General features: G+C 42.3%; 5 protein-coding genes across 8 annotated transcripts in view; 3 read left to right on the forward strand and 2 right to left on the reverse strand.

Annotated features, from left to right (window-relative positions):
* LOC129829693 (interferon-induced protein with tetratricopeptide repeats 5-like) overlaps positions 1 to 1,404 on the forward strand; it is a 3,542-nt gene extending 2,138 nt beyond the window's left edge. The window contains exon 1 of the mRNA XM_055891592.1: positions 1 to 1,404. This exon is cut by the window's left edge and continues 2,138 nt beyond it. Within this exon, the coding sequence (XP_055747567.1) occupies positions 1 to 416 (416 nt within the window). The 3' untranslated portion in view covers positions 417 to 1,404.
* A 3,440-nt stretch (positions 1,405 to 4,844) lies between these two features.
* On the forward strand, positions 4,845 to 7,278 carry LOC129851484 (interferon-induced protein with tetratricopeptide repeats 5-like). The gene is made up of 2 exons (XM_055918103.1): positions 4,845 to 5,137; positions 5,303 to 7,278. The coding sequence occupies exons 1-2, from the start codon at positions 5,103 to 5,105 to the stop codon at positions 6,726 to 6,728; spliced, it is 1,461 nt and encodes a 486-aa protein (XP_055774078.1). The 5' UTR covers positions 4,845 to 5,102; the 3' UTR covers positions 6,729 to 7,278.
* A 4,381-nt stretch (positions 7,279 to 11,659) lies between these two features.
* LOC129829768 (monocarboxylate transporter 12-B-like) lies at positions 11,660 to 38,164 on the reverse strand. Of its 2 annotated transcripts, XM_055891713.1 has the most exons (7): positions 37,906 to 38,164; positions 33,221 to 33,496; positions 22,521 to 22,624; positions 19,222 to 19,365; positions 15,636 to 16,233; positions 13,172 to 13,431; positions 11,660 to 12,400 (listed from the first exon to the last, which is right to left on the reverse strand). In XM_055891713.1, exons 2-7 carry the CDS (start codon positions 33,346 to 33,348, stop codon positions 12,165 to 12,167), a joined length of 1,470 nt encoding a protein of 489 aa, XP_055747688.1. In that variant the 5' UTR covers positions 33,349 to 33,496; positions 37,906 to 38,164; the 3' UTR covers positions 11,660 to 12,164. The 2 variants fall into 2 exon arrangements, with proteins under 2 accessions (XP_055747688.1, XP_055747769.1); XM_055891794.1 differs by lacking the exon at positions 33,221 to 33,496.
* A 4,556-nt stretch (positions 38,165 to 42,720) lies between these two features.
* pank1b (pantothenate kinase 1b) lies at positions 42,721 to 55,037 on the reverse strand. Of its 3 annotated transcripts, none has more exons than XM_055891906.1 (7): positions 54,585 to 55,033; positions 50,064 to 50,410; positions 49,481 to 49,740; positions 48,743 to 48,919; positions 48,528 to 48,651; positions 46,877 to 47,002; positions 42,721 to 44,561 (listed from the first exon to the last, which is right to left on the reverse strand). In XM_055891906.1, exons 1-7 carry the CDS (start codon positions 54,817 to 54,819, stop codon positions 44,502 to 44,504), a joined length of 1,329 nt encoding a protein of 442 aa, XP_055747881.1. In that variant the 5' UTR covers positions 54,820 to 55,033; the 3' UTR covers positions 42,721 to 44,501. The 3 variants fall into 3 exon arrangements, with proteins under 3 accessions (XP_055747881.1, XP_055748047.1, XP_055747959.1); XM_055892072.1 differs by lacking the exon at positions 54,585 to 55,033 and adding an exon at positions 53,587 to 54,241; XM_055891984.1 differs by lacking the exon at positions 46,877 to 47,002 and having other exon boundaries at positions 54,585 to 55,037.
* A 38-nt stretch (positions 55,038 to 55,075) lies between these two features.
* Positions 55,076 to 59,642, forward strand: LOC129830018 (5-hydroxytryptamine receptor 7-like). The gene is made up of 2 exons (XM_055892203.1): positions 55,076 to 57,406; positions 57,754 to 59,642. The coding sequence occupies exons 1-2, from the start codon at positions 56,925 to 56,927 to the stop codon at positions 58,508 to 58,510; spliced, it is 1,239 nt and encodes a 412-aa protein (XP_055748178.1). The 5' UTR covers positions 55,076 to 56,924; the 3' UTR covers positions 58,511 to 59,642.
* The last annotated feature ends 11,439 nt before the right edge of the window (positions 59,643 to 71,081 follow it).

The raw sequence follows: 71,081 nt of genomic DNA on the forward strand, positions 1-71,081 counted from the left end.
AATTCAGGTTGAACCTAGCTGAGGCTTACGGAGACAACTACCAGCTGGAGGAGGCGATGAAGATCTTCACCAACCTGCTGAAAGATGAGTCCCTTAGTGACTCAGACAAGCAGCAATGCTACACCGGTTTCGGCCTGTTTCTGTTCTACAGGAAGAAAGACGTGGATGGTGCTGTGACCCAGTTCAAAAAGGCCTACCAGATTCCTATTAAGAGTAGGGACAGGAATAAGGCTAGGATGAGGCAGAAGCAGATCGCTTACCAGAAGAGAGTTGGCGAGACCTCTGAGATTTTGGAATTCCTCGCCACTGAAGATAAAAAAGGCAGGAATGCTGAAGAGCCAAGGAGAGTCGAGGTGCACTCTTCAGACACAGATGACCTTACAGATGCCCTAGGCAAAGGAATGAAACTGAAATGATATAAGGGAGACCGGTGATGGTTGTCACAGTGCTAATTGCTCCCAATTGAAATGGAGCTGTGTAATAATTTTAAGGTAAAAATGTGAATTATTTGAAATAACAATCCATATCAGAATGACAAAACATTGGGCTGAGCGGAATTTAGGTTTTCGTAGTTAAAAGTAAAACAATTTAGAAAAAAAAATCTTATCGGACTATGCATGAACAATGTTTGTTGAAAAGAGGAAAGAGAGAAATATATATTTCAAACCAATTCCTAGGTCAAGCTAACTAGCATCTTAATTAGCATTGGGAGGATCGTTGGGGATGTTTGTCACATGGAATACGGGGTTGGTTGTCACTTTTAACAATGCAACTGCCAGTATACAATAAATCCCAAACTATTTTGTTCTTGTGATATAAAGAGCTCCCTTCTTTGCCTTTCTCCCACATACGTTTTCTGTCACACACCAACACGATTTATACTTTTACTTTTGATACTTAAGTATATTTAGAACCAAATACTTTTAGACTTTTACTCAAGTAATATTTTACTGGGTGACTTAAATTTTTACTTGAGTAACTTTCTATTAATGTATAGATACTTTTACTCAAGTATCACAATTGGGTACTTTTTCCACCTCTGATTTCAACCTTGTTCTTTCTCCAAACATCAAAAAGAGTCTTGTAAGATATACTGGTGCTGAGAAATACACAAGAGTAAAAAGTGTGACAACCAACCACCCCTATCTTACAACGCATGGCTTATAGGAGTACTGCTGTATGCATTTAAATGTGTTTCTGTAACTGTAACTTCAAGTAGTGTGTACCTTTCTTAAGTTTGATTTCAAAATCAATATAGAGTTAGAATATATTACCTATGGAAAACATGTTTCTATGTCTTTGGATGTGTCCCATTTCAGGTTAATTAGATATGACCATTCAACTGCAGTAGCTCTTGTAAGTGACATTAACATTGTGTAGAGATAATAAAACATATTACCAACATCTTTGAGCGCATTAACATTATTTTCTACTTGATTACAAAAGTCAACATTGCTTGTGAATTCCTTGACTGCATGACATTTATTCTTATTACAGAACTATTGTGTGTAATGCAGTCAGACAGGGAAAATAAGTCTCTCGTGACCGTAACATTTGTATGCTGACTATAATCACCCGAAGACAGCTTCTGTATTATGGCCAACGTCATTTTCATATTATAATAAAATGTTATGACTTATTACATGGTTAAGTATTCATCAATAAATGCAGCTCTACCATGTTGAAGATACATAGGCTACAGTATCTCAAATGCAAATGGATCCATCGTCACATTTCCTGAAACATGAGCTTTGATGAAAATGAGATAAATCTGCGTGGCATTAGGAAGAATGGGCCTCAACTTGTCTGTATGGAACAGTAGGCCTATGGGTATTTACAGTTAAAAGCCTGTCCTCAGTAAACCCTACGCCTAGTTATAATCATTCACTACCTGATGACATTGTCAAAGGAAATTCAACTTTGAAAAGCAACTCAAAGCAGCGATTCAATAAACTCATGTTTATTGGCCAACAACTGGTTAAAAGGCCCAAATGTGGCTACAGTCTTAGTTTAAGGCCTTTGGTTAGTCTTTGGTTGATCTGCTATAACAATATCTACTTTGCACACCAATATTCTGCACTTCTGTTATTGTTATAAAATACAGGTAACTGCCAAAATCAAGGAAACACTCAAATAAAGTGTCTACATAGGCCGTTGGGCCACCACGAGCCAGAACAGCTTCAATGCACCTTGGCAAAGATTCTACAAGTATCTGTATCTCTATTGGAGGGATGAGATACCATTCTTTCATGAGAAATTCCATCAATTGGTGTTTTGTTGATGGTGGTGGAAAACACTGTCACAGGCGCCGCTCCAGAATTTGAGTCTTGCATGAATTTTAAGCCCAAGCCCTACCCATTCCCGTGACGTTCAGGTCCTACCCTACCCAGACCCGATTGCTTCTGCCAAATTTAAGACCTGGCCCGGGCTTGACCGAAACCAGAAATAACTTCCTCCATTACTAAATCCATTAGCTGCTCCTCTGTCACGTCCTGACCATAGTGCTTATGTGATTTGCTTGTTTTAGTGTTGGTCAGGACGTGAGCTGGGTGGGCATTCTATGTTGTGTGTCTAGTTTGTCTGTTTCTGTGTTCAGCCTAATATGGTTCTCAATCAGAGGCAGCTGTCAATCGTTGTCCCTGATTGAGAATCATATATAGGTGGCTTGTTTTGTGTTGGGGATTTGTGGGTGGTTGTTTCCTGTGTCAGTGTTTGTGCCACATGGGACTGTGACGGTTAGTTTGTTTGTTATTTTGAATTGTGTATAGTTTCGTGTATATTAAATCATGGAAACTTACCATGCTGCACATTGGTCCTCCGATCCTTCTCGCCTCTCCTCGTCTGAGGAGGAGGAAGAGCTAGACTGCTGTTACATCCTCTCTGTCTATCACTCGCTCACGCGCGCTGCTCACTCTGCATGCGCTCTGCTCATGGTGGCGCTGAGTCTGTGAGTATCCATGGCAACTGCTCCGCTTGAGCTGCTCTTTTCAATGATGAGACACGTGAGAGAAATTAGCTGTTAGATACTTTTTGTCACCTCTAAACTCAAGGAACATGATACTTTTTGTGAAATAATCTCTCCTGTTTTATATTTGTCAAGGTTGAAGCACTTCTGACACCATCTCATGATCTTAGTCAGAAATGACTATACGGCGCAACAGAACACGAGCAAATGGCTCAGCTTCAAAATGTTAGAGATTAATTTAATGATACGCGAGCACTGCCCGTACCCTAGTTATTGATAAAAAAATCAGGCCCTACCTGGCCCTGACCCGATGTATAATGTCGGGCTCGGGTCGGGTAGCAGAGCTCAATCCAGAATCTCCCATAAGGGTTGAATTCTGGTGACTGAGATGGCCATGACATATGATTTACATTATTTTCATGCTCATCAATCATTCAGTGACCACTCGTGTGCCCTGTGGATGGGGGCATTGTGATCCTATGGAGGCATAGCCATGATAGTCTAAATAATGGCCTGCCCAGTATTTTGATACATGACCCTAAGCATGGTGGGATGTTAATTGCTTAATTAACTCAGGAACCACACCTGTGTGGAAGCACCTGCTTTCAAAATACTTTGTATCTCTTATCATTAAGTGTTTCCGTTATTTTGCCAGTTACCTGCATCTGACGTGCACTGTATCTGGTGGCTTATAAGCAGACTGGAACATCATTGTCAGAGAATAGGAAACTCTCAGTACAGTAATAATATACCAGACTAAAATATGGTCTGTCTATATCTCAAGGTTTGGATGAATGCCCTGCACTCAACTGTTATTAAATTGACATTTACTTTCTGAAGTTTTACAACGCCATTTATTTCAAATTGAAGATATATTTTCTTCATAATATCTCTAAAACAGAATGTATGTGGAGCAGGGTAACTCCAAGCAGTGATTAAACTGCTTGGAGTTACCCTGGATTGTAAACTGTCATGGTCAAATCATATTGATACAGCAGTAGCTAAGATGGGGAGAAGTATGTCCATGATAAAGCGCTGCTCTACCTTCTTGACAGCACTGTCAACAAGGCAGGTCCTACAGGCCCTAGTTTTGTCGCACCTAAACTGCTGTTCAGTCGTGTGGTCAGGTGCAACAAAAAAAGGACTTAGGAAAATTGCAATTGGTTCAGAACAGGGCAGCACTGCTGGCCCTTGGATGTACACAGAGAGCTAATATTAATAATATGCATGTCAATCTCTCCAGGCTCAAAGTGGAGGAGAGATTGACTTCATCACTGCTTGTATTTATGAGCGGTATTGACATGTTGAATGCACCGAGCTGTCTGTTTGAACTACCGGCTCATAGCTCAGACACCCATGCATACCCCACAAGACATGCCACAAGAGGTCTCCACAGTCCCCAAGTCCAGAACAGACTATGGGAGGCGCACAGTACTAAATAGAGCCATGACTACATGGAACTCTATTCCACATCAAGTAACTGACGCAACCAGTAAAATTAGATGTAAAAAAACAGATAAAAAACACAGTATGGAACAGCGGGGACTGTGAAGCAACACAAACATAGGCACAGACACTCGCACGATAGCATACGCACTACGCACATACGCACACGTACACGTGGATTTTGTACTGTATGTGGTAGTGGCGGAGTAGGGGCTTGAGGGTACAGTCTGTGAATGTATTGTAATGTTTTTAAAATGGTATAAACTGCCTTAATTTTGAAGAGTAGCTTAGAGTAGCTGCTACCTTGGCAGCAGCTAATGGGGATCCATAATAAATACAAACACAAAATATGTGCCGTGTTATGTCTATTGCGCATAGTCCTCTCACTGAGGCCGCGCGCGTTATCCATTCAAGGACACTCCCACGTGAGGTAATCGTTTACTGGCTGAGAAGAAACGAAACTTAGGCTGCTGTACTTGTCTTCCAGAGTGACGAAACTCATCCTTTCGCTTCATATAGGGACGCCAATTGGTACTATTGTTGTAAATGTGTCAACTTCCGTAGGCTACTTTATACTTCTGCTTAATATTAACAAATATTATACCTGGGCAGGGAACGCGCACGCTGTGACAGCAGTCCAGCACACAAGGTGCTCATTATCGGAGTGTGGCCACCTGAGCTTTGTTTCTTTATGTGCAGGTGCAACTTTACAACTATTGAAATGAGGTAAGTTTGCCATCTTATATCTTTGTATGACTACTTTACTAAGCACATGGTAACACTGTGAACCAAAGTAGATGCTGAATGAACACATGCCAAAATCTATGATTTTGAAATAATGAGCTGTGTGAAATTGTCAATAACATAGTCACTAAAATATATTATTTTCAGCTCCATTCTAACCAAACTACTTCAACTGGAGTGCCGCTTCACCTGGGATTTGAGGCAAGATGACATTGATAATATTGATAATCTACAGACCAGGCTCAAGGACCAGATTGAGTTAGGTCTCGGGAAAGAGGCAGGGGTTGCACGGACATTCAGCAATCTGGCCTACATCAAATACCTGAAGGATTACCCAGAAGAGGCAATGGCTAACTTGTTAAAGGCTGAGGAGCTCACGAGAGAGTACCATGGAGAGGACTGTGAGAAACATCTCATTGTCACCTATGGAGACCTTTCCTGGTTACATTACCATGTGGGTGATTACATCAAGTGCCAGAGTTACTTAGAGAAACTGGAGGAGATGAAAGAGAAGTTTCCAACTAGTTCCACATCTGTCCTCCATCCTGAGGTCTATGGCGAGAAGGGTTGGACCTTCCTCAAGTTCTCCTATAAATACTATGACAAAGCAATAGAATGCTTCAAGAAAGCTCTGGAACTGGAGATTGAGGGGAGTGAGTGGAATGCAGGTTACGCTATTGCATTGTATCGTACAGAAAAAGAGCTCTCGAGTGTTAATGACTCACCAGCTATTAAACAACTGAGACGTGCCATAGAGATTAACCCACATGACGCAGTCCTCATGGTCCTACTGGGCCTGAAACTGGCTGTCTATAAAATATTTGGGGAGGCAGAGGAGTTGGTGGAGAAAGCTCTGGATATGTCCCCAGACTGTCCGCACGTGACACGTTATGTAGGGAAGTTTCTCCGACAGCAGGGGCACGTTGACAAGTCCATTGCTCTGTTGAACAGAGCACTAAAGCGTACAAGCCAGTCTGCCATAATACACCATCAATTGGCTCTCTGCTACAAGAGGAAAAAGATCTCAGTATGCAAGAGTGGAAGCTTCCATGGTAAGGGTGCTGAGATCCAGCAGCTACTCCGTAAGTGCATTCAACATCTGGAGATGGCTACTTCACTGAAGTCTTCCTTCATCTATGCCATGGCTGAGCTGGCACTACTCTACGGAGAGGATAAAGACAACACCAAGGCAGAGGAACTGTTCAAGAAGACCTTTGAGAAAGCCCTAGCTAAGAATGACAATCTGCAGGTGGTCAACTTGAACTATGGCCAGTTCCAGCAGTATCACAACAAATGTGAACCTCTGGCCATCAAGCACTACACAGAAGGTTTGGAACTACAGAAAGACACTGCTGAAGGGAAGAGTTGTGCCCAGAAACTGAAGAGGATCGCAGAGAGGCGCATCGCCCAAGACCCCATGGATGGAGAGGCCTGTGGTATTCTGGGGTTTGTCTATAGAATGCAGGGGGAGAAAGAACAGGCCGTACATTGGTATGATAAGGCTGTGGTGCATGATTGCAATGACAAATACCTCTCTGCGCTCTGTGAACTTCGCTTGTCTCTTCAGCAATAATACACCAGAGTCAAACATGAATCTGCACTCAGTAATCTAGTAATAAAGCCTGAAAGTGTGCATGCATCCACTTAATCTTTGTTAGACTTAGTTTAAATTCTCCCTGATTCAAGATTGATATGATTTAGCATAGTAACAAAAAAAATGAAATTGCTTTATATTTGTGTGTGGAAATGTGGTTTGGGTCATTTGAAGAGATAGTTATGAAATTGAAATATATTATTGTATTCTACATGTGCTTTTAGGTTTACAGGCATTTACTGCACTTTTTTTATAGTTTATTTTTGCATTTTCCGATTAAGAACATTCAAAACAAAAATGAGAAGATATTGGACAACAATATAACAAAGTGACAATAACCTTTCAAGACGACAGACAAGAATGTGAGTGAAATAATAAAAAAAAAAATTAAAGAATGAGACATTGGCCGTAAGCTACGTATTGTACATTAAGTGTGAAACATTACGTGAGGATTATATAGAGATGCAATCAATGTGATGTGAGGGGAGATTCTCCATATAATCAATAAAGGTTGACAAATTCTGTAGAATATCTCCAAATTATTCCTCAAGCATTAAGTCATTTTCTCCAGTGGGATAAAACTATTAACTTCCGATAGCCACATTGCAACTGGCAGGGAGGAATCCGATTTCCATTTCAAGGCAATACATTTCTTGGCAATCGCTAGCAATATTTCTGTTAGCTTTATAGTATGACTTGGCCTAAGATTGGAATTACTAAAGTTACCCAGTAGACAGACCTTCGGGTCTAAAGGGAATGCAGCCCCATGAATTGAGCAAATGGTATTGCATACCCGTTGCCAGAAATGGTGTAGTTTTGAACACTGCCAAGTGGAATGAAGGAATGTTCCTTCCACATTCCACTTGGAAAACTAGAAAACAGGAACAACCGTGAGACAGGAACAGAGGGAAAACCGCTGGTAGGCTTGACGAAACAAAATTAACTGGCAACAGACAAACAGAGAACACAGGTATAAATACACAGGGGATAATGGAGAAGATGGGCGACACCTGGAGGGGGGTGGAGACAATCACTAAGACAGGTGAAACAGATCCGGGTCTGACAAAGGGTCAGTTTGTCCAGGCTAACCATAAGGGTTTTGCTGTGCCAGATAAACCATCTGGTCAGCTTGTCGAGAGAGGAAAATAATGCTGCGGACACAGGGATGTGGAGAGATTGAAACAAATATAGAGATCTCGGCAGGACATTCATTTTAATTATATTAATTCTACCAAGTATAGTGAGAGGTAAATCTGTCAATTTACACAGGTCACCCTCCACCTTTTGCAACAAACTGTCCAGATTGAATTTATAGAGGTTGTTCATGTTATCATCCACCATTATGCCCAAATATGTGAAGCCCACAGGCAACCATCTAATGGTATGATGGTCAAATACAGACAATGGTAAGATTTCTCTTTTATCAAAATTGATCTTATATCCAGAGATATAACTATAATACTGTAATAGGTTCTGTATGTGAGAGAAGGAATGTTCTGGGTTTGTTAGAAATAAGATAAGGTCATCCCCAAAAAGTGATAACTTATGGGTATGGGGGCCTACCTGAAAGCCATGTATGTCAGCACATGTTCTAATGGCCTCAGCCAACTGTTTGATGGTGGGGGGCTATTTGGGCAACCTTGTCTGTTCCCCCTATAGAGAGGGAAAGAGGACGAAGTAATCCCATTGGTAGCAATCCTAGCTGCCTAAGCCAAAAATTTCCAAGACGTGAAAGAGGTATAGCCATTGGACCCTATCAAAGGCCTTTTCGGCGTCGAGGGAGACTGCTACACTAGGTATTTAGTTTTTGTTAGCAAGGTGAATTATATCAAAGAACCTTCTGAGATTATTGGAGGACAATCTATTAATTATGAAGCCAGTCTGATCTGGGTTGACCAACAGGGGGAGACATGACTCCAGACTCTTAGATAGCATCTTGGTGACCAGTTTACAATCTGTCTTAAGGAGAGAGATTTGTCTATAGGAGGTGCACTTTAGTGGGTTTTTCAATTTCTTGTGAATTACTGTAATCACAGTTTGAGAGAAAGACCCTCGGAAGCAGTAGTCCTCCCCAGCATTTTTAAGTACCTCAATAAGGTAGGGTACCAACACCTCCTTCAATTATTTATAAAACTCTGTAGGGAAGCCATCCTCCCCAGGAGATTTATTAGAAGGTAAAGATGTAATGGCCTCCAACAATTCAGGGACTGAGAACTGTTCACTCAGGCGCCCTCTGACAGGCATGGGCGGTTGAGAGAGGAGAAAGGAGTGATAGATCATCGCTTGATTGGGAAGTGTAGAGATCCTCGTAATATTTCTTAAAAGTATCATTAATTTCAGTAGGGTCGAAAGATATCTTGTTAGTAAGAGTTTCTATAGCATTAATTGTCCTCCTACTTTCCTCTGCTTTCAGTTGCCATGCCAATACTTTGTGTGCTTTCTCTCCAAGCTCGTAGTAACGCTGTTTTGATTTAGTGATGGCCCTCTCAGCTTGATATGTGTTCAGAATATTATATTTCAGTTTTCTATTTACCAAAAGCAGGTATAGGTCTTTAGTCGGGCCTCTTTGGTAGGTTTTCTCTAGTTCAGATATTTCAGATTCAAGGACATTCAGTTCGGCACCGTGTTTTCTCTTCAACCCTTTAGTATAGGCAATGATCTGTCCCCTCAGATAGGCTTTCAATGCGTCCCAAAGAATGAAACTGTCAAGAGAGGAGGGTTTGTTTGTCAAATTAAAAACTATTGATCTGCTCTATGATGAATGCACAAAATTCAGGTCCCTTCAGGAGTGTAGAATTTAGTCTCCATCTATATGCTCCGTTTACCTTGGTAGGAATGGAGAATGATAATACCAGAGTAGAATGGTCACTAAGCAATCTGGGGAGATAATCGGTATCTAACACTCTATGAAGCAGTTGGGTTGATAGCAAAAAGTTATCTACAGTATGTGTGTGTGTTTGTTGTGTGGGAGTGAATAAAAAGACTAGTCCCGATCCTGTGGGTGCATCTGTCTCCAGATGTCTAGTAAATTGAGATCCTTCAAGAATGACAGGGTGAGCTTAGCAGCTTTGGTACGAGGGGAGGGTTTATCAGAGGACATATCAAGAACTGTATCTAAACAAAAATAAATATTTCCTCCAGCCAGTAGCCATCCTGGTGGTGCTTGAGCAACCTGAAGTAAGACATTTTGAATAAACAAATGGTCTTTACAATACACTTTAATAAATAAAATAAAAGTTATTATTTCCACTACCGTATGACAAAAAAATAATTGAAAGAAAAAACAATCAACATCAAAATTCTTAGTGTTAGTCTGAGTCTTCTTGAAGTTGTAACAGCTTTCAGGGCCTTACAGAGTCAAAATGTATATTGTCAATGACAGTGGTGCTCATGCAATTAAACCAAGGGTGCCAGGACACCTCCCCTTTCATCTTAATCCATTATGGGTAGAATCAACAAATATGACATTACCCATTCTGTATGATGTCATATGGCTGAGTATACCTTTAATTCCAAGCTCAGAAAGGTCCAACAAGGGTTGTTCTAATATAGAACAAGATAATTGTCCTCCTAGCCCTCTGGCTTAACTACACGGTAACATGCTGCATCAAGTGGCAGTGTAATAATCAATGTTGTATACCTTTACACAACTATGCAATTTGGTGTACACAATACTTACAGTATAAAGCGAAAATCATCCCGTCTTTAATGTCATCAATTACTGTATATGAAATTGGTATGAAAATGTACATCACCAACCTCTATAAATGAATAATGACTAATTCATCATTAACTCATAAGAAGTTCCAGTCATAAAGAGGTGTCCATTATCATTCCTTTTGATAGATCACAGACCAGGGCCCAGCAAGCGGCCCGTAGGTGGTTTTATTTGGCCCACCAAGTTTTCTGAGCAAAAAAATGACATACTGTATATATATATATATATATATGTATATATACATATACACTACCGTTCAAAAGTTTGGGGTCACTTAGAAATGTGGCCCGTCAGGAAGTCTAGGACCCAGTTGCACAGGGCGGGGTCGAGACCCAGGGTCTCGAGCTTAATGGCAAGTTTCGAGGGTACTATGGTGTTAAATGCTGAGCTGTAGTTGATGAATAGCATTCTTACATAGGTATTCCTCTTGTCCAGATGGGTTAGGGCAGTGTGATTGCGATTGCGTTCTCTGTGGACCTGTTGGGGCGGTAAGCAAATTGGAGTGGGTCTAGGGTGTCAGGTAGGGTGGAGGTGATATGGTCCTCGACTAGTCTCTCAAAGCACTTCATGATGACGGAAGTGAGTGCTACGGGGCGATAGTCATTTAGCTCAGTTACCTTCGCTTTCTTGGGAACAGGAACATTGGTGGCCCTCTTGAAGCATGTTGGAACAGCAGACTGGTATAAGGATTGATTGAATATGTCCGTAAACACACCAGCCAGCTGGTCTGCGCATGCTCTGAGGACGTGGCTGGGGATGCCGCCTGGGCCGGCAGCCCTGCGAGGGTTAACACATTTAAATGTTTTACTCACGTTGGCTGCAGTGAAGGAGAGCCCGCAGGTTTTGGTATCGGTCCGTGTCAGCGGCACAGTGTTGTGAGCAAGATAAACAAAGAAGTTGTTTAGTTTGTCTGGGAGCAAGATATGGTGGTCCGCGACGGGGGCTGGTTTCCCTTTTGTAGTCTGTGATTGACTGTAAACCCTGCCACATACCTCTCGTGTCTGAGCCGTTGAATTGCGACGCTACTTTGTCTCTATACTGACACTTAGCTTGTTTGATTGCCTTGCGGAGGGAATAGCTACACTGTTTGTATTCGGTCATGTTTCCGGTCACCTTGCCCTGATTAAAAGCAATGGTTCGTGCTTTCAGTTTTGCGCAAATGCTGCCATATATATACAGTACAAGTCAAAAGTTTGAGTACACTTACTCATTCAAGGGTTTTTCTTTATTTTTTTTACTATTTTCTACATTGTAGAATAATAGTGAAGACATCAAAACTATGAAATAACACATATGGAATCATGTAGTGACCAAGAAAGTGTTAAACAAATCAAAATATATTTGAGATTTGAGATTCTTCAAAGTACCCACCCTTTGCCTTGATGACAGCTTCCTTAGTTACATTTAAATTGGCAGTCATGTCAACCCTGAAAGAGAAAGGCACATAAAATGTGCAATAACATCACAGGCACGATAGAGAGATTATTTTAAGTCCATATTTTGGCTAAAGTTTATCTGGTTACAGCAGAATTATTTACCTTCCATTTAGTGTCCATTTAGCATCTGAGGAAAGTCATTCCCAATTCTGAACTATCACGCTAGATTATGTGTACCAATTGATGACCGTTTCTCATAATCTTCAATGTACTTTGGTATTCTAACAAAACAAATGCATAATTACATAAAAGCGTCCAATGTTAAGAATTTGCTGTGTTGACTGAAGGGTTCACATCTTTACTTGAGGCTGTGTAGAAGTCTGATCGGCAAGGCTCCTGTTTGGGGTCTGTGTTTTTATTTTTGTTTCTGTGCTTTTGGGTCCTGCGACAGTGGCGTATCCCCGTCGCCGTGCTGATGACCAGGGAGCTGGAGATGAGGGCAAAGCCACTGAGGAAGAAGGTGGCCGTGTAGGTGCCTGTGGTGTCAACCAGCCAGCCTGCAGAGGGAGGAGGAGGAGGAATGAGGTATGAACATTCACTTTGGCTTTCACTTGATGGATGGAAGAAAAAAACGCATGTCTTGTGGACTTACTGACTAATGCATGTGTTAATACATTCATAATTAATCATTTTATTCAGTAAAAGTACACTGGTAGGTAATTTAACAAACTATTGCTGCACTTAATGTAACATTTGTGCATCCATGAAACAATATTTTCAAAGTAACGTCATGTGAACATGCAACTTTTGTCATTAATTGACCAATTGATGGTGTATTGTTCATACCAAGATACACCCTTGACAAAACATTATCATCCAAAGGTAAACTTTTGCAACATTGGTCATTAATTGACCAATGAAACATCAATGGTGTACTCTTCAGGCCAGTTTCCCAGACACAGATGGAAGTTCTCCATTGAAATAGATTTTTAGTCCAGGAATAGGTTTAGTCAGCAACTACAAATCATTTCAGAATCAGGACTGAATAATTGGGTCACTTTAGAATTACATAAGGTTACTGTAAGTGAGATTGTTTTCTGTTGAATTAGTTCAAAGAGACCAGCAGGCTTTGCTCTACTTGATCAGAGGGAGTATATGGGAGGTCCAGAAAAAAGTTAAATGTCTACTAATTGTTTACAACTTGCAAATGTGGTCTTGTACCACTAAAAGCTTTCATAAAGACCACTTTTGTGTTCAGCAAACAACGGGGAGACATTTATCGCTATCTCTTTTGTACACCTCCTGTTCTACGATTGGTTAGTACTTACCTCCTATTGGAGGGCTGAGCAGGTAAGGGATGGCATGTAGGAAGTAGACAATCCCTAGGGCGGAGGAGAGGTTATGTGTCCCCACAATGTCCGAGGTCACCACAGGTATGAGGGCAACGTAGGCGCCATCAAAGTACCCATAAAACACAGAGAAAGGCACCAGCAGGGCGAACGTCCGCAGGAGAGGGATGAAGAGGCAGCACAGTCCCTCCATGCCCACTGCGATCATGTAGCACACATTACGATACTTCTTCAGGCACCTGGGGGTGAGAAAAACAGTGGACACAATCAGTCTAAAAACACAGATTTTTCATGTTGACCATCTGAACGATTGGCGGCTTAACATCCAATAGCTTGTCAGAGGAAACCAGCTTTATCTTCAAGATACAATTGGGTAACAGCTCCATTTCGTTAGGGTAAAACTGGGTGACAAACAGTTCACCAAAAGGTGAGATTACAAGAAACGACTGAAAACACTACATGTGACTGTTAAACACTCTGAATATGAATCTTTACTGGATAAGAAAAGGCTGGACCCATATCTATGTTAATGCATAGCTTCTGATTTTCACACAAAGACCTAAAGAAAGAGACAACGCAACAAATTAAGGTACATTTTGAATCTGTCTTCCGGTTCAAATAAAGGTATGTTTTGAACCTGTCTTCCAGTCCCATTAAAGGTATGTTTTGAACCTGTCTTCCAGTCCAAATAAAGGTTGAACCTGTCTTTCGTTCCAAATAAACGTACCATTTTAACCTGTCTTACAGTCCAAATAAAGGTACGATTTGAACCTGTCTTCCAGTCCATATGAAGGTATGTTTTGAACCTGCCTGTCAGTCCGAATAAAGGTACGTTTTGAACCTGTCTTCCGGTCCAAATAAAGGTACATTTTGAACCTGTCTTCCAGTCCATATGAAGGTATGTTTTGAACCTGCCTGTCAGTCCGAATAAAGGTACGTTTTGAACCTGTCTTCTGGTCCAAATAAAGGTTGAACCTGTCTTCCGGTCCTAATAAAGGTATGCTTTAAACCTGTCTTCCGGTCCTAATAAAGGTATGTTTTAAACCTGTCTTCCGGTCCTAATAAAGGTTGAACCTGTCTTCCGGTCCTAATAAAGGTACGTTTTGAACCTGTCTTCCGGTCCTAATAAAGGTACGTTTTGAACCTGTCTTCTGGTCCTAATAAAGGTTGAACCTGTCTTCCGGTCCTAATAAAGGTACGTTTTGAACCTGTCTTCCGGTCCTAATAAAGGTACGTTTTGAACCTGTCTTCTGGTCCTAATAAAGGTACGTTTTGAACCTGTCTTCCGGTCCTAATAAAGGTACGTTTTGAACCTGTCTTCTGGTCCAAATAAAGGTTGAACCTGTCTTCTGGTCCTAATAAAGGTATGTTTTGAACCTGTCTTCCGGTCCTAATAAAGGTATGTTTTAAACCTGTCTTCCGGTCCTAATAAAGGTACGTTTTGAACCTGTCTTCCAGTCCTAATAAAGATACGTTTTGAACCTGTCTTCCGGTCCTAATAAAGGTACGTTTTGAACCTGTCTTCTGGTCCAAATAAAGGTTGAACCTGTCTTCTGGTCCTAATAAAGGTATGTTGTAAACCTGTCTTTCGGTCCTAATAAAGGTATGTTTTAAACCTGTCTTCCGGTCCTAATAAAGGTACGTTTTGAACCTGTATTCTGGTCCAAATAAAAGTTGAACCTGTCTTCCGGTCTGAATAAAGGTATGTTTTGAACCTGTCTTCCGGTCCTAATAAAGGTTGAACCTGTCTTCCGGTCCTAATAAAGGTATGTTTTAAACCTGTCTTCCGGTCCTAATAAAGGTACGTTTTGAACCTGTCTTCTGGTCCAAATAAAGGTTGAACCTGTCTTCCGGTCTGAATAAAGGTATGTTTTAAACCTGTCTTTCGGTCCTAATAAAGGTATGTTTTAAACCTGTCTTCCAGTCCTAATAAAGGTACGTTTTGAACCTGTCTTCTGGTCCAAATAAAGGTTGAACCTGTCTTCCGGTCCTAATAAAGGTATGTTTTGAACCTGTCTTCTGGTCCAAATAAAGGTATGTTTTAAACCTGTCTTCCGGTCCTAATAAAGGTACGTTTTCAACCTGTCTTCTGGTCCAAATAAAGGTTGAACCTGTCTTCCGGTCCTAATAAAGGTATGTTTTGAACCTGTCTTCCGGTCCTAATAAAGGTTGAACCTGTCTTCTGGTCCAAATAAAGGTTGAACCTGTCTTCTGGTCCTAATAAAGGTATGTTTTGAACCTGTCTTCCGGTCCTAATAAAGGTATGTTTTGAACCTGTCTTCCGGTCCTAATAAAGGTATGTTTTAAACCTGTCTTCTAGTCCGAATAAAGGAAGGCCGGCCTATTAAAGAGCAAAGGTGACGGAGGCACTATTCATGGAATGAAAATACCTATATTGTGTTGGCATACTCAATGGAACAACATCTTTAAAACTTTGGTTTACCTCCTGTCTACGAGCCAGCCGAAGGTGATGTTCCCCACGATGTCAATGACCCCCAGGATGGACATGAGGAAGGCGGCCTGGTGGTGGCTCACACCCACGTCCAGTGCATACGGAACCAGGTAGACGAAAGGCAGGCTGCAGCCACTGGCTAGGAACAAGAAGCTCACTGCCAGCATCAGGAAGTCAGGCATGAGCAGGAAGCAGTACTCCTGCATGGACTGGAAGCAGAAGCAGCGGTGGCTGTTGTTGTTGTTGTTGATCGCCAGTGATTCCTCTAACATGCTTACCACCGGAGCTTTCACCCCATATCCACACTCAGTGTCCAACGCGACTGGACCATGAGCCTCCTCTTCTTCTTTCAGAGTGATTGGGCGCAGTAATGCCCCACAAACACACAGGTTGGCAACGACACCACCTAGGATGAGCAGGGCCCCACGCCATGAGTAGTGCTCTATGAGCATCTGGACGACAGGGGCCAGGATGAAGGTCCCGATGCCACTGCCTGACATGGCGATCCCGTATGCCAGGGCTTTCCTCTCACAGAAATATGAGCCCACCATGGCTATGGCAGGGGTGTAGCAGAGGGCAAATCCAATACCTGTAAATCGAAAGACAATAAGGTTTTTATTTTATTTTTATGAGACATACTAGGGCATCACTTTTGTCCCTGAATTACATGATTTGCATGATTTATAGGGGCCCTAATGATAATAATAATAATAATAATACATTGGATTTAAGCACTTTAAAGGGGACAGCACTGAGCTAGCCTGCAACGTCACTTCCTGGATTAACTCAAACTGCACATGTTGTGTCCACATAAACCTCCTACATGAGACGCCATCTCAACCAACTTCCTTGGCTTCAAATGCGCTATTGAGTCTTCTCATAGGAATGAATGGTGTCACATGTTTGATGGCTTTGTCAATTCATATATATATATACACTGCTCAAAAAAATAAAGGGAACACTTAAACAACACAATGTAACTCCAAGTCAATCACACTTCTGTGAAATCAAACTGTCCACTTAGGAAGCAACGCCGATTGACAATAAATTTCACATGCTGTTGTGCAAATGGAATAGACAAAAGGTGGAAATTATAGGCAACTAGCAAGACACCCCCCCCAAAACAGGAGTGATTCTGCAGGTGGTGACCACAGACCACTTCTCAGTTCCTATGCTTCCTGGCTGATGTTTTGGTCACTTTTGAATGCTGGCCGTGCTCTCACTCTAGTGGTAGCATAAGACGGAATCTACAACCCACACAAGTGGCTCAGGTAGTGCAGTTCATCCAGGATGGCACATCAATGCGAACTGTGGAAAAAAGGTTTGCTGTATCTGTCAGCGTAGTGTCCAGAGCATGCAGGCGCTACCAGGAGACAGGCCAGTACATCAGGAGACGTGGAGGAGGCCGTAGGAGGGTAACAACCCAGCAGCAGGACCGCTACCTCCGCCTTTGTGCAAGGAGGTGCACTGCCAGCGCCCTGCAAAAGGACCTCCAGCAGGCCACAAATGTGCATGTGTCTGCTCAAACGGTCAGAAACAGACTCCATGAGGGTGGTATGAGGGCCCGACGTCCACAGGTGGGGGTTGTGCTTACAGCCCAACACCGTGCAGGACATTTGGCATTTGCCAGAGAACACCAAGATTGGCAAATTCGCCACTGGCGCCCTGTGCTCTTCACAGATGAAAGCAGGTTCACACTGAGCACATGAGCACATGTGACAGACGTGACAGAGTCTGGAGACGCCGTGGAGAACGTTCTGCTGCCTGCAACATCCTCCAGCATGACCGGTTTGGCGATGGGTCAGTCATGGTGTGGGGTGGCATTTCTTTGTGGGGCCGCACAGCCCTCCATGTGCTTGCCAGAGGTAGCCTGACTGCCATTAGGTACCGAGATGAGATCCTCAGACCCCAGACCATATGCTGACACATGCACATTTGTGGCCTGCTGGAGGTCATTTTGCAGGGCGCTGGCAGTGCACCTCCTTGCACAAAGGCGGAGGTAGCGGTCCTGCTGCTGGGTTGTTGCCCTCCTACGGCCTCCTCCACGTCTCCTGATGTACTGGCCTGTCTCCTGGTAGCGCCTGCATGCTCTGGACACTACGCTGACAGACACAGCAAACCTTTTTGCCACAGTTTGCATTGATGTGCCATCCTGGATGAACTGCACTACCTGAGCCACTTGTGTGGGTTGTAGACTCTGTCTCATGCTACCACTAGAGTGAGAGCACCACCAGCATTTAAAAGTGACCAAAACATCAGCCAGGAAGCATAGGAACTGAGAAGTGGTCTGTGGTCACCACCTGCAGAATCACTCCTGTTTTGGGGGGTGTCTTGCTAATTGCCTATAATTTCCACCTTTTGTCTATTCCATTTGCACAACAGCATGTGAAATTTATTGTCAATCAGTGTTGCTTCCTAAGTGGACAGTTTGATTTCACAGAAGTGTGATTGACTTGGAGTTACATTGTGTTGTTTAAGTGTTCCCTTTATTTTTTGGAGCAGTGTATATATAGTGCATTCGGGAAAGTATTCAGACCCCTTCACATTTTCCACATTTTGTTACATTACAGCCTTATTCTAAAATGGATTAAATTAGACACATATCTGGGGAAGGGTACCAAAAAATGTCTGCAGCATAGAAGGTCGCCAACAAAACAGTGGCCTCCATCATTCTTAAATGGAAGAAGTTTGGAACCACCAAGACTCTTCCTAGAGCTGGCCGCCCGGCCAAACTTTTGGAGTATGCCAAAAGGCACCTAAAGGACTCTCAGACCATGAGAAACAAGATTCTCTGGTCTGATGAAATCAAGATTGAACTCTTTGGCCTTAATGCCAAGCTTCACGTCTGAAGGAAACCAGGCACCGCTCATCACCTGGCCAATACCATCCCTATGGTGAAGTATGGTGGTGGCAGCATCATGCTGTTTTTCAGTGGCAGAGACTGGGAGACTAGTCAGGATCAAGGGAAAGATGAACGGAGCAAAGAACAGAGAGATCCTAGATGAAAACCTGCTCCAGAGCGCCCAGGACCTGAGACTAGGTCGAAGGTTCACCTTCCAACAGGACAAAGACCCTAAGCACACATCCAAGACAATGCAGGACTGGCTTCGGGACAAGTCTCTGAATGTCCTTGAGTGACCCAGCCAGAGCCCGGATGAACATCTCTGGAGAGACCTGAAAATAGCTGTGCATCGACATTCCCCATCCAACCTGACAGCGCTTGAGAGGATCTGCAGAGAGGAATGGGAGAAACTCCCCAAGTACAAGTGTGCCAAGCATGTGGTGTCATACCCAAGAACACCTGAGGCTGTAATCGTGCCAAAGGTGCTTCAACAAAGTACTGAGTAAAGGATCTGAATACTTATGTTAATGTCATATTTCAGTTTTTTTTAAATGATACATTTGCACACTAAAAACACACTAAAAATGTTTTTGCTTTGTCATTATGGGGTATTGTGTGTAGACTGATGAGGGGGAAAAACTATTTAATACATTTTGAATAAGGCTGTACCATGGAAAAACTCAAGGGGTCTGAATACTTTCCGAATGCACTGTACAGTTATTGGGGGCGACCCACCTGTGAGGACCCCCAGGGTGAGGTACAGGTACTCCAGGCTGGTAGCGAAAGAGCTGAGGACCAGGCCGATGGAGGACAGAAAGCCACCAAGGATCACAGCAATGCGGCAGGACAGACGGTTCCCAATGAAGCTGCCTAGAGGAGCTGTCAATCACAACAAAGTACACATGTTAATATGGGATTGTCTGCTGCACTACAGTAGTACAGTCAGTGCTCGTGAGAGGGGATGGCTTGGTGGCTCTGAGGTACCGGAACGCATGAGAAAAAAAAATGCCATAGGCAAAGAGCTTTGATCTGGTCGGACAATGCAAGCCCGACCCTACCAGAGCCCCAACATAAAACATATTTTATGAGACCCTACCAGAGCCCTACATAAAAAAAAATGTATGAGCCCAAGCCTAAATTACAAAACATGATTGTGGCGTAACGTTTGTACAATATATTGCCCTACCGCATATTACGCACGGCAACAAAACAGAAAAGCACACCGATTTAAGAGGTGTTTGGTAAATATTGGTCTAGGCTACTGAAACAAACTCTAGCAGGCCTATCATCTTTGACTGTGGACTGCATTATTATGCATATACTGTATGGGTTGGTTAGGGTAGACTATATCGACAATATGGATGTCCCCGAACAGATTTTAGTTGGTTTTAAATGTGCTACTGTCTGTTTTTTATCAAACCGCAGATGCGTTCGCGTCTGCGCTCTATAGGCCATCATTCTACCGCCAACAACGTGCCATATATTCAACCGCAAATAATGTTGCATACCAGAACAATCCTATAAGAAAAAAAGACAACTAAAAGGCATATTAAATCATTTTAGATACATGTTAAAGTGCAACGATGGAGATAGTTGCATGTTGTCTATCAGAGCAGAGAAAATGATAGGCTACAGACGCACGTTCTCTTTCTGTTTCACCACAGCAACTGCCACATAGTCTACAAGGTTGTGGAAGCCTAAACCAAGTCCCGGCTGCCCTAATCAATTCTCAGAATATCAGGCTCGGGCTGAAACTCTGTGTTTTCACATTTATGTTTTTTGGGGGGCAGTAAGATAACTAATGAGGTGGCGTCATGGATTTAGCTCTGAACGCTCTTATTCAAATTGTTACATTGCAAACTGTGAATATAATGTTTCGTACCACTAGAGTTACTGGATCCGAGCACATAGTTTCCGGAACACAGTCTTACAAAACTCAGTACAGTATGTTCTTAGTTATTTTACCTCTGCCAAAGAAAGGTGTATCATGAATGATTTGAGGTTGGTGTACAATGCCAAGTACATCTTGTACTCTGATTTTAAAAATATGATGAGTAATGTGCTGAGTAAAAATCAGCAGGGGAAAAATACACATACACTTATGTGTCATAGTGCAGGGGGTAATATGAGGACAAACCAGTTCTTGACTTTTAACACAGCTCTCACACCTCGACATGAACAAACACGTGCAGATACAGGAACAGAGGGAGTAGCACCAATTCAGCAAAAAGTTCAGCTCCAAAAAGATACCCCACTGCTAGTTTCAACACATATTAAATAGTTGCAAGTTAACATTTACTGAAATGTGTGTCACTTTGGACCATTGATACTGTGAGTTAATACAAGACCATGAGAGGGGTTTGTGATCCGCAGCAGTCCTCTGTGACCTATGCTGACTGGCCTTGGCATACGCCGGCCTAAACATGCTACCTAAGTCAGTATTGATAAAGGCTGATACGAGTCAGCATAAAGGTCTATTTTTACATGCCTTTGCCGTCTCTATCATAGTGTCACATTTCACTGGGTGCAAGCAAAATAAACAAACTCCATATGTGTTGGGATCATAGTGTTGTAACTGTTTTGGTATTTCAAGATGTTCCCTGTGTGTTGTTAACATTGTTCTCTCAAGAGCTAAATCGACAGGGAAAGAAGCAACCTCCTCTCTCTGTCTACTTTAGTCAGACAAGGGATTGTCAGTACTTTGTTCTTAAATACTACTGCACTAATGTGTACAAACTAACAAGAAACAATCCTATGCCTTCAACCAAAAAGGTTTTTAAAGGGCAATCAACATGTCCAAAAGATCCAAGAAAGATTTCCATGGTGGAGATGAGAGAAAGCTGTGTATCCTGGAGAGTTGGGTGAGACTAACTAAAAGAGCCAAAACATCACTACTTTCCCACATAAGAGGGGTTAAACATCCCAATCTAGAAGAAGCAGCTAAAACTGACCGATGGGTTGGCTGAGTTACACACTGCCTGTCAGCGGCTTGTGACTTTATCAACTGAAGCATACTGTAACTTTGCTGTGTGATTGTAAAAAGCACATTTACATGACATTGTCTTCAGTCTTATATCTGTAGTATTTCTCCTGTCTTATCCAGTGTCCTGTGTGAATTTTAAGTATGCTCTCTCTAATTCTCTCTTTTTCTCCTTCTCTCTCTCTCTCTTTTTTCTCTCTCTCTCTCTCTTTCTCTCTCTTTCTCTCGGAGGACCTGAGCCCTAGGACCATGCCTCGGGATTACCTGGCCTGATGACTCCTTGCTGTCCCCAGTACACCTGGTCGTACTGCTGCTCCAGTTTCAACTGTTCTGCCTGCGGCTGTCGAACCCTGACTTGTTCACCGGACATGCTACCTTGTCCCAGATCTGCTGTTTTCAACTCTCTAGAGACAGCAGGAGCGGTAGAGATACTCTGAGTGATCGGCTATGAAAGGCCAACAGACATTTACTCCTGAGGTGCTGACCTGTTGCACCCTCTACAACTACTGTGATTATTATTATTTGACCATGCTGGTCGTCTATGAACATTTGAACATCTTGGCCATGTTCTGTTATAATCTCCACCCGGCACAGCCAGAAGAGGACTGGCCACCCCTCATAACCTGGTTCCTCTCTAGGTTTCTTCCTAGGTTCCAGCCTTTCTAGGGAGTTTTGCCTAGCCACCGTGCTTCCACGACTGCATTGCTTGCTCTTTGGTGTTTTAGGCTGGGTTTCTGTACAGCACTTTGTGACATCAGCTAATAAAAGAAGGGCTTTATAAATACATTTGATTGATTGGTCATGTGTCCTAATTGGAAGTGAAATGATGCACCAAATATCACACCTAGTTGTTTTAGTTGTCAAACTGAGTTAACTTCTCCTTAGTCCTTCAACAGCTTTTATGTTTACATCCAATGAACCAAATTCATTTTATCACTACCCTGGGCATTGAGCAACCTGTCTAGACCACGCGCTGCAAGCCAATGCCAGGCCCAGCGTGAAACCAGATCACTGTTGCTGAAGCAGCACTTGACTGAGGGCCATGATGACTTACCACACAGCATAGTGGTGCAGTCCACCAGACTGTGGATCCAGGCTGTCCCTGAATAGTCTGCTCCAAAGTGCATCTGAAACTCCACAAAGAAGATGGAGATGCATCTGGAACAGAAGAAAAGGCTCAAGATGAAGCAAAATCATGACAAATAACAACCATCTTGCACATTTCAAATAGGTATATTTTTCCTAGTGGTTTGTTTTGACACAAATTTGACACGCTACAATGGTGCACACACACACACATACACCACAGGAGACTGCTGAGGGGAGAACGGCTCATAATAATGGCCATAACGGAGAAAATGGAATGGCATCAAACATGTATTCATGTATTTGACACCATTCCACTGATTCTGCTCCAGTCATTACCACTAGTCTGTCCTCCCCAACCTCCTGTGGTACATACACTTCTGAGTGTATACAGCACATGTTCTCGGAACACACTGAGGTTTCTTCAATTATGTAATTACTCTTCTCCAGCTAGACATGGTGATGACCTGAGTGGTCAGAGGGAGTGATGCAATTGTAATGAATTGTGTAATCATGGAGCTGAGGGGAGAGCTGTAAAAAGCCTGAGACGTGTGGGAAGAACGCCTGCTTGGGGGTTAATGAGCCACAAGCTCCTCCGTCCGAGTCTGCAGCAAGGCTGCACCTGTACAAACTGTACAGGACTAGCACCATGCAGACGATACGGGACAAGTCACTCAGTGTGAATGTGACGGCCATCTGATCTTCACGTCCTCTCCAGCACTGGCCAGAGTACGTGGGGGACCTAATACACGGCAGGCCTCCGTCAGCCTGCTGTTTCCTCACACGCGCACACACAGAAACATGTACACACGCTGTCTGCTACAGCAGATTTAGGGGTTTAAACTCACTCACCAGACCTAAAAGAACCTCAGGATCACTGATGCATATCGAGAAAGCAGAGGAACAGGAGTTCATTGCCTAGATTTATTACATTGGGTTACTTTCAAACCCTTGGTGGAATTTCCCCCATTCCTTCCAATTCTGACCAATTACTACTTTAAATTATCTCTGGCAGAGTCACAACGTGCAATAGGGTAAAGGCTGAAGGTGACGATCTGAGCAGGCAAAATCAGTTTACAAATTATTGAATAATGTTGGAGGGACAAACATGCTCTTCCTTGTTTGATTGTTTTCTAATTCTATTCTACACAAAGGATTGCATGATGGAAATGTGAGACTATAATCTCCTTCTTTATCCCTCACCCAACAGGCAACCTGACTGAACTCTTTTTTTCAGTAAAGCAATTCATTAAACCCCATTTAACCCTTGACCTATAATGGTCGCGCTCCCGAGGAAATCCAATTAACATAATACAAAATGTCCCCATCAAAATCCGCCTGTTTAACTAGAGATATGTATATTTTTGCTGCATCTCAATCCACTGCATCTGCCAATATTGCCCTTCAGCATCTGCAATTAAAGGTGGCAGAGCTAGTGTGTTTTTCAGTCCATGAGACATCCCGAAAATCAGTCTTCTCATTCGCCTCTCTCAGATATAAGACAGACAGTTCAGAACAAACTTCCATGTAGTGAATCGGTTATTCAATGGGTTTATATTGGTTAATAGCAGAAATGCCAAATTCAATGTTTCATTCAATCATTTTTGTATATATATTTTTTTATACCTTGAGGGGTTTTAAAATTCAAAATCAAATAGCTAAATGATCTTTGGTATGACCATCTTAAAATAATTCCATATGTTAGCTTAGAACCCTCCTCCTATAGCTTAGACAGGGCTTAGACTCTAGAGGGTACACTCGGTAACAAAACTTGAAACATTGTGAAACCTTGAAAAACTACATTTTAGAGGAAATGTTCAAACACAACCATCCTCAGTCAGGGTTTGTAGTGCTTCACTGTAGTCCTATACTGAAGACCTGCTACTGACCTGCAGGTTGTTTACCAGGCACCCAGTGTAACCTGAACTGGAGAGTGGGATGGCAAAAGATACCTCTTGTCACTTTAGTAAGTCTTGTTCTCATGTCATACTGAGTCCAAGTTGCACTATATATAGAGTTGACCTACAGTACCAGTCAAACGTCTGGACACACCTACTCATTCAAGGGTTTTCCTTATTTTAACTTTTTTCTATTATTATAGAATAATAGAGAAAACATCAAAACTATGAAATAACACGTATGGAATCATGAAGTAACTAAGAAAGTGTTAAACAAATCAAAATATATTTTATATTTGAGATTCTTCAAAGTAGCCACCCTTTGCTTTTAACAGGCACACCTGTTAATTGAAATACATTCCAGGTGACTACCTCATGAAGCTGGTTGAGAGAATGTCAAGAGTATGCAAAGCTTTTATCAAGACAAAGGGTGGCTACTTTGAAGAATCTCAAATATAACATATATTTTGATTTGTTTAACACTTTTGTGGTTACTACATGATTCCATATGGTTTGATGTCTTCACTATCATTGCAGAAATGTAGAAAAACCTTTGAATAAGTAGGTGTGTCAAAACTTTTGACTGGTAATGTATATTACATACACGTTTTAGAACCGGTTCAGGGAACAGAACCGAAAACAAAAGTGATCTTTACTGTTTCCGAACAGAACTGATATTTTAAAAGTATTAGAAATGGTTTATAACGTTATTTACGTTACAAGCATTTTTTTTCCCAGTCCCACATCATATAAAATAAACATTACATCATATGTAATAACATTTTTATCATACTATAACCATGCTATTGTTTGAAAATAATTGTATTGAAAAGGATGTACAATGTTTCTGTGTAAGATAATACGGATTTTTGAATACCCTTCACCTCATACACTAAATACATAGCCCACCATTATAGAGTGGATGGATAGCCTGCATCAAGTTTGAGTCACACCCTGATCTGTTTCACCTGTCTTTGTGATTGTCTCCACCCCCCTCCAGGTGTCGCCCATATTCCCCATTATCCCCTGTGTATTTATACCTGTGTTCTCTTTATGTCTGTTGCCGTTCGTCTTGTTTGTTCAAGTCAACCAGCGTTTTGTTTCTCAGCTCCTGCTTTTTCCAGTCTCTCTTTTCTCGCCCTCCTGGTTTTGATCCTCGCATGTTCTGACTCCGAGCCCACCTGCCTGACCACTCTGCCTGCACCTGATCCTGACCCTCCTGTCGACCTGTACCTTTGCCCCCCCTCTGGATTACCGACCTCTGCCTTACCCTGACCCTGAGCCTGCCTGCCGCACGATACCTTTGCCCCACCTCTGGTTTACCTTGTCCTGTCTATTGCCTGCCCCTGTTGCAATATTAAACCATTGTTTATTCGACGCGGTCTGCATCTGGGTCTTACCTTCATACCTGAGAGTACGAACTGGCCATGACTGACCCAGCAGACCCGGACCAGTTGCGCAACGCCATCTCCTCCCAAGGAGCCTCCATTGGTAGGCACGAGGAATTGCTTAGTGGGCTGATGGAGGGGGTCCAAACGTTGGCTGAGCACCATGACTGGACACCGGAGCAGAAGGCAGACGTTTTACGTGTCCCCAACTGATTGTGTTTTTTTGTTCATTTATCTGCGTTGTTTGTAACTCATTTTTTTGTATTTTTGCACATAATGTACCGTCTCTTATGACCGAAAATAACTTCTAGACATCAGGACTGCGATTACTCACCACGGACTAGCAGAATCCTTTTTCTTCTTTCACGACTCTGACGAGTCCGAGGATATATGGCTCCCTCGGGAACAGGCCCCAACCCCAGTGATCTGCATGAAGAGGATGCGGAGAAAGATAGGCCGGAAGGCAGGCTGCCTTCTGAGGAGTAGGAGGTGATCGAATAAACCTCCACTCTCTTCAATTCTGCTCGCAAACATGCAATCTTTGGACAATAAAATGGATGAGTTATTAGGAAGATTAAACTACCAACGGGACGTTAAAAACGGTAACATCTTATGCTTCACGGAGTCGTGGCTGAACAATAACAATATCAACATACAGCTGGCTGGTTATACGATGTACCGGCAGGATAGAACAGAGGCATCTGGTAAGACAAGGGGCAGCAGTCTATGTATTTTGTAAACAACAGCTGGTGCACGATATATAAGGAAGTCTTGAGCCATTGCTCGCCTGAGGTAGAGTTTCTCATGATAAGCTGCAGACCACATTACCTACCGAGAGAGTTTTCGTCTATATTCTTTGTAGCTGTTTACATCTCACCACGGTCAGAGGCTGGCACCAAGATAGCATTGAATGAGCTGTATTCCGCCATAAGCAAACAAGAAAACGCTCACCAAGAGACGGCGCGCCTAGTAGCCGGAGACTTTAATGCAGGGAAACTTAAATCAGTTTAACCTAATTTCTATCAACATGTTAAATTTGCAACCAGAGGGAAAATTACGCTGGACCACCTATACTCCACACACAGAGATGCATACAAAGCTCTCCCTCACCCTCCATTTGGCAAATCTGACCATAATTATATCCTACTGATTCCCGTTTACAAGCAAAAATTAAAGCAGGAAGCACCAGTGACTAGATCAATAAAAAAGTGGTCAGATGAAGCAGATGCTAAGCTACAGGACTGTTTTGCAAGCACAGACTGGAATATGTTCCGGGATTCCTCCAATGGCATTGAGGAGTACACCACATCTGTCATTGACTTGATCAATAAGTGCATTGATGACGTCGTCCCCACAGTGACCATACATACATACCCCAACCAGAAACCATGGATTACAGGCAGCATCCTCACTGAGCTAAAGGCTAGAGCTGCCGCTTTCAAGGAGCAGGACTCTAAACCTTATAAGCTTATAAGAAATCCCGCTATGCCCTCCGACGAACCATTAAACAGGCATAGCGTCAATATAGGACTAAGATCGAGTCGTACTACACCGGCTCTGACGCTCGTCGGATGTGGCAGGGCCTGAAAACCATTACAGACTACAAAGGGAAGCACAGCCGAGAGCTGCCCAGTGACACGAGCCTACCGGACGAGCTAAACTACTTCTATGCTCGCTTCGAGGCAAATAACACTTAAACATGCATGAGAGCACCAGCTGTACAGGAAGACCTTTAGACACGTCAACATTCACAAGGCTGCAGGGTCAGACAGATTACCAGGACGTGTACTGCGAGTATGCGCTGACCAACTAGCAAGTGTCTTCGCTGACATTTTCAACCTCTCCCTGTTCGAGTCTGTAATACCAACATGTTTTAAGCAGACCACCATAGTGCCTGTGCCCAAGAACGCTAAGGTAACCTGCCTAAATGAATACAGACCTGTAGCACTCACATCTGTAGCCATGAAGTGCTTTGAAATGCTGGTCATGGCTCACATCAACACGATCATCCCAGAAGCCCTAGACCCACTCCAATTTGCATACCGCCCCAACAGATCCACAGATGATGCAGTCTCTATTGCACTCCACACTGCCCTTTCCCACCTGGACTGAACAAACACCTATGTGAGAATGCTATTCATTGACTACAGCTCAGCGTTCAACACAATAGTGCCCTCAAAGCTCAAAAATAAGCTAAGGACCCTGGTACTCAACACCTCCCTCTGCAACTGGATCCTGGTCTTCCTGACGGGCCGCCCCCAGGTAGTAAGGGTAGGTAACAACACATCCGCCACGCTGATCCTCAACACAGGGGCCCCTCAGGGGTGCGTGCTTAGTCCCCTCCTGTATGCCCTGTTCACTCATGACAGCACGGCCAGGCACGATTCTCAACACCATCATTCAATTTGTCGATGACACAACAGTAGTAGGCTTGATCACCGACAACAAAGAGACAGCCTATAGGGAGGAGGTCAGAGACCTGGCCGTGTGTATTGCCAGGACAACAACCTGATTGATTGTGATTACAGGAAAAGGATGACCGAGCACGCCTCCATTCTCATCGATGGGGCTGTAGTGGAGCAGGTTGAGAGCTTCAAGTTCCTTGGTGTCCACATCACCAACAAACTAACATGGTCCGAACACACCATGACAGTTGTGAAGTGTGCACGACAAAACCTATTCCACATCAGGAGACTGAAAAGACTTGGCATGGGTCCTCAGATCCTCAAAAGGTTCTCCAGCTGCAACATCGAGAGCATCCTGACTGGTTGCATCACTGCCTGGCATGGCAACTGCTCGGCCTCCGACCGCAAGGCACTACAGAGGGTAGTGCGAACGGCCCAGTACATCTCTGGGGCCAAGCTTCCTGTCATTCAGGACCTCTATACCAGGCGGTGTCAGAGGAAGGCCCTGAAAATTGTCAGACTCCAGCCACACCAGTCATAGACTGTTCTCTCTGCTACCACACGGCAAGCGGTACCGGAGAGCCAAGTCTAGGTCCAAGAGGCTTCTAAACAGCTCCTACCCCCAAGCCATAAGACTCCTGAACATCTTGTGAAATTGCTACCCAGACTATTCACATTGCCCCTCTCATCTATGCATAGTCACTTTAATTAACTCTATCTACATGTACATACTACCTCAGCTAACCGGTGCCCCCACACATTGACTCTGTACCGGCACCCCCTGGATATATTGTTATTTTTTACTGCTCCTCTTTAATTACTTGTTACTTTATCTCTTATTCTTATCCATATTTTTAAAACTGCACTGTCGGTTGGGGGTAAGTAAGCATTTCACTGTAAGGTCTACACCTGCTGTATTCGGCGCATGTGACTAATACAATTTGATTTGATTTGGACATGCTGCTGGAGCAATTCCGCGGGTCGTCTGGGGGGCAGCCTACCACACTTCATACCCCTCAGCAACTCGGCAGATAGCAGTGCCGTCCCACTGGCCACTTCACCTTCCCGGGAGCCGGAATGCTTTAATGGAGAGCCGAGCACGTGTCGGGCGTTTATAGCTCAGTGTACCCTCATTTTCAAGCTTCAGCCCTCCTCCTTCCCCTCTGATCGCTCCAAAATAGCCTACCTCATCACGCTGATGTCTGGAAGGGCTCTCACCTGGGCTACCACTGTATGGGAACAGCAGCCGGCCATATGTGCGAGCATGGAGGGGTTCATGGGAGAGGTGAGGAAGGACTTTGATGCCTCGGTCTCAGAGAGAAGCTGCACGGAAGCTAATCCAGCTCCGGTAGGATTCCCATACTGTGGCCGACTATGCGGTGGATTTCCGTACATAGGCAGCGAAGAGTACGTGGAACCCGGAAGCACTGTTCGACATGTTCCTGCATGGCGTCTCAGAGGATGTTAAGGACAAGCTTGCAGCTCGGGAGTTACCCACAGATTTTGACTCCCTCATCGCTTTGACCATCCGCATTGATGGGCGATTGCGGGAACGACGGATGGAGAGGAAATTCGATTTCACTCGCACGTCCAGGGATTCCAACTCTCCTCCGAGTCATCCTGGAAGACCTCGACGGTCCCGTGGCCGAGAGCACCGGAGATTTCCCGACCGTCCTCAAGAGTCACCGAGGAGGGCCGAGGCACTGTTCCAGGTCTTTCTTCCGTTCCCACGGAGTACCAGGATCTCCGGGAGGTGTTCAGCAAGTCCCGGGCTACTTCCACCACACCGCCCCTATGACTGGGGGATTGACCTTCTCCCTAACACCACACCGCCCCGGGGGCGTCTGTACTCGCTGTCGGGACCTGAAACCAAGGCTATTGAGGACTACATTGGGGACTCCCTAGCTACTGGATGTATCCATCCCTTCTCCTCTCCAGCTGGCGCAGGGTTCTTCTATGTGGAGAAGAAGGACAAGACCCTGCGCCCATGCATTGACTACCGGGGACTCAATGACATCACTGTAAAGAACTGTTATCTGCTACCACTTATTTCTTCGGCCTTTGAGCCGCTCCAGGGGGCCACTGTGTTCTCCAAACTGGATCTACGTAACACCTACCACCTGGTGTGGATACGAGAGCGGGACAAGTAGATGACAACTTTCAACACGGCCAGCGGCCACTATGAATATCTGGTCATGCCCTTTGGCCTCACCAACGCCCCTGCCATGTTCCAGGATCTGGTGAATGATGTTCTCCGCGACATGCTGAACAGGTTCCTCTTCGTCTACATTGATGACATACTTGTCTTCTCCCGCTCCCCCGAAGAACACGTGCTCCATGTCTGGCAGGTTCTCCAGCGCCTTCTGGTGAAACAGTTGTTTGTTAAGGCGGAAAAGTGTGAGTTCCATGGCTCCACCATTCCCTTTCTGGGCTACATCATCTCTGCTGGGAGCGCCACGAGAAGGTGAAAGCGATGGTGGATTGGCCTCAGCCTACGTCCAGTGTGCATCTGCAATGCTTCCTGGGGTTCACCAACTTTTATCACTGCTTTATCCGGGGTTACAGAGCCCTGGCCTCCCCCTGGCCTCACCTCTACCAAGGTTCCGTTCACGTGGTCCACGGCCGCGGACTGGGCGTTCCGGGACCTTAAACACCGCTTCAACACGGCTCCGGTCCTGCTTCATCCAGACCCCTTTCCATCAGTTAGTGGTGGATGCCGACGCTTCGGATGTCGGAGTGGGGGCTGTTCTGTCTCAACGTTCTACCCTGGAACTTAAGCTGCATCCCTGCACCTTCTTTTCCCACTGCCTCACCTGCACGGAGATGAATTACGATGTTTGGACCAACCACAAAAACTCCAGGCAGGCGAGATGGGCTGTGCTGGAACGTCAAGGCGGATGCCCTGTCTCGCCGCTATAACCCCACGGCTACCACCCCGGAGCCCAAGACCATCCTTCCCACCTCGTGCCTGGTGATGGCACTCAGCTGGGGTATTGGGAAACAGGTTCGGGAAGCGCAGCGGTCCCAGCCGAACCCTGGAGGGGGTCCAGATAACCGGATGTTCGTGCCTGATGCTCTCCACTCCGCGGTCCAGAAGTGGGCCCATTCCTCCAGGCTTGCCTGCCACCCGGGCTCCCGGCGGACACTTTGGTGGCCTACCATGTTTCCGGACGTCACCACCTTTGTCGCCACCTGCACGGTCTGTGCACGGAACAAGACCCCTCGACAAGCTCCCTGGTCTCACCTCTCCCTGGACTTTGTCACAGGTCTCCCCCCCGTCTGATGGCACATCACCATCCTGACCGTGGTGGATCACTTTTCCAAGGCCATCCACTTCATTCCTCTCTCCAAGTTACCTCTGCCAAGGAGACGGCCCAGGACATGGTGTGGCACGTCTTCCGGATCCATGGACTGCCCATGGACATGGTCTCCGACCGCAGCCCTCAGTTCTCATCCCGGTTCTGGAAGGCGTTCTGCACCCTCATTGGGTCATTGGCCAGCCTGTCCTCCGGGGTCCACCCCCAGTCGGAGCAAGCCAACCAGGACCTCGAGACCACCCTGAGCTGCCTGGTCTCCACCAAACCCCAACACCTGGAGCCAGCAGCTGGTGTGGGTGGAACACGCCCGCAACACCCTTCCCTGGTCTGCCACGGGCATATCATAATTTGAGTGTTCCCTGGGGTATCAGCCTCCGCTCTTCCCTGAGCAAGAAGAGGAGGTCGGCATACCTTCTGCCCAGATGTTTGTCCGCCACTGTCGTCATGCCTGGAGGAGAGCCCGGTCGGCCCTCCTCAAGACCACCTCCAGGTATAGACAACAAGCGGATCGCCATCAGATCCCCGGTATCGTCTCGGGCAGAAGGTAAGGCTATCCATCCGGGATTTGCTCCTCCGGGTGGAATCCCGCAAACTCTCTCCCCGGTTTATCGGCCCGTTCCCCATCTCCAAGATCATTAGCCCCTCTGCTGTTCATCTTCTGTTGCCCCGTACCCTTTGTGTACATCCCACATTTCATATGGTCAGAGTCAAACCCATGTCTTACAGCCCTTTGTCTCCCGTTTCCAGGTCCAACCCTCTCCCCCATCTCATCGACGGCCAACCGGCTTACACGGTGAGGCGTCTCCTGAAGGTTCGTCATCAGGGCTGGGTGCTCCAGTATCTTGTTGACCTGGAGGGTTATGGCCCGAAAGAGAGGTGCTGGGTCCCCGCCAGGGATATCCTGGACACAGGCCTCATTGCGGATTTTCAGCGCTACACCCCGGTCATCCAGGTATGTGCCCAGGTAGGACCCCAGGTGGTGGTACTGTCACACCCTGATCTGTTTCACCTGTCTTTGTGATTGTCCCCACCCCCCTCCAGGTGTCGCCCATCTTCCCCATTATCCCCTGTGTATTTATACCTGTGTTCTCTGTTTGTCTGTTGCCAATTTGTCTTGTTTGTTCAAGTCAACCAGCGTTTTGTGTCTCAGCTCCTGCTTTTTTCAGTCTCTCTTTTCTCACCCTCCTGGTTTTGACCCTTGCCTGTCCTGATTCAGAGCCCATCTGCCTGACCACTCTGCCTGCCCCTGATCCTGCCTGCCGACCTGTACCCCCCTCTGGATTACCGACCTCTGCTTTACCCTGACCCTGCCCGCCGCCCGGTACCATTGCCCCACCTCTGGTTTACTGACCCCTACCTGCCTTGTCCTGTCTATTTCCTGCCCCTGTTGGAATATTAAACTATTGTTTATTCGACATGGTCTGCATCTGCATCTTACCTTCATACCTGATAGTATGGTTAAGTTTTGTTTGATATTATAACGTGCCCCACAAACTTAACTGTACTCAAACACGTAAAATAATAAGCTAATAGTCTGATTTGATGGGACGCCCACTTATACTGTAAAATAAACACACAGGTTTATCATTCCACAGTTCTCAGAGTTGTGTCAGGACCAAGCCAGGGGAACTCCATGACCCTCTCTTCCTGCCAGACTTACCTGGTGACGGCACGTGTGCAGACAGTGACCAAGAAGCAGCCGGCCACAATCATCCAGCCCCAGCCCCCATCAGGAGAGGGGACCGCTGGCCTCTTTTTCACCTGAGCCATAGCCACAGCATGAACCATGCTCAGATCCTTTTTCGGTTCCCTCTGTTTTTCTCCTGTTCTCAGTCAAGACCCAGGGACACCTCGCAGACAGACAGCCTCACACAGTCACACCCAGCATGGGATTGCACTGGTTGTTGAAGAGGCTGTTCAGTTCACTTCAGTTACACTGTTGTAGAACACAGGGAGAAGCACATATACTAGCTAAGACTCTATGAATAGGTCAAAAGGCGGCTCGGAATCATTAACAGGCATCAACAAAAACACCTCAGACATTTTCTCTGGGTCTGGGTCTGAAACGTGTCCGGCCCATTCAGCATTTGTTGAGGACTCAGCCTACAAACAAGACGAGTCACTGTTGATGTGCGTGTTGAAATACTTTACTCCCCCAGCCCAAGCAGAACAGTGAGGTGACAGGGTTATTGACATAGGAGTCCATGAGAGGATGTGTTTACTGCCAGGGTGTCAGGGATAACTCGGGGCGATTACAATATTAACTTCAGACCCTAGCTGCCTTCTGCTATTGTGACCTCTCTGAGCTCGTGGCATGTGCTGCTCTAAAACACTTCCTATAGAAACACATTTCTTCAGCTTTGGTTCCATTAGGAACTTGACTTGGCTACCCTCCATTATTTTAACAGGAATTCTCTGAAATGTACTTAAGCATGTAGCAACAAACGACAATCATGTTTTGATTGATGAATGTCAGTTAATGTCAGTACGTAAAGGACAAATCCACTCAAAAACTATATTTCGTATTTTTTTTGGGGGGGGGGGGGGGGGTCACCAATCACATGATGCAAAATGCATCATCATCACTTTGCATCTTGAAAATTCTATATCTTGAAAACTGGACTGCTGACATGCAAAACATTTTGCGACTGTATCAACAATGTAATAATGAAAAAAGTACCAGTGGTATTTTCCTTTAAATCAGAATTTCAGTCTGATACCAAACACACTATATCTATGATATCTTTGTATGGAAACTAAATAAATAAATAACTTTTTAAACTAAGAATGTGGAGGATATAAAGTTGAATCATTTTTTGACTCCATAAAGGCTAATTGTATAGTTTCATTGTTCCAGCTGCTGAGCCTATGTCAGCCACATGTCTGGTTCCAAACTGGACTAAGGGGTAAACGTAAGATATTAAATGTAAGTATGATATGTGACATTTCGTATAGTATGTATTAATTTGTGGATATCCATCATCCATTTTGTATGATATGTTACAAATTACAATTAATATTATAGTATGTTAGGAATTGTAATTCGTACAATATGTTATGAATTGAAATTCATAAAATATGTTACAATTTGCAAAATTCATGATATGTTACACATTACAATTTGTTGAGGCTAACGTTAGCTAGGTGGCTAATGCTAATGTTAGCTAGGTGTCTAACGTTAGCTAGGCCAGATATTAGGGTTAGGGGTTAAGGTTAGTGTTAGGAGTTAGGTTAAAGGGTTAAGGTTAGTGGAAGGGTTAGCTAATATGGTAAGTAGTTAAAAAGTAGCTCAAAAGTAGTAAGTAATTCCAAAGTTGTTAATTAGCTAAAATGCTGAAGTTGTCCATGATGAGATTCGAGTACACAATCTTTGGGTTGCCAGACGTTCGCATGATACCAAACGTAACATATCATACTAATTTGAGTATCTCAGAATTACGTTTACCATGTTACATCTAGTCTATGAGACCAGGCTGCTGGTTCACCAAGGCCACCTCTACATTATTGCACAGCAGAGAGATTAAAATCCGATATCCCTTTGAGTTCATTAAATCCCAACTATAACTAGATCTTACATAGCCTACTGTGGAGAAACTGTCCATCTAAATTTAGCTGATTTGATCAAAAAAGACGATAATTTCATGCCTTGTTTGTTTATCATTGTTTTGTTGACCTTAAGACATGTAGTCAGCAAAGTTTTGAGTAGGATATCAAGTTCAGAGGATGTCTGAACATTCCATATTGCGCTTGAAATGTATACGTGAATACACACTACCGGTCAAAAGTTTTAGAACACCTTCTCATTTAAGGGTTTTTCTTTCTTTTTTTTTTTACTATTTTCTACATTGTAGAATAAAAGTGAAGACATCAACACTATGAAATAACACATAGAATCATGTAGTAACCAAAAAAGTGTTAAACAAATCAAAATATATTTTATATTTGAGATTCTTCAAATAGCCACCCTTTGCCTTGATGACAGCTTTGCACACTCCTGGCATTCTCTCAACCAACTTCACCAGGAATGTGTTTCAAAACTAAGTTTGTTAATTTGTGTTTATAAAATGTTTCTAGAAGCCAAGAAGCAGGGTGTTCCATGATGTCATATCCTGTGTTTAATCGATTGGTTGCTTACTGTGTAATCTGCATTGCCATTGGCTAGTTCTGACTAGTTAATCACTTTGTTTTTGTCATGATTTGTGAGCACTTGTTGGTGAGCACTTGTTGGCTGCTTTTCCCTCACTCTGTGGTCCAACTCATCCCAAACCATCCCAATTTGGTTGAGGTCGGGGGATTGTGGAGGCCAGGTCATTTGATGCAGCACTTCATCACAATCCTTCCTGGACTCTCAAGTGGCACGGCAGTCTAAGGCATTGCATCTCAGTGCAAGAGATGTCAATACAGCTCCTTGTTCGAATCCAGGCTGTATCACATCTGGCTGTGATTGGGAGTCCATAGCGCGGTGCACAATTGGCCCAGCGTCATCCGGGTTTGGCCTGGGTAGGCCGTCATTGTAAATAAGAATTTGTTTTTAACTGACTTGGCTAGTTACATTTGATAGTCCCACTAAGCCCAACCCAGATGGGATGGCGTACTGCTGCAGAATGTTGTGGTAGCCATGCTGGTTAAGTGTGCTATGAATTCTAAATAAGTCACAGACAGTGTCACCAGCAAAGCACTCCCACGCCATAATACCTCCTCCTCCATGCTTTACGGTGGGAAATACACACGGCAATCATCCGTTCACCCACACCGCATCTCACAAACACACGGCAGTTGGAACCAAAAAGCTCCAATTTGGATTCCAGGCCAAAGGACAAATTTCCACCGGTCTAATGTCCATTGCTCATGTTTCTTGGCCCAAGCAAGTATTTTCTTTTAATTGGTGTCATTTAGTAGTGGTTTCTTTGCAGCAAATCGAGCCATGAAGGCCTGAGTCACACAGACTCCTCTGAACAGTTGATGTTGAGTTGTGTCTGAAACTTGAACTTCTGAGGCTGGTAACTCTAATGAACGTATCCTCTGCAGCAGAGTTAACTCTAGGTCTTCCATTACTGTGGTGGTCCTCCTGAGATCCAGTTTCATCATAGCGCTTGATGGTTTTCGCAACTGCACTTGAAGAAACTTTAAAAGTTCTTAAAATTTTCCGTATTGACTGACCTTCATGTCTTAAAGTAATGATGGACTGTCATTTATCTTTGTTTATTTGAGCTGTTCTTGCCATAATATGGACTTGGTCATTTACCAAATAGGGCTATCTTCTGTATACCCCCTACCTTGTCACAACACAACTGATTTGCTCAAACGTATTAAGGAAAGAAATTCCACAAATAATTTTTTAGAAGGCACACCTGTTAATTCAAATGCATTCCAGGTGACAACCTCATGAAGCTGGTTGAGAGAATACCAAGAGTGTGCAAAGCTGTCATCAAGGCAAAGGGTGGCTATTTGAAGAACTACAAATACAACATTTATTTTCATTTGTTTTACACTTTTTTGGTTAGTACATAACTCCATACGTGTTATTTCATAGTTGTGATGTCTTCACTATTATACTACAATGTAGAAAATAGTAATAACATTTAAAAACCTTGAATGAGTAAGCGTTCTAAAACCTTTGACCGGTAGTGTATGTTATCCAACAATATGTTTGAGACTCGTATAATTAAGGCTGCAGAAAATATAAAATCACCCAAGGATATCTAGCACAATATAGACAAAATATGTCAATGGATAGGTCACAGAGGGGTGACATTGTATGGTGGATCACGCGGCTGAAATGTCGACAATTTGGACTGGGTCCGTAATGAAATATCCCCCTAAACAAATGAGCTACTTTTACGTCTCTTGAATTACATGCACGTTCTTTTGAAAACCAGTTAGCCTTACATCTGCAAGTTAAATGAGTGTAGAAATGTTCGCCACATTTCTTCATGACGAGATGCAACAGTTGTGAAAAACGTGGAGAGGGGAAACGTGTAAAACACACTGACCCATGTAGTTCCTTTCTCTTTTTGTTATTTGTGTTATCTTAAAGACTGCAATAATCTACAGTTTATATAATACAACACTTGTGAATCAGTAAGCATGCAACGGTTCAGCAGAATCAACCATTTTGGAGACTGTTACATTTTGTTCTGATAGAATACGTTTCGGTCTCATCATCATCGGTGAAAGCTCCAATAGGCTACTTGAACATCAAAGGCTCTTGGCTGCGTCGCTACAAATGTTTGAAAAACAATCAATGGGAATTAATACACACAGTAAAAAGCTTCGAAAAAATATATATTTTTAAACATAATTTCCCCCACAGTTTCTTAGATTCAGCAATAATAAGCTTCTTACCTTTAAGTCACACACATCCAGCTGTTGTTCAGTTGCATAGTTCGGTCAAGTCGTTTGCAGCTCCCTGTTCATTAATCAAAACGTACACAGTATCTGTTCTGTGCCATTAAGTGACCTCACAATCCACTACAGAACCTTTGATCCTGCATGTATTCTGGCATCAAAAACGTTTAGGGATAAGTGAAAAGTCTGCGCAGATGGGGGGGTGTGCAGGCTTGGGACAGACCCCAGACTCATGTGCGCGAACAGGAGGAACTTGTTAACCTCCACCCTGGCTGGATGCCCCCCTCCTCCTGCACTCCTCTCAACACGTGAGAATAAATTATGCAGTTATACTCTCTAAACACCATGTCCACAACGCTTGGTAAACCAAATGTAAGTGGTGATGAATATCCGACTGTACATCGATGAATACCGGATACTGTAAGATCAATAGTTGACTGGTGATCATTTCATATGTCAAATTCAATAGCACGGCACTGTGTGTACATGATACTCAAATTTTCCATTTACCCATCATGAGGTTGCTTCAACCTAGCCTACAAATTAAAGTTTCTAATGTAGGTGCACATGTCAAGAGACAAGTTGGAGTGATCAAGGTGACAGCAGTAACACATTCAATACCGCCTTGCACACTCTTGCCTGCATCTAGCTGATCTGGGGTGTAATTATTAGTCCAAACGGTTGCAAAACGTTCCATTTTGAGGAGAGTTTCTATTGGGCAAATTCAGATAGGTCTATCCCGGGTTTTGTTCCTTTTGCTTCCGTTTAAGAATTTTTTTTTCAACTGAATCGGCGGAATGAATACACCCCTGATCACCCACACACACAGTTTACTTTCATAGCAGCCACATGCATACAGCATCATCACTTTGCTCCTTGTATAATTCCTCCCCTCACCTTTTGCCTTTGCTTGTGGACTTCAATGCACAATACAACAACTGTCTGTGACCAGGCAAAAACACCTCTAAAAGCTAAACCTTTATACCATAACCGCTAACTGCTACACATAGCCTACATCATTATCACCATATTAGCTAATATCATAGTAAACATAGCTACTAGAAATCTCTCTTATAGTTTACCATTCACCACATTGTATGCACTGCATTGGTAGCTAACTGGAGTTTATGCTTTCAGAAATAGATTCATTCTCAGATCAGATTCTCAGATTGGGTGGACAACATCTCAGTTCATGCTGCAAGAGCTCTGATAGATTGGAGGACATCCTCCGGAAGTTGTCATAATTACTGTGTAAGTCTATGGAAGGGGGTGAGAACCATGAGCCTCCTAGGTTATGCATTGAAGTCAATGTGACCAGAGGAGGATGGAAACTAGCTGTCCTCCAGCTACACCATGGTGCCTCCCCAGAGAGTGCAGTTGAGGATACTGTAGTCCTTCATTGCAAAACAGTGTGTTTTAGTATATTGTTTGGTGACATATGTATATATTTAGTATATTTTTATTTGAAAATTATTACTTTTTAAATATTTCTCTAGTTTAATTTGCATGAAATTCACTGAGTAGGATGGTCCTCCTCTGAGGAGCCTTCACTGGTGTTGATGTATTTAAAGTTATTATGTATTGAACTGGGAATAATTTCAAAGGAATTGGTTCTGTTTTCTCCAGGTGTAGCAATATTCAGTAAGACCACTTTATCGCTAACACTACTCAGTCAACATTTAAACTTTAGAATAATTTTATTTGCTTGTTCCTATAGAGCTCTTATTTGAATTTAATACAGCCACTGCTCACATTTTGTAAGGCCTGCGAGTTAACATTATGTACAAGCAACCGGTATGGTTATATCCTCCTAATATGTCTATAGGAACATAAATGGTTAGATTTATTTCGAAATCATGTGAATAAATTACACCATTTTATATACATCATTTTGTGGAACAGAATAATCTCCTTAAATGAAAACAAACAATAAGGGCTCATATTGATTTACATTTTGCATAATTCAAACATAATTTTTTCCAGATGTTTTGTTTAATCAACAGAGCCACAATACGTATGTAACGTGAAATCATAGGAGGAGTGTCTTTACCAATGTAGGCTATCTGCATGGTATGTCAAGATGGATAGCAAAACAGATAGGGGACAGACGAGGACAGATACATTCTCTAAATTCTCATAGCTGAAACAGAGTTAACCCGTTCAAATTTCCATTCACAAACAACCCCACATACTGTATAACACCTTAATTCATCTTTGTACTTGTTACAAACAATAAGATAGCACATTCCTTAGCCCCCAAATTCCTGAAGGGAGGGGGCTGTAATAGTCATGTTTTGACATATTGGAAAAAATGAAAGGAAACGTTCTTCTTTTAGTAAATACTTTATTACACAATGGGTGTGCAAATGCTCAACAAAAAAAAGGTTTCAAGGAGCTCTCAGGCACACGCAGACCTCTCCAACACAAAAACACACACCTGCATACACGTGCGCACACACAGGCTTGGGAAGGTTACTTTCTAGTTACTAGTTACCTAAACTCAGTAATGGTATCTGATTACTTTCAGTTACTTTTGGATTACTTTCCCCTTAAGAGGCATTAGAAGAAGACAAAAAGGATCCATCAAAAGCATTTGGTGTGTTATCATAGTGGCCTCTGACTTGTGGTCAGACTCGCTCAGGTGGAGCAAACTTAAACTTGCACCTTTTTTCAATGCTGAATTGAATGTCATTGAGAAAACAGAAAGCTGTCTTTTTTTTTTTGCAAAACTCCTTTCTGAATTTAAAAGTAATCCAAGAAGTAATCATCCAGTTTCTAAAAAGTATCTGTAATCTGATTACAATATTTTTGCTGGTAACGTAACTGATTACAGTGACAGATTTGTTTGTAATCAGATTACATGTAACTGATTGCATGTAATCAGTTACTCCCCAACCCTGCAGGCGCACGCACACACACACACACACACAAACAACATAAAACACTCAGTTTTCATAATTTGCCACACCCAATCCGATTACATGTAACTGATTGCATGTAATCAGTTACTCCCCAACCCCACGGGCGCACACACACATCATAAAACACTGTTTTCATAACGTGCCACACCCAAAAGAACCCTGAACCACTCACTCCATAACATAACAAAGTGAAGTCAGAACAAAATGGAGGCTGGACTACCAGAGGTTTCAGTGGTCAATCAGAGGTTATGCCTAGTCTCTATAATCAAAGGCATCCCATGACATTTGGAAGTTAAAGTGGTCAGACAGGAATGCCAAAGTCCATGTGCAAGTCTCTGATATACAGTTCAGTGAGTACGCTATACGTAGCAATATACAGAGCCTAGTGAAAGTCTACACACCCCTTGAACAATTTTTAAATTTAGCTGCCTTCAATTTTTATGTAAAAAATTATTCAATTAGATTCAGTCAGTTTTGATGGGAGTCATTGATGGACATTGTCATTGATGGACAGCGATATTTAAGCAGATTTAAGTCAGCACTGAGACTAGACCACTAAGGAACACCCAGCACCTCTTGGAAAGCCATTCTGGTGTGTCTTTTGCATACAAATTTGTGCAACTGTCCCTAAAAATAAAACTCTATCCCAGGGTTTTCAAAAGACTGAGGTAGGTTTTCCTCTAACTTTTTACCTGGGCTTTGCTCCTTTCATATTTCTTTTGATCCTGACAAACTCTGATTTTCAAACATATTTAAGGCAGCATTGAGACTGGACCACTCAGAAGCACGCAACTCTTGGAAAACCATTCTAGTGTTTCAAGTTTCTTTGATCCTTACGAACTCCCCAGTCACTGTCGGTGATATTCCCATTCTCGACCATTCCCTATACCCATCATGAGGTTGCTTCAACCTAGCCTACAAATGAACGTTTATAATGTAGGTGTGTGTGCATGTCAAGAAACAAATTGGAGTAGTCAAAGTGACAGCAGGGACACCTTCAATACCGCCTTGCACAATCTTGCCTGATCTAGGGTGTAATCATAAGGTGGCTTGGAGTTATTTCTTAACCTTCCCCGGCAGGTAGCCTAGTGGTTACAGTGTTAGGCCAGTAACCTAGCAAGGTTACTAGATCAAATCCCCATGCTGACAAGGTAAAAATATGTCGTTCTGCCCCTGAACAAGGCAATTAACCGACTGTTCCTAGGCCGTCATTGTAAATAAGAATTTGTTCTTAACTGACTTGCCTAGTTAAATAAAGGTTCCATTATGCCTGTATAAAAATGTATCCCAGACATGCTCATAAATCTCATCGGTAGCTCTGAGGTTCAATCATTGTTTGACATTCACTATCCAACTGAGGGACCTTACACAGACAGGGGGAGTTGTTATTCAATCACGAGAACCACTACTTTTGCAAACAGATGGATCTCATTCAACAAATTGTCATTTTTTTGATTAAAGTATTTGCTACTAAAAGTATTTTAGATGTGTAGGAAGGGGTGTGAAGATCTTTGCAATCAAGACTTCTTTGTTTTTTATTAATTTCAGAAAATTTCAAATTTCTCTTTGAAAATGTGAAGTAGCTAAAAAATACAAATCAAAATCAAATGTATTGGTCACATACACATATTTACAAGATATTATTGCGGGTGAAACTAAATGCTTGTGTAGATCCGTGGGAGAACGTCTCAACGTAATCTCTTTATAGTTTGAAAATGAAGGCAGCAAAATGTGAAAGCGGTGCAAGGGTCTGTAGACTTTCACTAGGCACTGTACGCGTCACAAAATACTTTACCTTCTTCACTAAGCAAGTGTTATAGGCACAACAGGAAAAGGCGGTACATCAGGATGTGAATGCAACAAACTCAACATCTCATCAGGTTAGACAAAACAGTTTAGAGAACAGTTTTAATGACGACAATGAAGCACGGCTGAATATATAGCAAGGCCCAGGTCAGTAATCCAGTTCAATCAGGTTCTGAGTTACATATATTATTATTCGCCATGTTCTATACAGTAATAAAGCATAAAGCACATTTGAACATCTGTCCTAACGTACATCTGAAAACTCCCACAGGTTGCATTGGGATTAAAAATAAAAATGTATGATATTAGCTAAGTCAGTCTGGGTACGAGTCCAAGATGGCACCATATTCCCTCAACAGTGCACTACTTTTGACCAAAATCATGGGACCTGGTCAAAAGTAGTGCACCATATAGGGAACCGTGTGATCTGTTCCAAAGTATCGTACTATAGGGAAAAGGGTGCCATTTTAGACGCAACCTGGGTGTATCGTTTGGAAGAGGAGGATGGTCACGGGACCCTCTGAAGAGGGCAGGAAGGCAGAAGGGGATGCAGCACACAGCGGTTCACAGGCCAGCTATGCAGTTTCACTTGAAACCAAAATGCCATCATGAAATGTCATGAAATTTAACCAAGAGATACCGTAGGAGAATCAAATCTCCTTTCGACTAGAGTACTCAATACAGTACATCCAATACATATTAAATTACAATCATAAAACACATACTGATTATTACAGGTTGGAAGTCAGGCATAAATGGACACCCTCTTTGATGAGAATGAAAACAGAACTGTAGAATTAACTTTTTTTTTTAGAACTCTTAAAAAGTTCCTTCATGTAAAGGTTTGGACTCACAAAGGACACTTTGTATCACACCTGCTAGGCTAGTCCATGCCAGTGAGTCGTCATTTCTGAGGAACATCTACTTTGTGAAGTTTCCAAGGATCATTTAGTACTGAATGCTTGGTCCCAAAGTGAACAGTTTCATTAAAACAGTGACAGAATTACAAGGCATGGAACAGGGAAGGAGAGACAGAATACTGCATTAAAGTGAATGCAGAGGAAGGATTTGGGGAACTGGTCATTCCACTGCTACTGATAAAAAAATATCCATTATGTAAAATGTTCTATGAGGTATTGCAGCGTATTATTATACAAAATCAACTCGCAACATTTTATGTCAAATTTAGCTACTGCTTAAATGGTCAAAATTTCACAAATTGGCCAAACCACAAATGATGGGTTGACAGAAGCAGTTGATATAGTAACGGCTTACTATTCACATGAACAGGAGGATAATACATTTGATTATATCTCAAATCATATCACAGAACAATGGGTTAGGATGACTGATTAGAAAAAAGTCTGAAGGCTAGTTGAAAGCTAACGCTCCAAATTTAAAGATCAATTTAACTACTTACATCTTGTAAAAATAACAAATATGGAACCAAAACACACATACGATCAGGGACCAGTAGCGTTTGGCTTAAGCACACAATATACAGTTAGGATTTTTTTAAACAGGAAGTACCACAAATGTTTACTTTAAAGTGGCAAACAAAATGCCAACCTCATCTCCTCCAGCCTATATTCATAATATTAAAAATCTGTTTTCTAAAACATCAGCAGACAAGGAGGAGGATAATTAGCAGAACCTCTTAAAACAGTTAAATTATTCAAATGGCTTTTCCCCATTTTGGCCAGTCAGTGGCTTTTCCACCATTTTGGCCAGTCAGTGGCTTTTCTACCATTTTGGCCAGTCAGTGGCTTTTCTACCATTTTGGCCAGTCAGTGGCTTTTCCGGAACTGTAGAGCAGCAGCGTCTTGTGGTGAGAGTTAGGGTTTCGTCTGCATCCGTCTGTCTGTCTTAAAGGTCGTCCGTCATTTTCAGTAGCTCCAGGAAGGCACCGACGGCCCCGAAATAACCCTGAAAAACACAGAGGGCTCAGGTCAGTTCATTATCTGATCAGGTATTTGACCAGGATATTATCATCAGCAACCTTGAGATTCCTGCTCAGCACTCAATTGTAACCTATCCAAACATACGCAGATGATCTGTTGTTTAACCTTTTCATGGTACAATTAGGAGACTAAAACAACAACAAGTGTGCTGCTTGCATAAACTAAACGTAATTATTTTCACACATTCTATCCTCTCTGCACGCATTCTGACCTTTGAACTGAAGCATGGGGAAACATGTGCCAGCCAGGTATTCGTTTGGGGTGGAGATAGCAGAAATGGAGGTGTGGCAAAGGTGTCTACAAATACGCCATATTATAACCTTGACTTAATTCCCTCATAATTCCATCACCTTTACGCGCGAAGAAAGCATGAAAAAGGTTCCAAGTGGAAAAACATCAACTTTTCCCCCCCGATATAAATAACACCATTCTCCATGCACTGTAATTTACAAATTGATTAGAGCTATTGATGAGAAAGTAATATGTTCAGATAAGCAGATTGTAAATATAAATGATAATTGTTTCAGATTGACATTTTCTTATGATCGCTGGAGACAAATGTGAAGCCAGTCAGCGAACTGAAAAGCACATTCAACATAAGATGCTGTGACGTTAAGCAGAATTTTTACTGTACGGTCTATTAGCTTGCAGGGACGAAACTTGGAGACGCAACCCGAATGGGTAGCCTACTGCAGCCTAGTTCACGTGATCACAGGGCATCGACATGAGCAATGTCGCGCCAAATTGAACCTTGGTGCACTCTCAAATGTTTAATTATATTCTGTTTTCTATTTCAGCCGATCACGTTAAATATCAGCCACTATCGGTAGCCACCGTTAGTAATACCCACATACCACAGGAGGCTGGTTGCACCTTAATTGGGGAAGACGAGCTCATAGTAATGGCTGGAACGGAATGAATGGAATGGTAATCGAACTAATCAAACAAATGATTTCCATGTGTTTGATACCATTCCATTCTCTCCATTCCAGCCGTCCTCCCCTCAGCAGCCTCCTGTGCCACATGCATTTATAACTGTCACTGAGTGTTAGTTTCAATTTGTAGCCTACATTTTTTGCATGATTCCATTCCATCATTAGTTGACCTTTCCTTCCTCTGTCAGGTCCGTGTGGTTGTTCATGAGAGTCACTAGCAATAGTGGATCATATTAGGCTAACGTATTACAAGTTGTGCAATAATTTGGGACATGTAGCCTATTGGAATCATTATGGAACACATACCACACGTAGCAGTTTAAACCTGCCATACGGTTCACGACGACACGACGACTGGATCTTTGTCATCACAGTTCCATGATTAGTGAGGATTAGAGTAGATTTATAGAACTATTGTTCAACCCCTATTTTACACTTTTTTCACCATCCAATATTTAATGGATTGAACAATTGAATATGGCAACTTTCAGGAAGAATCAAACTGTATCTTTGATTCACCAATATATTTTGTGCATACACGCTCTCCAAACCAGTTTTCTTCCCCCTTATACATAAATACTTTCTGAACCCTAAATAATTTACAAGATCAGAGTATTTTTGCATCTACCAATTGGTGTGGAAACAGAGACGAATATACATATATTTAGATGGCTTTCTTTCATTGATCTCTAATATTCAGAAACCATTCTTTCAATTTATTCTTGTGAGTCTTGAGAAAAATCGAATTAAAGGTACACCATATTTAAAGGGATGGCTTTAGGCAAATGTACTGAAAACCCTAGGGTTTTTAGCGGGCGTAAGGGAGCCACACCCGCAAAGCGGGTTAGACACCTGCATAATGTAAGTCTAAATACTACTGAGCCAAGCCATAAATACTGCTGAACAATTAATCAAATGGCCACCCATACCATTACATTGTCACTTTACCCCTACCTACATGTACAAATTACCTCGACTAACCTGTACCCCCGCACATTGACTCGGTACCGGTACCCCTGTATATAGCCTAGTTATTGTTATTTTATTGTGTTACTTTTTATTTGTTTATTTAGTAAATATTTTCTTAAAATGCCTTGTTGGTTAAGGGCTTGTAAGTAATAATTTCACGGTAAGGTCTACACCTGTTGTATTCGGCGCATTTGAAGTGCTTAAATAAAAACGCGTAAAAAAGCATCGATTTCCTAAGTCTGAATCGGCCCCTTCGAGCATAGAAACGTTCCTCACACTACACATACTTTATAATAGCATTGTGAAGTGACTCAGTGACACTGCCCTTAGATCAATGCATTTCAATGAGCATATGACCATATCGCAAACTACTTACCTCATGCTCTAAGAAGAGAGCTTTTAATTGTCCTTTGGACCAAAAATCCATGGCATAAGCAAGCAGCTTCGTTGACACAGTATTGATTCTCAGGAAATTCCCAACAAACACCACTCTTTCAATTTTCTGAAAGACAACATTGAACCATTTGTAAACCAGACTTTTTTAGAATGACTTTCACAACGCAAGATAGAATGATATATTTTAAAAGTAAGATATTTTAAAAGTAAGATATGTCCACAAAAATATATGTTTGAAGACCTTGGGGCCTGCTCTCAGATTAATAGCATAGATGGGTGTTTGGCTGCCATCTAGAGCTCCCAAGTGGCGCAGCAGTCTAAGGCACTGCATCTCAGTGCTAGATGTATCCCTACACACCCTGGTTCGATCCCGGGCTGTATCACAACCGGCCATGATTGGGAGTCCCAAAGGGCAGCGCACAATTGGCCCAGCGTCGTCCGGGTTAGGGTTTGGCCCGGGTAGGCCATCGTAAAATAATAATTTGTTCTTAACTGACTTGCCTAGTTAAATAAAAGAATTAAAATGAAATAGGGAAGAAAACCTGAAGTAGCAGCAGTAGAATCTGTCTTAAGCTTCAGTGACTCAGCAGCAAGAGAGAGAAAGGTTGAGCAATAGCCAATAATGAACGGCTCAACTTCTGTTAATTACATAGTTACGGAGCTGCCAGAATGACAAGACTACTCATTCTAAATAACAATCCACCAAAGCAAAAAAAGCGGTGCACTGTGCAGGGACGTCGTAAGACTTCCTCCAATTCATACACTGTACTCCACATGCATAGGTAGCTAGAAAGCTGAATCAAATGTACTTGTGTACATTGCACTCAAAACATTACAATGGGGTTGCTCAAGGGGCAGATGATCTTGCAGTGAACTGCACCACAGTACGAATTGAATCGGACTGAGACCATCCTTTTTGAGCGAACCACGGTGCGTTGTTTAGTGCACTATTTAGTGTGCTCGCGAGTGCGGATAGTGTTCACACCAGTCCAAACACACCGAACTAAGCGGTTAAACGCACCAGAGCTCAGAAAAAGCCCCCTAAGGTTCTACCTGAAAAAATATGATTCTGAGATAATTGGCTTTATTAATGTTCCGAAACCTCATTGGTTTGAATGGTGTCAGCAATTTTATCTTGTATCCTTTTGAATTTAACATGAAATTAGCTATTTAGAGTACCATATTCTGTAGGTAGAGAACATCGTACAGAACAAGGCTATGTCAATAACTACATTTTGACAAAAATGCAGATAGAAACTTAGTCCCAAGCTCTTGATTTGTGTCAGAAAGCTTACTGTTGATGTTCTGTGTGCTTTGATAGCCCTGTACAATGCTGCTTGATCTCCATGCCACAAGGCAACACTGTAAAGAAGCTGAAAGCACACAGAGTCCATTCCCATCATCCATCACACTGGCTGTCCACTTCACTCCTTTGTTTTATGATGAAAGAAAATAACTTTGTGAGAACTTTTACCCTTCTGTCACACCCCAGTGTGCTACAGGTAACTGACAAAATAAAAGAAACCCCAACAAAGGGTTTCCATTATTCTTTTCAGTTACGTGTATAGTCACACTATTAGAATGACTCAACGAAGTAAAATGGAATTTGATAACAATCTTTGCCTTTGTACCTCATTAACCGCACACATACGAGCAATAGAGCCAATGTTGTTGGTGATGGTGACGAGAGTGGCTCGGGCTAGGTCCTCCTTACTGATGCTGTCACGCTTCTCCTTGCTCATCATATGACCAAAACTGCAATAAATGATTGAATTGGGTTAGTTTCCATAATACTCTGTTTTCAAAGCATACGGTTACTTGAGGTATTAGTTATCTTAAACTTCACCTAGATGCAACAGTAGACCCCTGGAGACCGAAGCGTTCATAGTCTCCTCCGTAGATGTCCTTCACCAGTTTGTCCACGTTGCTGCTGTCCCCCTTCGCCGCCATTTCCAAGGCCTCCTCAAATGTCTCGCAGCCAGTCAGCAAACAGCATAGGCCTAGGAACGTCCCACCTCCCAAACTGTGGGGGGCAGGCAATTATGTGAGCTACTACTCTATGGGTTGTACACATCTGTTTTGCTTGCAGGAAACAACCCACTGGGCACAGACATCATTTCTACGTCTAGTTTTGGTTTACATTTGGTTGAGTTGTCAACTAACGTGAATTCAATGTGAGAAAAAAAATGGCACTGTGTCATTGGATTTAGGTAGAAGTTTGGTGAAAAAACTAAATTCTAAAATTCCCTTACTTTGATGACTTTTTTCAAATCCATGCATTTTTCCACTTTGATTCAACGTTAAATAAGATTATATAAGAACACTGCATTTTTTGGTTGAAATTACATAGAAACAACATTGATTCAACCATTTTTTCCCACAGTTGTAAAGTTATATTTGTCTAAGTTATGATCCATGGTAACTTATCTACACTCAAAACATGAATACATCGAATACAAAAGGATGCAAGCAAAGGTATTGTGACAGACCTGTGTTATCAGATCAAATACATACAGCTATCATGACATTGAATGACAAACGATTACCTTGGTTTGCCTAGAAGCAACAGATTACATTTGTTTACCTGGTGCCTGTGACCCGTTTGTAGTTGTCCTTTGAATAGACTGCCAGCATGCTGACGCCTGAGCCAATGTTGACCAACAACATGGGGAAGTGGTTGTCAAGGCAACACGTTTTCTTGACACAGTTCTCACTCTCGGGGTCGGAGGGGTTCTCGAAAAAGTAGCACTCTGGATGGCCATTGAACCCCACTGAGTCCACATAGAGAAGACCCTGGATGAGACAGTCCAGTTCATCCAGCTTCTGGAGCTTTAGGTTGGCGATCTGGGAGATGGAAAGCAGAAGATGTATAAGACTTTAGGGCAGGAGTAGAAACTGGAGTGGTTTTGATATGCAATGGTAACTGCTCCAAGTTTGAGCATGAGCTGTCTGTAACTAGACCAGGTGAGTCTGAACCAACCACATACATCAACTCTCATCTAATCACATGAGAAACCATGTTGCCTTCAATGATCATGCCACGCAATCTTTAACTGACTAATGACACATGTAATAACATGCAATAACAAACAAATACACATCGTCTGTCACTATCAGTCAGTTTCCCTGTCTGACAACACCCAATAGTTCCTCCAACCATCACACACCATCCTAAAGTCGTCCTCAAACTTGTAGGCCCCTCCGCCAGTGGCGCAGAGTGTGGTGTGCAGGCTGGAGAAGTTCTTATCTCGGCCCATCTGGATGAAGCCTAGCATGTCCTGGGTGGGGAAGCGGATGAAGTGCAGGTTTCCCTTCCGGCCGCACATGGTTAGGTTCTTGAGCTCCAGGTGGACATCGCGGATGCCCGTGTTGCCGTAGGCCACGTTGGAGGTCAGGAAGTGGCGGATGCTCTTCAGGCTCTCCACCTCCTCCTCCTCCGCCGTGAAGTCCTTGGGCTCGAAGTAGACCAGCTTCACCAGGGTGCCGCCGATGTCCATCCCAAACCAGGGGAAGGCTGGAATAGAAAACAAAAGGTTTTTAAGAGATGAATTGGAGCTTGGTCACCGTTATCTGTAGAAAAGTACTGTTTAGCTCTTTAGAAGTTATGCTAAATTATCTTTCAACAAATGGATACACAAGCTCTCAAAAGAGAGGGCTATAGTGTTCTGTCCATGTCACAACTAAGCTATTGCTCCATATAGGTCAGGCCTACCAATCAACCGTGCAGACCTATGTTGCATTTTCTAACTTGATTTCATTGAAGACGAAACCATCATGTCATACTATGCACACATCATGTCTTCTTTTAAGCGATCACTGACATTTTCCTCTCTTTTTTGGAGAGAGGGAGGAAGGGAGGGAGAGGAGAGGAAGGGAGAGGGGAGGAAGGGGGTCCTCAAATTCACAGCAGTGTGTTCATTCTGCAACAAAAGCTGAGGGCTTTGTTGCCATGGAAACACCAGCATGGAGAGAAGATTGCCTGGAGAGTCTGCCCAACCCTCAATTTACTACTGAGTGTACAGTACAATGAATACTGTATGTAGTCAATACACAGGCAGGCAAACTGGTTCCTTCCCCCTGGCTTTTCAATCAATTGCACTTCATTTGACAGAGGGGTGTAAAGTCCCTTATGGCTCATTCCACAAACCAGACCGGTTACATTCAACTCTGTTCAAAGCTACAGAAAAACTGTAACCAAAACACATGCTTGGGTGCTTAAAATAGTCCAATTTGAGATGTAATTGTTGATATCAGAGGTGTAATGGTGGTGCAATCTGGGTTGGACAATCAATTTCTAGTAGAGGAACCTGACATAAAATGTTTGTATTGATCTGTGTAAATGTGTGAGTATATACTCTGGAATCTTTACTGACTTAATCACCTGATTTCAATACATCGGTCAGCGGTGCTACAGACAGATCTGGCTTTGCAATGATTTCACTATCATTTTACAGAGGAAATATTTGACTGAATGTTTCCATCTATGCCACTCTACCACTCCTCAGTTAATGTCTGAGCCCAGTCTCAATTGCTTTCATGAGCTTTTTCTCTCACTGCCCTGAGTTTAAGACAAGGGTTTAGCTATCTTGGAATGAACATTTCCAATAACTTTATTTTCAAGAATCTGATTTCTTCTTAACTTTTTGAAACGTAAGAAATAGCCCAATAACATTTCCAATAACCTTTTTGAGGAATAGCAACTTTGCTTAACTTTCTTCTTAAGTCTATAGTTAAAGAAAAAATGACAGTTAAGACATTTCTTCTTAAGAAGGTTTTGTGAATCTGGGCCCAGGGCTGTAACCAGGGCCCAGATTCACAAAACACTTCTTATGTAAAAATGTAAAAAAGTTCTTAAGAAACAAAAAGAAGTTCATTAGATAGTTTGTGAGTTCAATTCCTCAACAATATCTTAAGATTTTAGGATTTTCTTACAACCTCAAATATCTCTTACAAATCTTCTTAAGATGTGTGTTGTTAGGCAACCATTTTAGCTAGCTATCTAGCTAGCAATGGCAATCATACTAGCATATGTCTTACTGAGATTACTGTTCTAAAACATGTTCTTGGGTTTAAAATGATCCATGCTGAAACTTGCAGATGAAGTATGTGAGTGAATTAAACATGTTCAATTGCTTTCATTATCTTTTTCTCTCACTGCCCTGAGTTTAAGACAAGGGTTTAGCTATCTTGGAATTAACAACATTTCCAATAACTTTTATTTTCAAGAATCTGATTTCTTCTTAACTTTTTGCTTAAGGAGAAACATAAGAAATAGTGCAAGTACATTTCCAATAACCTTTTTGAGGAATAGCAACTTTGCTTATCTTTCTTCATAAGTCTATAGTTAAGGAAAAAATAACAGTTAAAAATACATGTTAATAATTATTTTAATAATAATAATAATACTTTAATAATTGAAAAATTGATGTAAAAAATGTATCACTAGCCACTTTAAACAATGCCACTTTTATATGTTTACATACCTTTCATTACTCATCTCATATGTATATACTGTACTCTATACCATCTACTGCATCTTGCCTATGCCGTTCTGTACCATCACTTATTCATATATATTTATGTACATATTCTTCATCCCTTTACACTTCTGTGTATAAGGTAGTTGTTGTGAAATTGTTAGGTTAGATTACTCGTTGGTTATTACTGCATTGTCGGAACTAGAAGCACAAGCATTTTGCTACACTCGCATTAACATCTGCTAACCATGTGTATGTGACAAATAAAATTTGATTTGAAATGTTTTCCTAAGAAGGTTTTGTGAAATGTTTTCCTAAGAAGGTTTTGTGAATCTGTGGCACCATGGGCACCGTGACTTCCAGGGCACCGTGACTGGCAGCACTTATAGGTGAAAGGTGTGTTTATTCCACCACCCAGAGAGCAAAGTTCTCAGCAGCTAGTCAGAGCCTTACAGTGGTCACACTCACATGAATGTGCAACAAAAGTCAAGGATTTAACGCCATATATTTTCATAGTTGAGTGACTGGCACAGCATAGCCCCATTTGCTATTCAGTTTGTTGCATATAAGGGGAACTACCAATAAGCCGACATCAGCAATGCATACTATGCTTATTCGATTGATCATACTGGAGGGCAGAGGAGGCTGGAGGGAGGAGCTATAGGAGGACAGGCTCATTGAAATGGCTGTAATGGAATAATTGGAACGATATCAAACGGATCAAACATATGTAAACCACGATCGACTGTTCCATTGGTTCCATTCCAGCCATTACAATGAGCCCGTCCTCCTATAGCTCCTCTGCTGGAGGGAAAACATGTGTATTTTGTCTTCATGCCAAGTGCATTTTATCAACTTGCAGCTATTGTTCACAATCACTACTATTCAATGATATAATAGAAGCTGTCTGTTTGGATTCCAGACATATATGAACAGTGCCCAAAGGAACACAGACAAGCCAGCATAGTGTAGCAACCTCTTGGACTAATGGTGGAGCTGCATGCATTCACCACACAGATAATAAAACAGCCATATCGTTCCAGAAGCACGCCCAAAGTGTATAGCATTGCAGTATTCAAGAAATTAGGAAAATTGCTGTTTGTCCGCTGAGATTTGATTCAGCCAAGGTAGCAAGAGATGTTAATAAGCAAATAAAAGTAAGCAAATAAGTACATTTCAGCTCTTTAAAATACAATACAGTAGAAACGCTTACCTGGTTTTTTAACAATAAGCTTCATTGTGTTCTTCAGGTCAAAGTGCTTATGGTCAAAGAAACTTCAATCCAAGACTTGGGCTATACGTAGTAGTATCACTCAATCAGCTCTATTGCATTGTGGCATGATGTCGTCGCAGCAATAAAGCAGGCTACACTTAACTGGCATGGTGAGTGACAAACTTGTTTTACAGTGTTATAGCGGAAACAGAGAAACATACTGTGCAGTTAATAAAGCTGGCTGCTCTGTTAGTTTCTTCAGCCAACCCCCTTAAGCAAGTACTGACGGCTGATTGGTCAAAAAGAGCTGGCTCTCATATCAGGAGCGATTTCAGCACACCTCCTGACTTTGAAACGACCAATGAAATGGTTCAACGGACAACATCAAAGATCTCACAATAGCAAGGGGGGAGGGAGGATACACCTCATGTTCTATTACCGGGAGCGTTACATTGTGTCAAATAATATGATTGTTGTATTAGTATATGATAAACATGTTAATAAACAATACAGAATTACTTATTTATGGTGCTGGATTCTTATTATTGGTGCATTTCTCAGAAATAGCTGGAATGTAGTTTGAGGATACAGGAATAGGCCTACAAATAATTTCTCTACAAGCATAGGCAGACATGCCGATTATTCGTTACAGAAACAGTATACATTTGGGAATTGGGCGGGTAGGCTTGCTTATTGACATTCTTGGCAAAACCTTGCAACACAAAGCGATATTTTATCATGCAGCAGCAAGTCTGACTAGTTCATTGTTTCATGGAAAGAGAGATGCCACCATAGAAAATCCAGGCGATCTTCACTTTCGATGTGTAATCGGAAACACCGAATTATGTGCAATCAATGCTTTGACAGAAAACCCTGCTGTGTTTGACATTTATGAGAGGATGCTTAGAAAGTGTAGGCAGACTTGACCGAATGTGTACAGCCGACATGACAGTTATCATCAAGGCTGAAACGTTGTATTAAAATTGTATTCTACTTACGCGGTCTACTCTTTTTGCCAGAATCCATTCTTTTTCTGAGTCTACACCGCTTTGGAGGCGACCCATTATTATGGACGTCTTCCTGGACCTGAAGATCGTGGAAATGTTCAATTCCATTATGTCCACTACCACCACCACCACTACTACTACTAGGATGGAATCCATTTGTCAAACCATTATCTTGGCAAACGACTGCTCTTTTCTGATCCGATGCTTTGCCATTAACGTTATCCATTTTTGGGGGCGCAGGGAAAGCACTAGCGGGCAGTTTCAGACAATTAATCCGCTTTCCTCCGCGATGTTTCTTCAAAAGGACCGATGTCAGGCTATTTGGTAAATATCTATTGCGACAGAAAATAATGATGGCCCTTGCGTCTAAGTGGATAGTGGAACAATGCAACAACTGCTAGGACATTCGGCTGAGGTCACTGTCGTTCATTTTGCTTCTTCATGCTCATCTCATGCAGCAGCTTCCGAGTTAAACAGCCGGCAGCCTACGTCATAGTACAGGCTGTTTCGTATATCCCCCAAATGTTCCCTGGGGGAAAATAATTACATTTTTAAACTTTTCTTATTGCCATCTCCCATGGTCCAAATCAGTTGAAGTTACACATTAACTGTTACACATTAACTGACTGGGCTAAATGGACAGTTTATTAGCCTACTGTGTAATTATCTTGTAGTGTAGCCTATCACGAACTGGGCTAATTAATTACATTGTTACACTGTAGGCCTAATAGGAACAATGTAACACGTATCATTACAATAGGCAACATTGTAGTCTACCTACAAGTAAGCCTAATAATTATATCGGTTACCCAGAAGCAAAACTCTCTCGCGAAAAAATAATCTGTCCACGAGAATATGTCCACGAGAGATTAGTCTAATAGGGACACAGGGGTTTCCCAGTAAAAAAAAAATCTAAAACATAAATAGACAAAATAGCTAGCCCACATTTCTGAAGTCTTTAAAGTGGCAATCCGCAGACAATAACAAAGCCTGTTTTGGTAAAAAACTGAGGGAAGACCATCCGTTATATCAAAATTATAGTTTTAACCATGGTATGAGGCTATACAGTGTTTGTTTAGATTTACTTTGTTTACAAACATTGGAGTATAACCATCTTATATTTTGGGTTCTGATGGAGTGTGACAGTTGAACTAAATTAATTAGGCATTTCTAAATTATATTCTTCAAGAACCAATGGGTAGGCCTATATCATTCATTTATAAGTCCCCCCAAAATGTATGCATCAACTACAGATTGCCACTTTAAGATTGCGCCTCTTGTCATGTAAATATATCAATCCTAAATATAATAAAATTACTACTTGACTGTGTGGAAAAAATGTGGATATTGTAAAAACATTTTGACCTATAATAAAGCCTCAGGGTGGCGCCAAAGTGCATAAATCTGATACTCTCTCGCGATCTCTCTCAATTAAAATCAATTCAAGGGGCTTTGTTGGCATGGGAAACATATGTTTACATTGCCAAAGCAAGTGAAATGGATAAAGAAAAGTGAAATAAACAATAAAAAGTCAACAGTTAACAGTAAATAATCTCTCTCTCTCCCTCTCTCACACACATGCATTTTTGTCTTTTTGCACACACAAAAACTAGCTATAATTGGTAAAAAAAATTGTAAAAATAATGGCAACATGGTGTTGCTCCATTCTAAAACCCCAAATAAACTGTGAACTTCTGTGATATGCATATGCTTTATATTTATAGAATAATTTCCAACTAGACTGTTTGTCACTAGTTAGCACAGCCACAAAGTCAAAATTGTCTATATCCCAAAAACTCATGGTCTTAATTTAAGGTTAGGCATAAGGTTAGCAGTGTGGATAAGGTTAGGGTTAAGGTTAGGTTAAAAATCTGATTATAAGAAGAGAAATGGTAGAAATAGGCGGGGTTTAGCCATAATTATGACTTTGTGGCGACGATTAACTAGGCTAGCCTACACCTCTGCGGGTTCTTCTGACGTCATCCCGGTATATTTCCCTCCAGTCTAGCCGATACAACATTTCCAGAGTTCTTTGCCACTCGCGTGATGGTCACCATTGAACTGCCTTACATTTTACAATGTATCACAAACCAAGCTTGTTAACCGGAGTCTGTTTATCCTATTAATTTACTCTATCCCATTAACCTGCTGCCTTTGCGCCGCTGCATGGATAATGGTACTACCGGGACTGGTAATTTGGGGAAATTATGGAAAAGACAAATGATTAAATGAAATTGGGGGGAATAATCATTGTGCATTGATGGATTCCCAATGCATTATTAATAACGGATTAATATATAAGAATGGAACCAATTACATTTTATTAATCTCATGAGATCATCTTTGACCAAAGACCTGATGAAGGAACTTGCCAGGACCAGTATGACTACAGCGGGGATGGATCTGCGTCTGCTGAGGGCGCACCAAACAACCACTGCAACTTTGCCAATTCTGAGCCCCACGGAAAATGACACGACATGCGGGATGCAGATTCTCAGCCACGGGAATGTGGAGAAGGTTATTATCGGAGGAGTTCTCACTGTGCTCACTTTGCTCACCATTTGCGGGAACTTACTTGTGGTGATATCCGTGTGCTTTGTGAAGAAGCTGAAGCAGCCCTCCAATTATCTCATCGTTTCCCTGGCGGTCGCGGACCTGTCTATAGCGGTGGCGGTGATGCCTTTTGTCAGCATCACGGACCTCATTGGGGGGCAGTGGATCTTCGGACAGGTGTTCTGCAACGTTTTTATTGCCATGGACGTGATGTGTTGCACTGCATCAATCATGACCCTGTGTGTAATAAGCATAGACAGGTGAGTCAAGATGCAGTCTCGACTCCCTAATAAAACCATTAAATTGCAAATGTTCTTTTTGTCTTCCCCCAAACCATTATTTATCCAGGTTAGTATCATTTATAAGAAAAGTCAACAGCAATTAGCACCAATGAACAGACTTGCTTATGTTTTTTTTATTCAACCATTGATGTCCCAGGTAAGTCAGTCCCTGATTAGAGGGAAACAATGAAAGAACACAGTGGAACTGGCTTCGAGGTCCATAGTTGAGTTTGAGGAATCTATACTATCCTGTGATTACTTTGTCAATCATATTACTTCGATCAAAGACTTCTCAATATTTAAAACAAATCTCTTTGCCGTTACAGGTACCTAGGCATAACTAAACCCTTGACCTACCCTGTGCGACAGAGTGGGCGATGCATGGCCAAAATAGTTCTGTCTGTGTGGCTGCTGTCGGCCTCCATCACCCTTCCCCCGTTGTTCGGCTGGGCCCAGAACGTCAACGACGACAAGGTGTGTCTAATCAGCCAGGACGTGGGCTACACTATCTATTCCACCGCTGTCGCGTTCTACATCCCCATGTCGGTGATGTTGATGATGTACTACAACATCTACCGAGCGGCCAAGGTGAGTGCCGCCAAGCACACCATCCAAGGCTTCCCCAAGGTGGAGGACGAATGCAACAGTGTTGACTGCGTGGCCGCGGCCCTTAAGCTCCAGAAGGAGGTAGAGGAGTGCGCCAGTTTCTCTCGTCTGCTGAAGAACGACAGGAAGAACATCTCCATCTTCAAACGGGAACAGAAGGCGGCCGCCACCCTGGGCATCGTGGTGGGGGCCTTCTCCGTCTGTTGGCTGCCCTTCTTCCTTCTGTCCACGGCCAGGCCCTTCATCTGCGGGCCGGAGTGTAGCTGCGTTCCCCTCTGGGTGGAGAGGTTCCTGCTCTGGCTGGGCTACGCCAACTCCCTCATCAACCCCTTCATCTACGCCTTCTTCAACAGGGACCTGAGGACCACCTACCGTAACATCCTACTCTGCAGGTACAGGAACATCAACCGCAAACTCTCCGCCGCCAGCATGCACGAGGCCCTCAAACTGGCTGAGAGACCAGATCTGGTGATCTAGCTAGTACAGTGTTTCTTAAACTTCTCGTTTCACTCACAGAGACCGGCAAGCTATGGTTTGGATGAAAATTTGTATTTGACATTTGACTAAATTGAGGCAGATAACCCTCTGGACCAGTCAGCAAACATTGCTGTAGACTGAGGAATCCAATTCAGTTCATGAGTAGAGGAAGGCTATGTAAATGTATAGAAAATAACTGTTATTATTGTTCACACCTGGCACACACAAGAACATTAGCTCCGCATTTTGTCTGGTTATTGGGACAGACCCAAACCCAGCGTCAGATTACAATGTAAGAAATTAAATGTTAGATGACGGTGAAATGCAGAGAACATTTTTCGATAGCATGGCACACTCTTGTATTGGATGAGAGGACAAATAATAGGCTATGGCTGTGATAGGCCAAACGACGCCGTCATGTTATTTTGTTAGATATATCACTGTATATTTGGTACTTGAAATTGAGAATCACACTCGATGCATAAAGTTTGTGTGAGAAATGTATTTCAAAAAAAGAAGAAGAAGAAACATTTTAAAGTTAAACAATATGCACCACAGATGGTGAGCCATGGTTCCAGTTATGTAGATTGAGTAACAGGAAAAGCAATTGTTTTATGGTGTGTTCAATGAACCACCATCGAAAACCATTTGTGAAATTGTAATTATTATGTGTAGAATTTTGACCAAACTCAGTCATGCAACACAATTATGTTAGTAACATATTTATATCTGCTTGACAGTTGGTCATATGGACATATTTCGTCAAATGTACCATGCACTTTAGAGCATAAGTAGTTTTGAGCCTTCAGCAGGGCACTTAGCCCTAATTGTTCCTGTAAGTCGCTCTGGATAAGAGCATCTGCTAAATGACTCAAATGTACATGTTGATATGATAAGAACTGGGATTAACCCTTCATTGTACAGCACATACTGTGAATATATTTTATCAATATATTAGTATTTGATCAGGCATATTAAGCTAGGCCTTTTTCAAGTATACTGAAATATTCAATGTTCAATATATATTTCAAGTATATTCAAGTATATTGTAGAGAAAAACCTTATGTTGATAGGGATGACATTGGCCAAGGTTGACTAGGGTGAATAATGGTACATAAATGTTTGATTGTAATGGTTTTGATTTGTTCATTTATTCCAGGTGTTTTTATTTAAATAACATATCTGAGAACGAGAAGGAACAGGTTGTACAGTATGTAGGAACATTATATATTTTTAGTAGTAGTTTTTGTTCTACCTTATAGTTTTGCGTTACACTATTGATCAAATCTAACTATTAGAAATGGTTTATATTTTACGTCAAAATACACAAGGTCAACACATCATGCTACAACTCTAAATTGTGTTAATTTGACAGTGACGTGCTAGACTCTGTGCTTGTTTCATGCCAAAGCTCAGTCAAACACCGTAGTAAATGTTGAAGCACCAAAAGGAACACAATGTCCTAGAAGAGACCAGAGGATCAGAGACGATCACAAGCTTTAATTTGGAAACATGCTGGGCTGGGGATCAGTATTATTATTATAACCAAGGCATTAATTGTCTTGCTGGGGGGGGGGGGGGGGGCACTTGACTTCAGGGAACCCACAGCTTCCACGTGAGTCATTGCATCTGAAGCAATTGGCTTGGCGATTTCTTTGAAGTGGTATTTGTTTTGAGGTGTGAATCATAGACCAGCGAGGAATATCTTAACTTACAGTATTTGTATTATCTTGTGGTTAAATCTAAAACTAAAACGTTCCTCTTGTGCATCCTGTAGATCAGCAAAAAAAAAGCAATTAGGATTTAGACTAATCTGCTGTAAGGGAGGATTTTGGATAGCTCCATTCTCCTGTGCTAAGATGTGAACAGAGCTACCATTGAAACACATAGAACCTTAAAACAACTATGGCATCATGTTGAGGCCGTGGAACTGAAAGATATTACCACAGATATTACTACAACTCGAAAACCACTTGGGAGAACTATTAAAGCCATTTACATAGCTTTCCAAAGGAAAGACTCAAGGAAAAAGTAATGGGATTGCATGAGGACTGACAAAAATACAGCAATAGAAGTTGAAGCCCCTAAAATGAATCTGTCTCTGATAATAAGCAGGCTTTGCACACTCTCCGGCCTTTTATTGCCAAAGCAGACATCAGGGAGTGTCCTCTCTGAGTAAATTAAATGTATATCCGGCTACAGTGACAGTCGCATCACTGAGTCAGTCAGGATAATGGAACCAGGGCGTACAAACGATGACCTTGAGTTTCTCGTCCTTCGAGTTCCTAGATGCACTCTGACCATAAATCAGATTCTGACACCTCTGAATTACCCTTTGAAATGGATTGTCCCCTTAAATTACTCAATGATATGTCCTTTTCAATGACCCAACGCTAACCTGACCAGTTCTAAAGAGAGAAGGAAAGCCACAGAATTGAGCTGAGGATACAGGTTGTTTTGTGCCTCTTTAAGGGATAATTCTCATTGACAATGGGTGGGTGGGAGTACTGGATGGACATTGCATTCCTGAGAAATTGCTCTACCTGGTGGGTACTTGTTTTTTAAAACTTTTGCTAATAATTATCCCAATGATGAACACTTTTAAAGACCCCTAAATGTTGAATTAGAGTGGTCCACAGTCCACACAATCAGTTTACCTATAAAATCACAGAATTTTCTAACTGGTTTATTTATGTATTATTCCCCTGGGTACATTTGAAATACTTCCTTTGTCTTGTCAGAGTACATCAGGAGTTCTCATTGCAATATACTTAATAGATTGTCCATGAAATACTTTTAATAATTGTATCTGTGCGTATAATCCCTCAAATGGCATGGTCACTTTCCCTGAAAGGTACCTTGTCTCTCTTTCACTAAAATGAATGTAACACTTGTGGTGTATGGACAGACATCCAAAGAATGAAAGTGGCTTTTAAACCTCCTAGTCAATAGCAAATTCAAGGTATTGTAACTATTCTTGCTATGAAATATCCACTGAAATGAATGGACACTGTGACTGGAGAGCGTACTCCGAACCTTGTGTCTTACATATGAAACCCACATGAAAAAGATGTTCACTGAAGACCTTGAGAAGATTTGAAAGGACAGATTAAACTCTGAGGCTGTGTTTTTTCAGGCACCCAAATTCTGATGAGAATTGGCCTGCTTGTGGAAACGCAGCCTGAATGGCCTGGGCGTTTACCTCCAGATAGGGCTCCGCACACTGAATAATCCACCGCAGATAAATTACATCTTTATATTCATAGGCAAGCTGTTTAAACTCCAATGTTTATAATTCACTGTAAATTGGCTGATTTTCTTGTCACATTTCATTTAAAGCTTCACCTACAGCATATGGCTCCACCTTTTGTATCTGCGCACATGCACATTTTCAGCACAGATATGCACATTCAAGGTATAATTGCAGTATGACAAATGGCATGCTATGAAACAGCATGTCAAATGAAATCCTCTCTCTGGGGAAAAATAACATGATATTGCTCATTACTGTCTCCTCGCTGGAATTTCCTGCCATCTTTTTAATTTACCTTTCCACTTTATAGGGCTTTATAGGGTCCACGGGCAGCGTCACAAAATCCTGTTCCAGTGTAGACTATTTTATGCTCTAACTTCTCACTCTAATAGGCATCCTAATGAATCAATATTCTAATTAGAAATAAGAATTGGATTTAAAGCTAACAATTAATAAAGGGGAAGTTGGGGTTTAACTTGTGTAAAAAGACTTCTGACGCATGGACTTCCTGAAGCAGCGTCTGCTTTAATGATTTGTAAACGGTATACACTAGAGTGACACACAGGGGGCGCTGTTTTGAAGTCACCACGCCTCTTTTTACTACTCCTCCACCAAATATTTTGGAAGCCTGCAGAAAGGCGTTTATTAATGTATACATTCGTTTTTTCTACTTGTATTATATTAAAGACACCTTAATGCATACTTTTAAATTATATTATGTGAGCTTAACATACAAATAAAAGTAGAAGTAAAAGTATAATTTTTGGAGCGTGATAATATTAATGTCCCCACTACAACAACAAAAATACTTAAATACATGGAATTTTGTCTTGCAAACATTTAATTGAAATACTGTAGATTTCCATTCATTCCTATGGAGGACTGCTCCTACTGGGGAGTGCCAAATTATGGCAGACAGGTAACTTCAAAGTCTCTCATTGGCCAATACATAGCATAAGCAATCTAGTGTTTATATACTGTACATCATTGGTCTACTCCCCTCCACCCATGGTGGGTGAGCTAAACATGAGCAGACCCTGGTTCTCAGAGACAAAGCAATTTCAGGTCCAGTAAATCATAGTCCTGTGGAATATTCCCACATGCATTTAAAGAAGCAGGTGTCTGCATGAACAGACCACCACTATCAGAGTTCTGACACACGAATTGGACATGTGAGCTCACCAAAGACTCTTTTAGCTGAAGAAAGAGGAAGGTGACACTGTGGGGATCGGCAGATAGAGGGTGTAGGCTACATGCTACCAGTCATCATCATCATTAACATTGGATCCGTGTGGGAGGGGGACACACTGGTAGCAGCACCTTCTGTGAACCGTGAGCAACATGCACTGGGGGGAGATACATTGAGATACAGTGCATTCTGAAAGTATTCAGGCCCCTTTCTTTTTCCACATTTTGTTACGTTACAGCCTTATTATAAAATGGCTTAAATTGTTTTTCTCCTCTTCAATCTACACACAATACCCCATAATGACAAAGCGAAAACAGGTTTTTATAAATTTGAGCAAATTTATAAATTTAAAAAACCTGAAATATCTTATTGACATAAGTGTTCAGACCCTTTGCTATGAGACTCTAAGTAGAGCTCAGGTGCACCCTGTTTCCATTTATGATCCTTGAGATGTTTCTGCGACTTGATTGGAGTACACCTGTGGTAAATTCAATTGATTGGACATGATTTGGAAAGGCACACACCTGTCTATATAATGTCCCACAGTTGACAGTGCATGTCAGAGCAAAAACCAAGACATGAGGTCAAAGGAATTGTCCGTAGAGCTCAGAGACAAGATTGTGTCGAGGCAAAGATCTGGGGAAGGGTACCAAAACATTTCTGCAGCATTGATGGTCCCCGAGGACACAGTGGCCTCCGTTACTCTTAATTGGAAGAAGCTTGGAACCGCCAAGACTCCTCCTAAAGCTGGCCGCCCGGCCAAACTGAGTCATCGGGGGAGAAGGGCCTTGGTCAGGGAGGTGAAGAACTCTCAGACCATGAGAAGTGACTCTCAGACAATGAGAAACAAGATTCTCTCGTCTGATGACACCAAGAAAAAAAAAGTGAAATATCACATTTGCTTAAGTATTCATACCCTTTATTCAATACCTTGTTGAAGCACCTTTGGCAGCAATTACAGCCTTGAGTCTTCTTGGGTATGAGGCTACAAGCATGGCACACCTGTATTTGGGGAGTTTCTCCCATTCTTCTCTGCAGATCCTCTCAAGCTCTGTCAGGTTGTTTGGGAAGCGTCGCTGCACAGCTATTTTCAGGTCTCTCCAGAGATGTTCAATCGGGTTCAAGTCCAGGCTCTGGCTGGGCCACTCAAGGGCATTCAGAGGCTTGTCCCAAAGCCACTCCTTTGTTGTCTTGGCTGTGTGCTATGGGTGGTTGTCCTGTTGGAAGGTGAACCTTCACCCCAGTCTGAGGTCCTGAGCGCTCTGGAGCAGGTTTTCATCAAGGATCTCTCTGTACTTTGCTCCGTTCATCTTTGCCTCGATCCTGACTAGTCTCCCAGTCCCTGCAGCTGAAAAACATCCACACAGCATGTTGCTTCCACCACCATGCATCACCATAGGGATGGTGCCAGGTTTCCTCCAGACGTGATGCTTGGCATTCAGGCCAAAGAGTTCAATCTTGGTTTCCTCAGACTAGAGAATATTGTTTCTCATGGTCAGAGTCTATATGCATAGTCACTTTAACTATACATTCATGTACATACTACCTCAATTAGCCCGACTAACCGGTGCCCCCGCACATTGGCTACCTGGACTATCTGCATTGTGTCCTGCCACCCACTACCTGCCAAACCCTCTTTTACTCTACTGCTACTCTCTGTTTATCATGTAGGCAAAGTCACTTTAACCATACCTACATGTACATACTACCTCAATTATCCCGACTAACTGGTGCCTGTATATAGCCTCTCTACTGTTATAGCCTCTCTACTGTTATAGCCTCGCTACTGTTATTTTTAACCGTCTTTTTACTGATGTTTTTATTTCTTTACTTATCTATTGTTTACCTAATACCTATTTTTATTTAAGAATTACACTGTTGGTTAGGGCCTGTAAGTAAGCATTTCACTGTAAGGTCTACACCTGCTGTATTTGGCGCACGTGACAAATAAACTTTGATTTGATTTAGGTGCCTTTTGGCAAACTCCAAGTGGGCTCTCACATTACTTTTACTGAGGAGTGGCTTCCGTCAGGCCACTACCATAAAGGCCTGATTGTTGGAGTGCTGCAGAGATGGTTGTCCTTCTGGAAGGTTCTCCCATCTCCACAGAGGAACTCTAGAGCTGAGTGACCATCGGGTTCTTGGTTACCTCCCTAACCAAGGCCTTTCTCCCCCAATTGCTTAGTTTGGCAGGGCAGCCTGCTCTAGGAAGTGTCTTGGTGGTTCCAAACTTCTTCCATTTAAGAATGATGGAGGCAACTGTGTTCTTGGGGATCTTCAGTGCTGCAGACATTTTTCGGTACTCTTCCCCAGATCTGTGCCTCGACACAGTGGCTAGATGTGCCAGGCTTATAGAAACATACCCCAAGAGACTTGCAGCTGTAATTGCTGCAAAACGTGTCTCTACAAAGTTTTGACCTTGGAGGGGGGGTGAATAGTTATGTGTAACAGTATAACTTTAGACCGTCCCCTCGCACCACCGCTAACTAGCTAGCCATTTCACATCTGTTACATATGTACGCTCAAGTGTCCGTTTTTTGGGGGTCTTATTTCTTGTTTGTTTCACAATAAAAATATTTTGCATCTTCAAAGTGGTAGGTATGTTGTGTAAATCAAATGATACAAACCCCCCAAAAATCTATTTTAATTCCAGGTTGTAAGGCAACAAAATAGGAAAAATGCCAAGGGGGTGAATACTTTCGCAAGCCACTGTATATCACAGGCGGCCGGTGGCATCTTAATTAGGGAGGACGGGTTCATAGTAATGGGTGGAATGGAATTAATGGAATGGTATCAAACCCATGATTTCCATTTGTTTGATACCATTTCATTCACTCCATTCCAGACATTATTATGAGCAGTCCTCCCCTCAGCAGCCTCCTGTGATTAATACAATTGACCATTACTCAAATGGAGGGAAATCATCCAAGTGTCTCTAGACCTTAATATCTCCTTAAATGACACAACATGGCTGAAACCTCCCAGGCCTCCTTGTGACTGTCTATCTGTCCAGTGTCTTACTGCCACCCTCTGTCCTCTGCCCTGAGGGGTCATGTCATTAGTGTCAGACTGGGAGGGATTTCTGAGAGAAACTTTGACAGTAGGCAGGTTTCTATTGACCCAGGTTTATGCGACGAAAGCAATGTTGCAAAAAATATAATTGTGTAATGGAAACAGCAGATATGAGACATTTTCTAAAGATCAACTCCATTTTTATCCTGTTTGACAGGGTTGGATGATTGTTATTTTGTCGAGCTTTTCTTGATTTCTTTCTTTATCTTTATTCGGGGTTTCCGAGTGGCGCAGCGGTCTAAGGCACTGCATCTCAGTGCCTTAGACAGACACCCTGGTTCGAAAACAGGCTGTATCACAACCGGCCGTGATTGGGAGTCCCATAGGGCAGCGCACAATTGGCCCAGCGTTGTCCGCGTTTGGCCGGTGTAGGCCGTCAATGTAAATAGGAATTTGTTCTTAACTGACTTGCCTAGTTAAATAAAGGTTAAATAACAACAAATTGCGACAAATGATGATGGAAACTGTGTTTTTCGAATAAATTATGATTGAGGGGCACGTAATGTCACGCGTAACTATAAAACTCCCCCCCTCATTTAATTTGAAACGCTTACTGCGTACAAAATAAAAAATGCAAACTATAAAAAATTATGTTTCTTTGCAGGACAAGGATTGTCCTGACTTTCAATAATGCCTGAATTGCTTCGCCCTGCTTTTCTGGTTGGCTGGATGCAAGTTTCACCATCCACTTATTTCAGATCTACAGGAGTGCAAGTTTCACCATGCACGGACCATGGCGATACATTCAGGCACATGAGAAGTATTAGAATTTGGCAAATATTAGTCAATTATTGCATTATACTCGCAGGCTACCTGAGACCTGAAACAGATAGGTGGGAGGGGATACAGGCTGTAGCCAATTTATTTACGCGCAATTTGCCAAAATGGGTAACGTAAACACTTCAACCACAAATTTTTTATTTGACATTAGTTTTTTTCTCTCTCGGTGAGATGCCATTACGTACAGCTGTTTTTAAATGCACCCTAGCACGCAATTGTCGCATTTATTTTCTATGCGAACCTTCTAAATGTCGACTAAAAAATTAGTGCACAAGTTAATGGAAACATAGCTGTGATTAATTCCAGAGGACAAAAGTCAGAGATAAACGGCTGACAGCAATTTAAAAATAAAATATCCTTGCTGGTTTACGCTACTCTCGTCTGCTGAAGGTAATGCACTCAACACATCTGTAATTCATCCGCATTGAATTCATCACACTTGGAACCATCGCTTTTTTGTATAGTAGGCGTGATCAGGATTCATTTGATGGCTTCTTTTAATACACAAGGGACTGCTAGACTAGATTGAAAAGGGCATATTTGTGATGAGTCCAATAGGACAACTAATTTACCCTATTCAGAGACAGAGAGAGCATAATTACATGCACTCTTCCAAGATAATAATTTACCCCTGGCAATAGCATGCCAATTCAACGTCAAAATGCTCAGCAGTGGTGGGTATTCAGACACTAATTCATTAAGATGGCATGATCAGCTGATTATAGGTCCTTCAACTTCTTCAAGGTGTTTGATGGACAGCAGATATCACAGTTCTAATTGTCCCATCTTGTCACTCTAGTCTCTGGACAGCCCCATCAACTGAGACACTGCAGGCTACCAAGACCAAATATATATATTCAATTACGAGCTCTACTATTCTATATTTTATAACCAATACGATTTGTTTTACCACATTGAAATTGCCGGTAAAATGTACATATCAAATCTAGACAGTAAATGCATAAAATGTAATAGAAAGTAGCTCTTCCTTATCACTTGCGTATAATTTTAATGAGGGAACTTGGTGAAACAGAGTTCCTCCACACAGCATACAGCAAGCAAGCAGCCTGTTCTCACACATCCCTGTGGAATCCTAATCAGACTGCGGACAACAGCATGGCAAGGTTGTTACAGACAACTCCCCCCCCAGTGTCCAATTCCACCTTAACAAATTCCGACCATGACCACATAACCGCTGACCCACTAGCAGAGATGCAACAAATGCCTCAACAAAAACATTAATCAGTGTGGTGGTGCACCTGTGCTGTGTTGCGCTCCGTCTGACTGTGAGCCTTGTTTGAATATTAGGTGACCTAATTTGGACTCAACATGCATCCTCGGGGAGACGTTTACAGGGCATGTTGCTAGTGTATGAGCAATTAACATGGCCTGCATTTCTATAGACTTTTAAAAAGGCTCTCCCGCTTTGCTGCTTGGTTGAATTCAGTGTTAATTGAGCTATTTCTGTATCTGCAAACACTAATTTAGTTTGAAGAACGCAATTAAACACTACATAAGCAAATAAATAAAAACAGGTCTTGAATAATACTGTAGCTAGTTTCATGCAACTGTGCCCAATTGCATGAAACACCTGACCCCTGGGTGCTGTTGGGCGGTGGTTTAAAATAGTATTCAAAGCGAAAGGCTCTACATTGCCCTACTTTGTAGATCTGTAACTAACCCTAATTGGAGCGCAGCTCTTGTTTACCTTCTCTCTCTGAGCTCATCAAGGACTTTGCTCAGATTGACAAGGTGACAGGGTTAATGTCCAGGATTACAGCTGACAGGTTTATAGTTTAAATTATGAACTGGATGGTTCAGCCCTGAATGTTGATTGGCCATATACCACAAACCCCCGAGGTGCCTTATTGCTAAATCAGACACCTCTATAAAACATCCTCTCCGTGCATGTTTTTCAATGAGACAGCAAGAGGTCTGATTATTCAACATACATCAGGAGCCAACGGAAAGCTTAAAGTGGCAATATGTAACTTTTTGGGCGACCTGACAAAATCCACATAGAAATGTGAGTTATAGATCTATAATTCTACTTGAAAGCAAGTCTAAGAAGCAGTAGATCTGTTCTATGCTCGCTATTTCTATGCGTCCCGTTAAGTTTTGTTTTTACCTCTTTTACTTTCGGTTTTGTGCACCAGCTTCAAACAGCTGAAACAACAATATTTGTGGGTATGGAAAATACATTTCACAGCGGTTTAAATGGTACAATGACTCTATACACTATATTAACACATTTTTCACATAAACTGAAATTAGGCAAACTATTAGAGTTTTAGCAACCAGGAAATGGCGGAGCGATTTCTGAATAGTGCAACTCTAATATCCGCTCAAAAAGACAAGTTCCAAACATCAAATGTGTCATCTGTGACAAGAGTTTACAGCAGAGGAAGTGTCAGTGGTAGAGATGTGTGCAGAATCTTCATTGAGATGGCACTTGCATGACTGAGGATGGATATCAACAGTAGCTGATTGCTCAGGGGCCCATAAATCATCATAGCTGTATGCTCTCTGGGTCTCTGAGAACTCTTACTTGTCCTAGGGATTATTGCAGTGAGTGAAAGATTCTAACAACTGATACTGGTGGGATAGTGGCTGTAGCCAAACTCTGCTGCCATAAGTATGAATGAGGAGGCCTGCAATGTCGCTCTGAGGACAGACTTGATTTGTCAGATTGATTCATGATGAACAAATCAAAGTTTATTTGTCACGTGCGCCAAATACAACAGGTATTACAGTGAAATGCTTACTTACAGGCCCTAACCAACAGTGCAATTTTTAAGTAAAAAAATAGGTATTAGGTGAACAATAGATAAGTAAAGAAATAAAACAACAGTAAAAAGGCAGTGAAAAATAACAGTAGAGAGGCTATATACAGTAGCGAGGCTATATACAGGCACCAGTTAGTCGGGCTAATTGAGGTAGTATGTACATGTAGGTATGGTTAAAGTTACTATGCATATATTAAAACATTGCCCAGTTCCATAGATGAAACATACATTTCAATAAAAATAGCCTTGTACTTTAGCTATAAAGTCCTCCAAGTGACTTCAAATCAAGTAGACTACTACTGAGGTATATTGGGAAATTACATTAAGGTAAGGTAATCCCGACTCTTCTTAAATGACCATCATGTAAATGACAAGGTCAGCACATACCATCTTTATTGCCATAAGCAATCTCAACATTTCAACCCATAAAAAAAAAAAATGTCTTCAAAGCTTTCTCAACTCACTTTCAAATGCATCAGCAAACATTTCCTCTGCATTTTTAGCCAAAAAATAATCAACTGTCAGGGAGTTATTACTTGGTAATAGAATTGAGACATTTTCAATCTTGAAATGGAATGACCGGGCAAATTAGATGAGAGGCTCCTATAGAATCAAACTCAATCCCAGAACTCAGGACGCGGACATGACTCCTCAACTCCAAATGCCTGTTCACCGGTCTAACGTGAAAAGACAATTTAATTTCCAATTTATTTGTTGGATGACAGACAGGTTATACTGTATTCAGAGTAAACCAGAACTACTGCATATTTACCCTGATATGTTCATCGAGGGTCTGAAATTTCTCCCCTAAGAAAATGTATGATACAATTCATTTTTATTGCTACTCTTTTCACTCGTTTTATTTTTCCTAAAATGTCAGATTTCCAGGAGGGTGGGGGTGGGAATAAAAAAAAATACATATCTAATTGCACTTCAGGAAATATCAATAAAACCAATGGGGGGAAGGGGTTAACAAAACCTCTCAACATTGAAACTCCTACATCGATTATTCTAACCCTGAAAAGCAGTCCGTCATATACAAATGCCGACTAACATAGCTCATGCATTTGTAATAGGTTTTCACCCCGACCCCGCCATTCTGGAAACCTCTTTCTCAAAGCTATGGATCACGTTCTGAGTGCGTGTTATTTTACGCACATATTTTTTCTAAGTAGCTACTGTGCACACTCACCCCCTCTTCACGTTTCTTTCATCACCCACCCAATTGGCCCAGCGTCATCCGGGTTAGGGGAGGGTTTGGCATGCCGGAATGTCCTTGTCCCATCGCGCTCTAGCGACTCCTTGTGGTGGGCCGGGCGCATGCACGCTGACATAGGGCGCCAGCTGTATGGTGTTTCCTCCGACAAATTGGTGCAGCTGGCTTCTGGGTTAAGCGAGCAGTGTGTCAAGAAGCAGTGCAGCTTGTGTTTCAGAGGACGCATGGCTCTCGACCTTTGCCTCTCCCGAGTCCATACGGGAATTGCCGCGATG

The sequence above is a fragment of the Salvelinus fontinalis genome, chromosome 1 (assembly GCF_029448725.1).
Source record: "Salvelinus fontinalis isolate EN_2023a chromosome 1, ASM2944872v1, whole genome shotgun sequence".
NCBI lineage: Eukaryota > Metazoa > Chordata > Actinopteri > Salmoniformes > Salmonidae > Salvelinus > Salvelinus fontinalis.

Excerpts from the sequence above, each read along its gene's own strand:
- LOC129851484 (XM_055918103.1), top strand. The coding sequence starts at position 5,103 with ATGTGCAGGTGCAACTTTACAACTATTGAAATGAG. Across the intron at positions 5,138-5,302 it reads TTTACAACTATTGAAATGAG|CTCCATTCTAACCAAACTAC; the intron begins GTAAGTTTGCCA and ends TATTATTTTCAG.
- LOC129829768 (XM_055891713.1), bottom strand. The coding sequence starts at position 33,348 with ATGGTTCATGCTGTGGCTATGGCTCAGGTGAAAAAGAGGCCAGCGGTC. Across the intron at positions 22,625-33,220 it reads TGCACACGTGCCGTCACCAG|ATGCATCTCCATCTTCTTTG; the intron begins GTAAGTCTGGCA and ends CTTCTGTTCCAG. Across the intron at positions 19,366-22,520 it reads CTGCACCACTATGCTGTGTG|CTCCTCTAGGCAGCTTCATT; the intron begins GTAAGTCATCAT and ends TGTGATTGACAG.
- LOC129830018 (XM_055892203.1), top strand. The coding sequence starts at position 56,925 with ATGAGATCATCTTTGACCAAAGACCTGATGAAGGAACTTGCCAGGACC. Across the intron at positions 57,407-57,753 it reads TGTGTAATAAGCATAGACAG|GTACCTAGGCATAACTAAAC; the intron begins GTGAGTCAAGAT and ends TTGCCGTTACAG.
- pank1b (XM_055891906.1), bottom strand. The coding sequence starts at position 54,819 with ATGGATAACGTTAATGGCAAAGCATCGGATCAGAAAAGAGCAGTCGTT. Across the intron at positions 49,741-50,063 it reads TTGAGGACGACTTTAGGATG|ATCGCCAACCTAAAGCTCCA; the intron begins GTGTGTGATGGT and ends TCCATCTCCCAG. Across the intron at positions 47,003-48,527 it reads GTATGTGTGCGGTTAATGAG|AAAATTGAAAGAGTGGTGTT; the intron begins GTACAAAGGCAA and ends GTTGTCTTTCAG.